The sequence below is a fragment of the Pelecanus crispus genome, chromosome 1 (assembly GCF_030463565.1).
Source record: "Pelecanus crispus isolate bPelCri1 chromosome 1, bPelCri1.pri, whole genome shotgun sequence".
Classification (NCBI taxonomy): Eukaryota; Metazoa; Chordata; class Aves; order Pelecaniformes; family Pelecanidae; genus Pelecanus; species Pelecanus crispus.
The window spans coordinates 36,183,829-36,255,917 of NC_134643.1; the positions used below are offsets into that span (position 1 = coordinate 36,183,829).

Sequence of the window (72,089 nt, forward strand, 5' to 3'; positions counted from 1 at the left end):
ATGACTGCTTCAGGTGCCTCTTAAAATATGAATGTAAATTTAAGATTTTGTTATAACTATGACTTTAGTCAGCACTTTTGATTCTGATTAAAAACAGTAAATCTGTCAGAAAAATCTATTTCTATACTTTCAGAATCATCATAAACCAGGAACATTTCATACTGCAATATTGTTTGCCAGTAATTCAGCTTTAAAATGGGAAGGAGAGTTGTTTTTAATGACATCCCAATAAAGAATTTATGTTAGTGTCCTGTTCTTAAGAATTCATTAATAGTAGCTTTTCATATTAAATCACCAACAGGTTTTATTTGAAATTAAATATTCCATTAAGGTTGTCCATCCTGTAATCCACTGAATTAAGGCAAATTGAAAAAAACCCAATGTGTCCACAGTAGCCATACTCAGTGAGGTCTTATATAATATTTTCAACAGAACTTGATGCCAACCACTTGTTTTAAACAGTTTCTCCTACAATGTTAGGAGGCATTAAACATGATAGTTACATCTCCTGCTGCCTTGTTTTGTATTCATAGTAATTGTTGTTGCTATGTATTTATTAATTCCTTTACCTACCAATTTTCCATGACTTTCTCTGGGGAGCTGTTTCAAAGCCAGAGGGGTAGGTGTGGAGCAATGTCTTCCAGACTCTTGACAAGGTGTTTGTAGCTCATAGCTTAAAGAAACAAACATTGTGAAATGGGCGGTGAAAATCTCTCCAGTAAAAAGGCAGCAAGCTTTTTAACATATCCTTATACATCTGATAAGGTGAGGATAACCGTCAGTCACCCTCATACATACCCAAAGCTTTTCCTAATAGCTATTCGCAGAAACAACATCCACAATTGTAAGATTTTTATGGGCAGGAGACTAACACGCAGAGGCTGAGAGCAGGAATTATCTCTGAATATACAGGGCTGGTAATAAACTCGTGAGGTTCAGGCATGGACTTTTCTGCCATCAGGTGTGGAAACAGACACCAGTGCTCTCCGCCTCCCAGATATTGCCTCTCTCAGGGAAAGTTTTGAGCATTACATTAAGAATTCAGGTTTTCTGTTGCCTATTTTCTCGTTTGGGTTCTATGAATCATAGAATCATAGAAAACAAATCAGGTTGCAAGGGAGCTCTGAAGCCAGTGTCAAAGCCACGCCAGCTTTTAAGCTAGGTCAGGTTGCTTAAGGCTGTGTCTGGTCAGCTTCTCAGTATTTCTTAGGATGGATTTTCCACAACATCTCTGGGCAGCTGGCTTTGGTGTTTAACCACCTTCATTGTGAACATGTTTCTCAATATATGCAGTTGAAATTTCTCATGTTACAACTTGTGTCCATTGCCTCTGACCCTATTAGGCAAGAGACCTTCTTTATGTAGCTATGAGAAGAGTATGGCTCTACCTTTTCTACAACTACCTTCTAGGCAGCTGAAGGTAGCAATTAGGTGCCTCTCCTACAGGCTGAACAAGCCCAGGTCCCTCAGCCTCTCCTCACAGGTCAAGTGCTTCAGCCCCAACCCACCTGGGGGCCTTCTATTGACCTTGCTCCAGTTTGTTGATGTTTCTTGTACTTTACAGCCCACAGATGAACCCACTAGGACAGATGCAACCCCATAACTGCTAAATAGAAGTGAAGAGTCATTCCCTCGACCTGCTGGCTGCATTCTTGCTAATACCTTATGAGGCTGGCCGCCTTCACCACAAGGGCACACTGCTGACTCAAGGTTCAACTTGTCCATCAGGACAATTCACAGGTCGTTTTCTGCAAAGTGCTTTCTAGCCAGCCAATGCAGAGTCTGTGCTGCTGCACAGGCTTAGTCCATTCCAGGGGCTTTACATTTGTCATTGCTGAACTTCATGAGGTTTCTGCCAGTCCATTCTTCCAGCTTGTTGAGGTCTCTTCAAATAGCAGCTTTGCCCTTCTGTGTGTCAACTGCTATCCCCATTTCGTGCCATTCACTATCTTGTTGATTGTGCATTCCACTGCATTGTCCAGGTGAAGACGCTGAATAGGATTGGCCCCAGCATCAGCCATTGAACAACACCAGCCATTACCAGCCACTTGGTAGACTTCAAGTGATTTATCACTACTTTTGAAGTGAAGGCCCATCCAGTTATTCACCCATCTTGTAGCCTCCCCATTCAGTCTACACCTCCTGAGTTTGGCTACAAGGAATTTTCATGCTTCCACATAAGGAAGCCCGGCTTCAAGAGGAAGAATAGAAATTTCTTCCTTCTTCCTTTAATTTCTCCTGTTTCCTGTCTTTACTGCAGATCTCTCACTGTGGGTGAGTGTTGTAGCCTCCCATGATTATATAAAAGGTGAATGGCAACATAGATTTTTGCTATAATTTTTGAATGAAAAAGACCATAATCCTATGCTATTGCTGTGAATTCAGGGAGGTCTAAGTATGCCTACTGTAGTAAAGACATCTGCTCACTGTGCTATATTTGAGCTGGCATTGAGGCTCTCCCACACATTGAACGTGGCTTTGATGCCGAGGCATTTTTTCTCTCTCTGATAGTTTATGTCTGTGCATGGATTCCTACTGTGCCTAAAAACACTCTGGGCAACACATACTCTTGTCCCCAACATATTGTCAGTTTTCCATCAACCCTCTTCCTTCTTTGTTATCAGAGAGAGATGTGGGAATCTACCCTGGGAATGTGGACTTTGTGCTACAACACACGTGACACTTCAGTGATTTCCCTAAGGAAATTACTTATGTTAACAGGGTCTCCAGCAGAGGACCACCACAACCTGGTAGTTTGGGATTTGACCATCCAGACTGGAGATCTGTCTGGAAGCTGCTGTATGCTCCTTTTCCCCTGAATCTGGGTTTTATTTCCACAGGAGGAAGAAGGAGCGAGATGGGAGGGAAAGAGAGTATGATACACACCCAAGCCAGAAAGCCAGCATGCACACCAAGATTTGACTGTTGCAGGTACAGATAATACTGGGTAAGGGGATGGTCTGCAGATAACATCATGTTTTGTTGTCCATCAGCAGCCTCAGCTTTAGCACAGGACTTTACACATGACATGTGGCCCACATGCTGGAGACTGCTGCTGTAGCAATCAATATAGTATTTATGCAGTTATGAACCAGTTATGAAACTTGTTCTCAGCAGGTGAAGAGAGATCGAGTTCTGTATCTTTGTATTCTACCATGTTCTTCCACATCTTTTCAAAATAGACAATGATCCATGCCCTGCAAGTGCTTGAGGTGACTGGCAGTCCCATCTTCTTGTAAATCTTAATTGTAATGCACAATTTCCCCAAGCAGACCATATTTTATGTGTTGTCTATTAGACGAGTATATATCACTCTGTGTCCTGTCTGTGCAGCAAGAGAAGAGAAACTTCTCAAACAATTATTAAAATGTGTAGAAAGAGGCACATCTTAAGCTCCACTTTCTTTAGGACAACACCACCTAACACTTCACTTGGGTGGTTGGGATTCCTGTCTCTGCCTGGGATTTACAATCAGTTTCATGCTAACGCTCAGTGCCTTTAAAACATATTTATAGGGGTTCTTTCTTGTTCTAAAAAGATGTCAGGGTAGGACATCTTCTGTCTGACATAGTAAATAAGCCAATAGTCAGGGCAAACATACCAGGGATGTTATAAAGCTGAATTCAGGTTTTCCATCTACCCAAGTTGACACTTTCTGCTGTACCCGACCAGACTGTACAGTAATCTTCAGGTGCCAGGAGGAGAAAGGTGGCTCCAACAGTATTGCCTATTGAAGGTGCTGCCCTTTGCATGCAAAAATGTGAATAAGATAAATTCCTTTTACTAAATGGTAAAGAGGAAATTTAGGACATCTCAATTCTTATTTTAATATCAATCAGGAATTTTATTGTAAAACATGACTGCTAATTAGGTCATGCAAAGCGGAATTTTAAGAGGGATTTAGGACCCATTGTCCCAGGATGTTCTAGGGCACTGGCTTGTACTCTAAGGATGGAGGAAGGAACTTGAACCAGGATTTCCCACTTCAATGCTTATCCACTACAATCTTAAGGAGTGCGTAGGGGCATCAAGTTTTCCCTTGAGGTATGGTTAAACTAAAGGGTCAGATCCTATTGGTAGGGGACATAAAGAAATATCCCAAACTGGTTTCAGTATCAGGTAAGTATTGTGCAACTCTATCCTGCCCAGGTTTTGGTGTTCTGCATGTACCCACCGTGAGGAACTTAAGATGACTGTGAAAATTCAGTAGCAGAAATTGATGTGCTAAAGAAATTTTACCTCAGAGGGGGGAAGAGAAGAGGATCTGACACAGTAATTTCAGTCCCAGATCCTCTTTGGGTTGTTAGACCTCCAAAAAACCTCTCTCCCCATCATTGTTTTATGTGGAGAGGCCAACATGACTGTATGAGAATACACATATATCACACCCTTCAAATCACCAGCATGCTGCTGCACTTACTGAATGTAGATTGCAACCATTTCAATAATTAAACCACAGAATTATTAAATGACTTAAGAGATTGCAGCAGGAATATTGGAATTTTAATGCCTTAGGATAAAAAGCCCTCTTAAATAAGAATGTAAAATAGCAATAGCTGTGTTCACAAGTGCAAGTTGTACAAATCAAGAAGGCTGAACGTAAAACAGTTTGAAAAGGAAAAAGCCAGACTTTGTTTTTATCCTAATTTACTTTCAAAGCCTAGGCTTTTGGGCACACTGCACTCTGTGCAGCCTGACTTACTTTTATTATTTTTGTTGCTGTTTTCATTATTTAATTTTTTCTGTGGGCATTTTTTTCCTTTTTTTTTTAAAAATAATATTTTTTGTGTGTATCTTGTTCTTAAAGATGATTTAGAAAAAAATTACAGGCTACAAATGTAATCATGAGGCTGGCAGTCAGGTTATTCTGACTAGATATTCCTCCCTGTGTGTTTCTTTTCTAAATCAGGTTTAATGCTGGCTTTTGCAGCACAGCCTACCAATCAAAGAGAAAGTCACAGTGTACTTTTTGGTATGACTACACACTCTTAACCTCATCTTTCTTTTTTTCTTTGTCATAAAGACCCCTTTGGTGGAAGCTATGCTATAAAGCTATTTATTGTTTTGCTTTTCTTCCATTTATGTTCACAGATAGAAGAGCATTACGAGGAAAATTCAGGGTTGCTCTAACCCTGTTTTTCTTCATGTTGTGAACAAGACTGTAGTGTAAAGTCAAAGAAGCACTGAAGAATCATGAAAGATTCATATTTGTCATGTTTTCACAAGGTGGATTTAACTGAGGAAAAGCGTTTTTGAAACCACAGAAGGGAAATATGTGTGTTGCATATGCTATTGGATACTCTCAGCTGGTGAGGGGAATGTGTGATATACAGCTCTATGCCTGAAAGCAGTGTTTTTCATTCATTCTTTGTGTTTAGCAAACTTGCCTTTTCACAGGAAGAATTGCTGTGATTTCAACAAGCGTGGGGGTACAAAAAATCAGACACTGGTCTGACTGCCAAAGAGGGGGTCCTGGTGCTCCTTTATACCCCACCAGCTCTCCCCTTCCCTCCTTGCTGCTGCACAGCACAGCTGCTGCTCTTCATACAGAAGAGTGAGCTCAGCCTGAGGTGCTGTTCCTGGGTTTCTTCCAGGTCTTTTTCCGTGGGAAAAGTGGAAGAAATGGAGAAATTTAAGACAGGCATTTTTCAGCCCCGTGCAGCTTCGTTCTTGTGGCTTTCACTCAACCTATGCCTGTTTTACGTAACATTCATTCTTGCTGCACGTCTCAGCCTCTGGGCTAAATGGAGTGCATAATAGTTCAAGCCAGTTGAAGATTGTTCCTTCATGCAGTAAAACTGCATTTGCTTCATTTGCCATGAATGATAAGCTGTTGCAGACAGAGTGAGAGTACACTTCACTCATACGAGAGAAGCAACAATATACTTCATTGGTATAAAAAAGTGAGTAAACAAAGTTCAATGGTAACTGCGACTGGTTTAACAAGATTCGATGGCAAGGTACACTTCATTATTTACTGCATAGAGGAAAGGGTCAGACAAAACTGTCAGGGAGACCCTCCCATTGAGTCATGAGGTTCAGAAAGGACCCCCTTGCTTTCTAAACGCCGTCTCAGAGAGGAGTCTAAGTGCAGCTGGATCCAATCCTAGTCCCAGACTTGGTCAATGGCTTTGTCTACAGAATTATATATGTACAATCAATCCTTTGTATCATTTAGCTAAGATTTAAAAGTTCAGCATGCTATTAGTCACTTACCAAGGATCTGTTCCAGCCAGGAGTCTCTCAACCTTGAGGAGTAACCTTGAGAGGCATCCCTGCTCAAGGGGAGATCCTGGCATGCAGCCCGCTGACATGCAGGAGAGCTCAAGGGGCTCTGGGCTGTCCAGTATTTATAGCATAAGATGATTGACTTATAGTCATATTTGCATACCAGCAAGACGTTTGGGTCACTGCTTCAGACAGCCCTTGGCTGCTGTGTTGCATCTGTCCCCAAAGTCCAGCACAAGCTGGATGCAGCCATCAGGACCCCACTGGTGGTTATTGCTTACATGCGGGCAGGGGGAGCACACCACCACAGAAGCAGGAACTTCTGCAAATCAAACATCCTTTCTTTTTTTCTCTGTTACACAATGATTCATAACACCAATTTCATTTGGTATTATATTAAAAGATTTTAATTTCTCCAAATGGAAGTCTATTTCTATTCTCTCTTCCCTGTTGTCTTTATGCTAACACTGTAAAGATAGTCAAACATGGGGCCTTTCATCAAAAATGCATAAAAAATAAGGAAACAGTGTGAATTACATGATTTCTTCCCAGTGCCATTTTTTGGCTATTATGTTGCAGAACGTAAAGGTTCTGAAGAGTTATTTTGGTTTTGACTCTGCCTGCAAAAGAAGAGATGGAAATACAGACCCATGTCATTTGCTGGTGGTGTGGAGTCAGTAAATCAATCCATTTCTCCCATTTTGCCTTTTCCCAGAAGGGAGTAATCCTTCCTCTCCATTTAAAGCCTCCTTCATCTGAAGGCACTCACATGCACCTCCAGTTACACTAACTCCACATATCCCTGTTGAGCTGGCTCTTCCCTGCAACACTTTCCTTTCACTCTGCCCTCAGATGTTTCTCTTTTTTCTTGAATGTCGGAGGACGATGTCACGAGTCAGAGTCGGCGCAGCTTCAGCAGGCTCCCGGGAAGCGCCTCTCCTCCTGGCACGCTCTCACCTGCGTAGCTCACAGCAAGGCACTCACCCCCTTGCTGCTGCCACGGCTGAGCACCGATGCTCTTGCTGCCTGCAGGCTTTCTTCTAATTGCACAGCATCGGCAGCTCTCCAAAAGGCTCTTAAATGGAGCCGCTCTCTCCCTGTCTGGCTGACACGAGATGTGCTGCGTTTGGCTCAGCTGGAAGTGGTTCTTTCCATGTCTTTTGAGGTATTTTCACAAAGCCCATGGCTTGTTCATTAGGAAAGTGTTACGGCTCGTAGGCACAGTTAATTAGCACTTATGAATAAAAGAAAAGTAGGAAGGAAAATTAGAGGCGTAAGAACAACAAAAATGAACTGGAAGAAAAACAATATAAGTCTATAAGAGCAAAGCACTCAAAAAAATTAATTAAAAAAATATTCCTCCTGTAGGTTTTACAGTGATTTTTCATTCCCACTCTGTCCAACATAAAGCAAATACTCTGTGCTGTGAAGTCCAGCTGAACCAGCACACACACAGGTATGTCGGTCATACAGCTGCCTCTCTGGTTCCAAACAGCCAGGAAACAGAGGAGTACTTCAATAGGGAGAATAGAGTAACTGTGTGTGTGGGTGTCATTGATGCTATCATGAAATTTTTAACAACCAGCTGAACAAGAGCCACTAGTCTCACTTTACATTCCTCCCTGTGGCTGCAACTCACTGTTAGATTTTTTTGCACAACTGTATCATGAAAAGCTTAAAAGCATGAACTGTGCTGCAGAAGTGACAGGTTGCCCTCTCAACAGCTAAATACAGGCACCAAAAATCTTCCTGAAAAAAAAGCAATAGTCTTTCAAAGAATCCACCGACTACAGGAAAAATACATTTCAAGCCTTGCTGCTAGAAGGTAAGAAATTGGGTGCAGCATGTAATTAAAGATTATACCATGGTATGAAAAATACACAAATGGGCTGAATAAAGGCTAAGAACCACTTTGGGCATAACTGCCATTTTGAGCTTTTTGAGTCCTTGACCTTGCAATTCTACTTGTACTCTGTTAAGAAAGAACATTGTTTCCATGATTGTATACAAGGACGATCCAGTAGGCTCAGGACAGCCAATGCATCCTATTTATCCATTAACCAATAGACACACTTTACATTTTCCTTGAGAATGAATCAGTAATCAGAAGAAATCTCTGCATCAGCTATTGTGGCATCTCAATGATTCCGGGATAAATCAGGGCAGAAACAGCATGGAGGTGTGGCAAACTTTGTTCTTCCTGTCGGAGCAGAAGGCTGTGGCCCTCTTCTAACTTTTTTTATTTCCTTTGGCTCTGAATAGTGCCAGCGAGTCATTTCAGGGAAGAAAAGCTGCCCGTGAGCCAAGGGCTGGCCACTACTGTCTCTTCTTATCTGTCTGTTTATGTTGGTGTTCACACCCTCCCTGTGCCTAACTGTCTTGTGCCACTCTTTAATAGCAACAGCGATGTCCCAAGACATGTTAGCCTGGAAGACCTATTTCCAGTTTGTGCTCCAAATGTCAGGGGCGATCATTTCACCCGATACTGGATTTTATGGCAATTCCGTGCAGTTCCAAAATTTCTTGTCAAAACACGCCTTGTTGGTAGGCTGTCAGGTAAGGAGAGGAATTGAGCTTCTCATTTTTAGCATTAGGTTGAAGAGGAAAAAGCAGCCATGATCCTGTATGACAAGTCAGATGATCCAGGACTGGGTGACAGGAAATAAACATCAGGCTGGGACTGAAATAATTGAAGAGCCAAAGGTTTTCTTTGCTAGCAGAAATAATTCAGTGAAGATAAAGGCCTTGTGCTCTCTTTCCCTGCCAGCATTTCTTTGCCCCCAAGCTGAGTCAGAACTCAAAGCTTGTCAAATAAATTAAACAAATCAAATATAGTTCACAGCTTTCCCTTCACAAAATTCACTTCATAAAGTCTGTGGATATTCTTGAATCATTATGCCAGCTCCATAATTAGGAAGGAAAAGGATAATTCATGCAAATTTCATCAAATATGATCTTCAATGAGTAGCACTCTTAGCTATAACATGAGCCCAAATGTTGCTCTGAGGTTTTTCCCTCCTAATTCTCCATTTTCATCTGGCTCCTACGAGAACCTCCTGCCCCACTGAGACGTTCAGTGCACCTCCCGCTGCCCCGACTCTCCCGCAGACCTACAGCTGCCTTCCCCATCAGGAGAAAACATTTTTACCTTCTCCTGCCAATGAAGAGAATCTTATCTTTACACTCAGGCAACATCCTTCCTAATTATGTCTGAAAGCCTCATGTGCTCCACCTCCTGTGTACAGCAGAGGCTCCAGCTCCACCACTGCATTGCAATTTCACACACTGATGATTTGTTTCTTAGGCAGCAGTGATGGGAGACGAGTGAGGGGTACAGGCACAATGACGTGACAGAAGCTTTGCATCAGCTTGACACCCCCTCCACCCCAGTCCTCACTTTGGGAGTTTTGATCATGTTTATCTTTCTGAGTGCCAGCAGCCTAGGCAAGGAGCTTAACCTGGAGAAAGACTTAAATTCAGGTTTGAACATAAACAAACACTTGAGGTCTGTAAAAGGAAACTAATTTTATATATATTTTTTTTTTTTAAACCAAGCCCAGTGTCAAATTTGACATGCTTAAGAAAGGTAAGTGTCTAGGGTGATGAGAACAAGAGACATCAGGAAGAGGGTGAAATGAAGCATCCCCCATCTAGTATGCAAGTGCACATGTGTGCACAGTCTGGGAAACAATCCGGAGGGATAAGCACTCCTGTGGGGTCACGGGGCAGTGGCATCGCCGCAGGACTGGAGAGCTGCTGTGACCACCTGCACTGGTGGGTACCACCTCTGGAGGTAAGACAGGCAGTGAATAAGAGGAGGGGAGATGCCCTCTCCATGAAGAAGCAGCTCCGAAGTGCAGAGCACTTCCATGGGATGGGTGATGGGCTGGGTGCAGGCTCGTGGGTCAGGATCAGGAGAGACTGGTGACAGTGGCATCACAGGGGGAGGGTGCCACCTCGCCTGACCAGGCTGAGGGCAAACACAGACTTCTTTAAATGGCTCAAGCCTCTGTATTCACGACTCTTGTTCTTTGGGGCACTTTAACCTCCTTTCATCCGCTGGAAGGGCAACACAGCAGGACACAAGTGTTGGAGACTTCTGGAGGTGTCAGGGAGAACTTCTTGATACAGGTACTGCGTGGGCCAAGCAGGACGATGCTCTCCAGCATCTGCTATTCACTGACAAGGAAGAGCTGGCTGGGGATGTGATAGTCAATGGCAGCCACGGCTGTAGCAACCATGCAATACTGGGGTCCAGGATCCTGTGGGGAAAGAGGAAGGAGTGCAGCACAGCACAGATCCTGGACTCCAGGTGAGCAGGCTGCTGCTTGTTCAGGGAATTGGTAGGTGGGATCCTGTGGGGCAGGTCTGAAAGATGCTCAGGAGAGCTGGCAAGCCTTTAAGGACAGCATCCTCCAACCACAGGTGGGGCCCACCTTGATACTCAGGAAGACAGGTGGGTGTATCAGGAAATGGCTTGGCCAAGCAGGAGACTCGTGGCAGAGCTCCAGTGCAGAAAGGCCAGCATACAGGAGGTGGAAGAAAGGACAGGCTAAAAAAGAAGAGAGCAATTATGGGGAAGAGAGTATTTATTTGAAGTATTAATTCTCTTTTCTCCAGGGAAGAGAGTATTTATAAGAATCTAGAGGGAAACACAGAGTCGTCACATACCTGTCTATATTCAGGTAGAATTATCTGAAAAATATTTCCTGAGGGAAATCAGTTTCTCTCTAAATGTCTCAAGTCATAGACGGCATATGAATCATAGAATCATAGAATCGTTTAGGTTGGAAAAGACCTTTAAGATCATCCAGCCCAACCATTAACCTACACTACCAAGTCTACTCTAAGCCAATCAAGGGTAGACTAGACTAAACCATGCCCCGAAATGCCACATCTAACCGTTTTTTGAACACAATATGGAAGCTCTTCTAATAATTTTTGGCCTGAGACACTGGGGTAACAAACCCAGAATGCTTTAATAATAATAATACCCCCCCCCCAACAACAAACTATCAACATTTGCAAATTAGCTCTTTGAGAAAGGTTTTATAGTTAGCAGGGTGACACAGCCAACTTCTGTTGAGAGACCCTCTGTGATGGTGTCTTTTCAATTTAAAACTCTTTCAAACTAATCAGAGCTGCTTTGCTCCTTCATGAACCTAACAGTTAAAGGAGCAAAAGCCTAAGCAGGAGGATAAAACAGCACAGCTATATCTTACCAATAAAGCTGAAAACAAAAAAAAATTCTGGATCTTGAACTTATAAGACAACAACTAATTTCTAGGAAGGAACTTGCCTGAGGCATCATCAGGCTATGGACAGAAGTGGGGCAATTCTCAACACAAGACAATTCATTATAATCATGGAAGATAAAGATGGAAGGGCTTGGTCTTGTCACCCAGTTCATCACCTGGCTTCCCATCTTTTCCCAAGCACTGAATAGTCCAAGTGTCCCTGCGGTCTGTAATGAAGCCAGACCTAGCACTGCTCCCATAGGCTGCATAATGCAGCTGGTTTTTGCCAAGATTCAGAGGCATGTGGGCATCTAATTGTCACTTGTGTCTTTGGCAACCTCCCAACAGATGTTCATCAGTTTGGAAATAGCCATCTTATTAAGTTTTGAAATTTGTCAGTGTGCAGTACTGTACCTGGGGAAATCCTGCACACAGGGAGGTCGAATACATTGAGGCACCTGAAAATGCTGCTTTGGTCTATTGTTCTGATTTAATGTCACCCATTCAAAATGTCCCTCTTGCTCTGACAAATGCATGGGCTATATTCAGCCAGGAACTGGCAATGACAGAGAGCACAGGCAGGCTGAAGGATGGCATGTATCAGCCTGGGGGGGGGGGGGCAAGGGAATGAAGGTTAGAACAAACCCTGTTTTATGGATTAGGCAACTGGGAATGATAAACAAACTTCCTTTATCAAGCTCTAAAGTTTGAGAGTCCTAAGATGAAGAGTCCTATATTGTTACCCCAGGTAGCTGAACAGGAACAAACAGTACCCCTAGTCAGCACCTGAACACAGCAGCTGATCCCTATAATGTTATTTTGCATTGGCATTACTGTAGTCGGAGAAAGAAGCCTTATGAAATGACTTGAGTCTGGAGCTCTGGTGGTGTGGTACAGTGGCTTCGTGTTTTTATCAACACAAACCAGGTAGGAATAGAGCGGAGACTCTCTGGGTGTTTTATATGCAGCACGTGGGTATCCTGATCAAGCCAAATTTCTTCTTTGCAGAGCTGTTCTGACGAAATCTGATAATGGGAACATTGACCACAGGAATCTGTCCTTAGTACAGCTGGCTTCACATAAACCCGCTATGTGACAGGCCAAAACATGAAAGGACAAAGACAAGGACAAAATGTAATTCTGAGAGAGGAAAGCTAGCTGAAGTTACTAAAAACAGACTTAGGGCTCAAAAAGGGGTAGCAGGGTTTGTTCTGTTCCTAGCTTCTCCAAATCTCAAGTTAAAAATATTCATTAATGTTTAGATTTTACTGACAGAAATGTTGAAAACACTGAATATTGAAATTGAGATTGAAATACTGAAAGTCTTAAAAAATACACTGATTTTGAGTCCTGTGAAATGGAAATTCATCTCTCCTATTCTTTACCCCCCAGTCACTGAGTTCCTGTGTTATGCTGTGAATGAGCTGGCACTCAAACTGGTAAAACACATCCTCTTCTGTATCCCAGATGATGTGATGTGTCCTGTCTCCATCAGGGCTGATGGCCCTGTCTCCACCACAGCCCAGAGAGATGCACCATCTCTCACCCCTCTCAGCTGGGCAGCCGAGTCCTTCCCACTCCCCTTCAGGGAAAATCATGGAGTCAGCTCAGACCACCCACAGAAAGGGGTTTTTTTACTGCAAAACGGGAAGTCCTTCCTCAGCCTCCCCAGGCATTCAGTCCCACATCTCTAACAGCGGGTAGACTGTGCTACACGTTGTCTATTTAGATTGCAAACCCCTGGAGGAAGGACTTTGTGCCCCCATAAGCCAGTGACCACAAGCCACTGGTATGAGTCCCTGTTCACCCATGGCTCCGTGAAAGCCAGGAAGATGACCAGAAAGCAGAACCCCAGGGACTGCCAGGGCTCTGTAGTTCAAACCATGCGACACAGTTACAGTTTGAACAAAGCAGGCAAACAATCAAGCTGCAAAGCATTTGTTTTCTCCAGATACCATCTTTGAAATTTAAGAGAGAAATGAAGTAGAAGCTGCTCCTCAAAAAGGCTCCAGCCATGTAAGACCCCACTTGCTGTGGTCTGTACCCATTTTAAGGCAGCATCAAGACACTCAAAGTATTTCAAGTGCAGCTGGGCGTGGGACACAGGACAAGGGCTCTCTCAAGGACAGATCAAGCCAAGGCTTGACAGTTTTAAACCAGTGCAAGGAGTAAATCTACTTCCCCCTCTTGCTTTAATTTTGAAGTCTAGGGATGATAAAAATTTAAACAAAGATGATGTTCTCCTTAAGCTCAATTAATGTTTGCAGATTTTTGGGTGAGAGATGCCAGCTTTCCCAATCAGACATGCTTGTCCACAGAAGAATGAAACATGAAGCAGAAGAAAACCTCAGAGATCTGGCAAATTCTTAGTTATTTATTTCATGTCCTCTCAAATGTTACAGATTGTACAGAAAATATTCCCTAAAATGCTTTTACCCATCTGTTGAAACACACACACACATCTTCACTTAAATACTGCATTTAATAAGATGTAACCCTGTAATAGCCTTGCTAATTTTCACAACCACCAGAATCCAATCACAAAATGCAAAGAAATCTTAACACCAAGGACAGAATTGGAGTCCTCAAGGCTCATGAGCTGCATGGTGTTACACACAGGCTTCGGCATACAGCAGTAGCTCATTACTTCTTATTTCAACAATCTGAACTTCAGGCTATTTTAGAAAAAGTTGGCAGCATTTCCAGTTCCCAACAAAGACTCTGGAGTACACTTCTCTGAAGTCAGCAAAGTGTTCCTGATTTTTCCAAAAGTGATAGCAATTCATTATAAACCAAGTTCAAGCACCACTTGTCAAACTGAGTACTCAGCCTGGTGTAGGCAGAAAGACACCAGATTTTGACTTAAGGGTCAGATACTATTCTCCCATCACAATCACAGCTGGGCAAATCAACCATTTAATCCTTCTCTGCTTTTTGGTGATATTCGTTCATGCTGCTGATTCTTTAGGGAGGAAGCTGTCTCTGCCTACATGTCCTTGCAACCTGAAGTACAAGCAGTCATTCCTGTAATACATATAAAAGCAAAAGATCTGGGGTTTTTGTTTATTTGGTGTTTTTTTCAGGTTTCCTCACTTAAATTGATCTGCTGCTCAGCTCATTGTGGCAGACCTGTCCAAGTATGTAGCCACAAAACAGGACTTTTAATTAATAGTTTATACAGAATATTAATCTGTCCTATCTCATCAGGCATCAGGACAAGGAAGACTTTTGTATACTCAATTGTTGGTTAATGTAATCAGTATATTTGCCTAAAGGTACATGTAGACTTATTTGGTATGAAGGAACAAAGAATCAAATTTATCTTTTACTCTGTCACCTTGAAGTTTACTAATGCAACAACTGTTGGAAGAGAGACTGGAAAGTCTGAAGTGTGAAGATGACATCTGGAAATTAAACACTACTTTCTGCTACTATTAAGAAAGCAAGAGATTCCAGTGTATCCAACCACAACTAAACACAGCAACTGTTTGAATAGGAAGCAAGGAGGAAAAAAAAAAGAGGGGCGCGGGAAGGAATTCCCTTGGCTTCTATGCTGTACTTGCCTCAGTTTATAAAGCCAGACATTACAGTGGAATATTCCTACAAAATGGAGCCTGAAGAAACAGAGCTGTTAGAAGGAGCTTTCAGAAACAAAGAGCCTTGAGTAGAAATTTTTAGAAAACTAAAAGGAGCCTTCAAATGACACTTTTAGAGGCTGAGTTGCTTGCAGCTAATGACATGAGAGGGAAGGCAGCGGAGAATACAGTGTTTTGAACCTGACAGAAAACAGAAAGGGCACAGTGAAAAGGAAGACTGATATTCACAGAGAGGTAATCAGCACATAGTGACAGATGTAATGAGAAAGTTCTGATACAAACGATTCATGTGAAATAGTACAAAGAAAAAGGAACAGACAGATGCATAAAACCCATACCACTTCACTGCTGGAATCAGGCTGAACTGCATACTTGAGAGATGCGACGATAGTGAAAAATACAATTTCACCTTTTATTCCAAAAGTTGTTATTTTCCCTAAGCCTAACCAGCAAAGCAGATAAGGTCAGATTAATCACTAATGCAATTCCAGGTCATTTGGCAGACTTGCACCTGCCAATGTTAAATGAAGACTAGATTCAAACTTAGGATGTGCTCCTGAGAGGTCAGGCTAGTTTCCTGCTCTCTCAAGGATAATCAATAACACAGGATTTTGCAGGATAATTTTGTCCTCCGAATAACACAACCCTTAGAAATACACCTTAAGAAAGTTACTAAAGCATCATGCAAAGGCAGCAAGTGATAAAACGCAGTTCAGAACACCACTGGCTCTGTAAGAATCAAGAAAGAAAAATATAGTCTGATTGACGGCTGCTATGAAAGAAAAGCTACAGGGTCAATCTTACCTGGGGAGAAGTGAGAGTCAACAAATGTGCAGCCCTATGCTTTTATTAAGGCCCTTCTTGCTATTACTAGAAAAGCACTAATTTATTGAAAGGAAAAATAAAAAAACCCATAGTGGCAGAAGATTAGCACAGCCTCCTCGGCTTACAGTTGCCATCAGACAGGACATAGGTAGAGGACAGAAAAGAGGATATGTATTTAATGCCCCAAATTCTTAAGTTTCTGCAAGTAGAGCAATCTCAGGCTGCCTAGACATCACAGCACCTAAACGCAACTTTGAAAGCTTCACGCACTTAGTCTTCTGTCTACTTCTTCCTCTGTTCTAACACTGCTTAGTAAGGTTTCACGCTATTTTCTTCCTTGATTTTTCCCTTAGATTTTCTAGGGCAGAAAAGGGTACAGGAGACCTAGCAGTTCCCAAATAAATGATATCAAGATAACGAGCTCAAATTATGCCAATGGAAAGAAAGTACAGCAAGTGTAAAAAGGGACCAACCTGACCAACAAATTGCTCTTCAACAATCTCAGAAGACAAAAGCATATAAGTAATGGAAACGAGGACAGATTAGTTAAGAATTATTAAGTAGGAGCAACAAGAGAACACAGGGACCATATCAGAACCAAAAGAGGAAAACAAAATAAACAACAGTTGACAAGAAGAGATTGCAGTGTAAGTACACCTGCATTAAAAGAAAAAAAACAAAAAAGCAAGGGAAGTGTTAGTTATGCAAGATGGAAGAAAAACAACTCACAGCTGATGACATTAGAAACGAACTGTTTAATGGCTGTTTTCACTTCAGTATTCCCTAGTGATGGCAACTACAAGCAACTGTATTCACACCATTCACAAAGAAAGATCTGTGCCTAGTAAAAGAAAAGAATGGGTTAGAATGTAAGTTTCCTGAAGTTAGATGTTCACAGGCTCTCTTGGCCCCAAAGACTTCTCTATAAGAAATGTTAAAAAATGATATATTAATCTTTATATTAATATGATACGTTAAAAAAGCAGTCTCAGAAACAGTAGTAGTAGTTATATTTGAGAACTGGCAAGCTGAAATGCCTGTTTTTAAACAGAGACAGGGAAGAAGAGAAGCAGCAAAAGGTTCTTGACCAGAATCAAGACCATTAATTTTTAATTCTAAAAAATATTTTGGAACAAGTACTCCAACTATACTCATTTATGCTTTCCACAGTACTGACACAAGTTGGCCAGAACAAGTTACATTAAAATCCTTTCTTCCATAGTAGTGTAATGAAAAAGCAGTAGATGAAGTATCTTTATCTTGACATCTGACTATCACAGGGCATTCTTATAAGCAAGACAAACACAGCTCAGATGCAACTATTACTGTACAAATGCAGAGCTAGAGCTTTCAGAACAGAAAAAAATAAAATCACAGCCTACTATCAAAACAGAAAGCTGTAAGGATTTTCTGCAGAAGTGTGTCCTAGGATCAGTTCCATCAATATTCTAATAACCTAGATGATCAAATCAATAGACAATATGGAGTTTGAGTGTCTTCCAGATCTACTGGAGGACAACATTAAACCTAAAAAATCATCGTAACAAACTAAAGAGTTGTCTAGAAAAATATAACATTTAGTACTCCTAAGTAAAGGAATCATTCAAAGCTCAAGTCTGAATCAGTCACTGCAGCAAACATGACCTCTGATCTTTGACACCTTGAACGCCATAACATAGCAAAGGGTATTCCACACCGTTTAATCGCCTCACACAACAGGGACAGAACCATTGAGAGGGTGTTGGATTTAAAAAAAAAAATGCACATCTCTCCCCAGAAAGAATTCTTGACTTATTTCAGATCTATGTATCTTCTCCATGTTTCATTTAACTCTTCAATTCAGAGATTTGGCAATTTTTAACAATTTAGAAGGGAAAAACACTGCCATCTCCTGGAGCAAATGAAGCTAGCAGTTCTCTGAATGCCTGCATTCTGCTCTCCATCTTGCATTGTTTTCTATGCACTGAAAAGTAACCTCAGGGACTTAGCAAGTCACCATCAGATGTTGCATTTAGAAATACAGGCAAAAAGTTACAGGGTGGCCTAAGTTCAGTAGCGACATGAATCAGGTCCACCCATCCACACCACCAAATTCTACATGTCTGAACAGCTTCCTTTCGACCAGCCTTCCTTACCACATACAAATCCTGAACAGAAATCTCCGTAAAAGCAGGAATGGGACCAGAAACCAAATGTAGCAGCTTATTCCCATTAAAAACATAGCAGACTGGATGAAGTGGAGTTGTAGATGTCTCCTGGCCTACAGTTTTCAAATCTTTCTGCTATCATCTTGCTTTTTCTGTCAAGGATCCATATTACAATCACCTGTTTTCATCCAATAGCCTTCAAGAAGAAGCTTCTGAGAATGTCCCAAATGCTCTATTACTATAACCTAGTCAGGCATACATGCTGAGCAACTCATAACAGTCCACAAGAAGGTACGCTGTATCTACAAAGGTGTATAAAATTACTTCGGTAACTCTCCGAAGATGACAACAAGTGTTTTTCCCTATACTTTTAGTTTAAGTCTACAATACTTGGCTTCCTTCTATTCTGCAATTAGTTGAGGTTCACAGGAATATCTCAGCTGTCAATACTAAAACTCAGCTTTTGGGTAAACTCAAGTAAAAGAATTCTGGAATTTTTTGGCCACCATACCTCAGGTTCACTTTGCACATTACATGTTCTGATGTGGTGTAACCTTAGAGAAGAATGATTTAGGCACCTTAATAAAAAAAAAAAAAAATCATTAAAAATTTAGTATCTTCAATTCAACATTTTATTTCCTAAAATAAAAAACATGCACAGTTTTAATATGCACCATTTATTTGATTCTTACTAAAGACACGTTTATAAATATTTTTTTTTCTTTTTAATAAAGATCTCTATCTACAGTCCAAATCCTGAATGGCAATCTGCCCAACTGTTTTTTAGGCAAACAGATTCCACTGAAGACAACGTAGATCTGCACTGTTTCAGGTGCTGGAAAGCAAATGTACCTGCAGAACTAGACAATTATCTCTTCAGGCACTTGCCATTTGGCTAAACAAGTTTAACAGTTTCATAACTGATACAAAAGCAACAAAATTCCAGTCTCTATAGGCTTCTTCAGCCGATTTCCACATGAAAGAAGTGCAGAAACAGAAATTTACACATCAGACATCTCACTAAGAGAAAATGCCGTATTTCTTCTCCAATTCTTCAATGGAAGTATCTTTCAATCCCATGTGGTTCACATGATTGAACAATACGTGTGTAACTGTAAAAGAAAATCCCGATGTAAACTGTTATTTTTGCGATTCACACTCTTAGGGTAAATTACTCAAACTCTCTCCTCAGTGAGAGTAAGGGTTGGATTATATAGCTGAAATATAAGTAAATTTTTAGAACTACTGAGAGGATGGAAAAAAGTAGCTAAGGGAAGCTCTCACTTTGTTTTGATGCCCACGAGCTGCCTAACAACATTTCCTTAAACAGGTATATAATCCTGACAACATAAACAGACAGCTTTTGTTTTGTTTACTATCTTGGCACTATGCCATTAAATGCAGAAGATAAAAGTTAATGCCAGATGGCAGATAAAGCTTACGTCAGGTTAAAGGTCTGAATGCAATGCATAAGTGGAATTTACTTGCACTTCAGTAAGTCAAACAAGCAATTTTATTTTAAGGAGGTTCACATATCACAATTTTGAAAGTATAACGTTTATTAATGAAACTCAGCTGTAGATAGTAAATTTGACATTATTTGGTCCAAGAGAAACGTTTTGCTTGTAAGTGTCTCACTATTACACAGTCTTTCTGGTGTGCTAAATAAAGAAAATGTCTGAGACAAAAGACACTTTTATAAACCATGAATTCAAGCCAATGTCAACCTGAATTGCAAACTAAACTAAGTGATGCCTCAAGAATAGGACAGAGACGAACAAGCTGAGTGGTTTAGAGATGTTTGCATTCTTTTTGCCAACAGCGAAGTCAGGATTGCCAAGAAACGGTCGTAAATTGCAGAAAATGTGTAATTTGGATACCTTGCATATCAGATATAAGATTTCATATAAATTCAGAAATTCGTAACATTACCAACTACAAACTGAAATGCTAGCAAAACTTATTTTATCAGACTAAAATGCAGTGGTATTACTGATAAAACCAAAAAGGATTTAGCTGTAGCTTTCAAGTCTTAACAAATAACAAGGAATCAAAAGACTAAGAAAAATTACATGACATAGTTATTAACTTCGAAAACAATCAGAAAGCTAGACAGCTAACCTTGGTTAACCGATTATTACACAGAATTAACAACAAGAATGGCACTAACTTTTACGTATTTCTTCCTAGATTCTACAGTATCATAAATGAAGTTTAAAAAGACGCTACTGAATTACTCACTTTTTTTCTCTGAGCCTGACATAAACATTACTGCCATATCAAATCTCTTTAATTCAGATAGCCTCTGGAGGATTTCAAGGATGAGCGATGGCTCCTCTTTCCTGAAGAAGATTATTAGAAATATAAAAATAACTACTGTCGATAAGAAAGATTCATTAGCTGCAAGCAATATTAAAAACTTTAGGAACAAGAAATTAAAGGACCAACGGAACTCCCTTCTCTGTTTCTCACATTCCCTGTCTTTCTGTTCTTTCCTGTTCATTCTTCCACCCATGAAGCAAAAGGTCAACATCCCGAAATCTTTATGCAAGTTATCTTTCTGATACAAAGCAAGAGGGAAGAAATGTAACAAGCTAGACTGATGCAAACCGACTGCTGTTCATGTACAGAATAGCTATTGTGTGATTTAATGCTTACACCTTGCCATAACTTCACCATTTTTATACATATCGGGGTGCGTGACAGGAAGTAGCACCTATAGTCATAGAAGCTCAGCAAAAAGCACCACATTACAGTTGCTATCATTTTTATCCACACAGGAAATTCCTAGATTGTGTTCATTTTACATTCTTCTAGTCAACAGTAAACAGGCACTGTCTTTCTTACAAATGCTAACAACAAATAGTATTTTTCTTACATAACTTTCCCTGTCTCCCGCCCAGAAGAAATGTCTTTTACCTTACTGCAAACAATTTCAACTTCCTAGCCTTTGTATGTCATATCACCACATGTAGGACCATACCTCTTAGGGTGTCATGTTTCACTCACATGATGGATATTTACTTTTAAGGAAACCAAGGGAAAGGCTAACATTAATTTACATTTGCTTTTCTCCATAAAACAACACCCTAAAAACATTCTGAGTACATGCTCTCCAAGGAAGCGTCACACTGTCTCTGGCAGGCAAAATGAACTTTAAGGCTCAAATGGTAGCATGGATAGAAATTTCAAAAGTAATTGTCAGGTCCTGTCTTATCAGAACTTCTAGCTCCAATACACATTTACTACAGGCTACTGTAAAATGCTAGCAGGTATTAAAAATAAGTCAGAATGCAAAAAAATTAAACCCTCTGTATTTCTCGGCTTTAGAAAGTTAATATAGAAAGCTAGTATCGTGCAATTGTATGTGATAACAGAATATACACAGTAATATGAACAAAAATTACTTCATACAGTCTAATATTCAGTTTCCGATGTTATTTAGCAGATCTGAATTCAACAGCATACAGTAAAGGCTATTTATTTGTCTACCTCTTTTCTATCTGATTTTTCAAGACATGTTCAATTTCTTAAGAAGGAACAATTGAATCATTCCAATTATTGCATCATGGTCATGTAATGCTGCTTGGTAGAAATAATTTTTGTGGGGCTAGGAGAAAAAAAACCAAAACCCAAACAAAAGCAGCAATAAGCAATGTAAAACAAAGGAGGAGTTAAACTTACTCAATGTAGAAATCATGTAGAATTTTCAGTATCTGGTTAAACAAGTCTGGATCTAAGGATTTCTGGAACAGTTTTGGATAAAGTGAAGGCTCTATTTGCTTTGGAAAAATTAAAAAAAAGTGTTATTTTTAGGCAAAAAAATACAGTTGAGTCATGAGAATTAACTTTTTAGGATGTCTTGGACAATGCTAAACTGCATAAAAGCAAAAAAAAAGACAAATCACTTGCACTATTTGAACATTAATTTTTTTTTTTGTTTTTTGTGATGATTGCTAACTTTTTTTAAGAGGATTCTGGGCATTTTTTTTGTGAAACACATAAAAGCAGAAGTACACATTAAGTGGACTGATGTGTTTCAAGCATTTCTTCAGTTTAAAGAGATAAGAATGCTGCTATGTCTAATTATCCTAGAAGCATTCATTTGAAAAATTAGAATTGAAACACGGTTGCTAACATATTTAAGCGTTTACAGAATCAGGGCCTATGTTTGAAAGAAGAGACAGATTATGCAGAGAGTGCACTCAAAGCAAGGTAAGTGAAAAGTCAGGCACAAGAGAAGAAATATTCAGACATGGATCAAACTACTTAGTATTATGTGAAGGCAATTAAAGAAAGGGACTACTGCACACGGTTAAGACACTCTAAACATAGCTACCCTTTCCACCTAAGTTTGTGCTGTTTCTTCAATGTCAGCTGAAGAAACTGTCCAAGCACTGTCAATCAGTACTACATTTCATACCTTCAGGTACAAGTACATATTTTCTGGGCAGTCTTTCAACTTCCTGAAGTCAGACTCAAGCTGGAAAGAATTTGCAGGAATGGCAGGGACTGGAGAAGCAGATCTAAATGACCTTTTGATTTCTTTTTCTCTCTCTTTGTTCACAGGGAAAGATGGATGCAACACTGATGAAGTTCCTTTCACACTAGCAGGAAGCCTGCAGAGAGATTTTGAAAATATAATCAAGAAAACATTTGCAGAAATCCCACACTGAGACCTAACTGTCAATCTTTTAATTCCTTCGAAATCTAAAGTACTATCAAAATTTTTAAAAATAATGTATTTTAGTTCAAGCAGGTATCTAAAAAACACCTTCAAATTATTGAAGCTTTATACTTGATTCACCTTTTCTAAAAAAAAAAAAAAAAAAAAAAAAAAACCACCAAAACAAAAAACCCCACATCTGCAAATACTTCGAAATGTACTCAGCCTTTCTCTACTTCGTTTCTGGAAATAACTGCATTTTATGGTATGGATTTCTACCATACACAGCTTCAAAAAAAAAAAAAAACCAAAAAACCCAATCCCGTACATTTTCTGCAATTTCATAATGCAAAACAAGAATGATGTCAAATGAACAAACTGTTTTCAACACTGACTGAAGTGCAGCTATCTTTTGTCCTATAATTTGTCAGTTAAGTCCATTTATTTTTCAGAAGTTATAAAATGGCTATGAAATATACTTTTTTCTTCAACACTTCACAGTAAATCCACCTGACTGAGTTGGAAAAGGTGGGTGCAGGATGGTGTTTCTCACAGAAATTCTTCAATCAGAATCCCACAAAAAGTATCTACTATTAACACGAGATGATGCTGATGCATACAGAGCTTTCCTAAGCAGACAACAACCAGAGTTCCAACAGTTAGCATGGATAGCAGCTTCTATAGTTCAGCATAGTTTCAGCCAGCCAGACTTGAGTTTGCCTAGCTAACACAGTGGAACTTGGGAACTTTGAGCAAGCCTGAAGTTATTGGCTGCCTGCTCACCAGAGGAAAGAGTGATGACACTCTCATCTGCTCCTTTTCCCTCACACAACTGGTGTGCAAAGAATGTTTGAACTCTGCTTAGAATCTACTCTAAAACATTACAAGTAAAAGTCACAGCTAGGGAAGATGAAGTGCACAAGGAAAAGAGTACGGCATAGAGGAAAATATTACGAATTTCTTTATATTTGCAATGTAAGAACAATGCTAGTTTTCCATCTAATGCTAAACAGATCATACTTGTCTCAACCACTACATAATCAAAGAAGCGGATGTGCAAGAACTGCAGTTTCTTTCAATATTTTCTTTTTAATTCAAATTCTCCAAAATATGTTTGATACCTCATCACACGTAGAAATCTGAAAATGAAGATTGCATTTCAACTCCATTAACCTATTAAAAAGAGGATTAGAATTTTTATACTTACTGTAAAGGTGATGTATCACTGATTTCTTCTATTTTCAAGTGCTTCGCTTTTGGAATGTCCGTTGCAGTCAACTGATCATCCTGATCTAGATTCTCTGTTGTTTCAACACTTGTTGAATTCCTCCAGTCATTGACTAAAGAAGTAGTGCTGGGCGAATCACTGTTTGGTGTGTCATCATCAATTTCTTCAATGGCTATTCTTCGCAAAGGCTTCTAAACAGAACACATACCTCCTGTCATGTGTGTAGCCTCAACATCAGTATATATACAGGCCCCAGATAAACAGCTGTGTTAAATTTTAAATAATCTCATGATAACCACTTTCATCTGTGGTTGTGCACATGGAAGATACTTTCAATAAAGATAAATGGCAAAAAAGGAAACTACAACATTCTGTGGGAAGCCTTATATGATCATTTTATTGCTCTACCCTCATAAACCAGTGTATCCTTACTCTAGAGGATCTCAGAATCTGCATTCTGTTTTCCCAGTAATAAAAAAAAAATTGTTTTTTTTTTCCCCCTACTAAGATTGAATGGGCAAGGACTACAATATATTTTGACCAATGATGTGGTCAAGCTTTGTAATTCAGCTAAACAAGTTAAGTATCCAGCAACATAGGCCTTGACCCTCAACTTAAAATTTTGAGCTGATAAATATTTGTAACTCAGCCTTGCTGGCTAACCAAGTTACATACATCATAAGGTAATTAATTCCACCTTACAATGAAGCAGCATTTAATGGGGGAAAAAGATAAAGAAAAAAATTCATCATCTTTTACTTTGGAATTTCATTTGCTGAACATAAGCATAGTGTATATCACTCTAGAAATACAGATGCAAATACACACTATTGAACATACTCAACAATATAAGACTTTTAGAAATGGGAGATTTCTCTGTCCAACTCTAACACAATCCCATCATAAGTCTTCACAGCAGTTTGCAAACTGCTTTAAATCATATCCCAAAAAGCCTGTCTTGTTGGTGTATTGACAGACAATGCACAGCTTGCTTTGACAATATACCACCTCATCATTGTGCTAAGACGGGGAGGCTGCCTGATGGATATGGAACAAAACTACAGTTCTCTCTGCAATCCTTGGGCAGTACTAAAAGCACAGATGCTGAATCTATACTTGTTTTACCTTAACAGAATAACAAGGAAAAAACAATCAACACAGCATCTCCACTTACTTTAGCAGCCAAACTGAAAACTGAATTGTCTATAGTATTTCAGCTACTTCACAACAAGTTCATTTAGGTTTCTAAAAATATTTTATCTGGTTATAGATAGCATATAATACTCCCCCCCGCCCCGCGCAAAGGATCAAAATAATCATACATTTTCTACTAGAACTATCCATCTGAATTATATATTCAATGGAGCTAAACAAACATTTTAAAATCATCAAGACCAGAACATGACAGTACTCCATACAAAGTGTGAGCATGCATTGTATTTACACAACTCAGTGCTCAATGTATAAAGATGAAATGTACTAAAAGGGGAAGCCTAATACATAAAGAAAGCTGGTATTACTCCCTGCATTATAGAATCATAGAATGCTTTAGGTTGGAAGGGACCTTTAGAGGTCATCTAGCCCAACCCCCTGCAGTGAGCAGGCACATCTTTAACCAGATCAGGTTGCTCAGAGCCCCATCCAACCTGACCTGGAATGTTGCTAGGGATGGGGCCTCCACTACCTCTCTGGGCAACCTGTTCCAGTGCTTCACCAATCATATTTTGTTATATGTAACTCATTGATCTGACTATAAACACTGATAATTCATAGTCTACTGCTTCTTGAAAACCAATACCCAGCTATTCTACAGTTTATGTGGATAAAAATGCAGGCTCAAGGCTCTTGCAGTAGCCCTAGATGACAACAGCATATGACATGGGTTGGCAACATGTCTTGTTACCACTACAGCTGCTATAGCAACTGTAAACAGCAGATGAAAAAGTAGGGAAGTTTACCCAGAGCTTTCTCAAGTCTGCAATCAAACGTGGAGCCTCAACTGCCTCCCCTTTACTCCCAACTGCAATTTTAGCTATGGACACAAGAGACGGTTGTGGGGTTGCCTCCCATTTAATATTACAGATATACGCATGCACCATGTTTCCTGTGTGTGGTACTGTAGACTGAATGCTTACACCATGGCTACTGTTACACACACATATGGAAATGCTGAAGTTAATGTTCCTGAAAAATATCAAGAGTAAATCTGTATATTTTTGGGCTTTCTACAGGCAAGATATATCTATCAGGAGTTAGTCTACATAAATAACCAAGAAGTGGATTTTAACTTTAAGCTCTACTTTTCCCATCATTATAGAAAGCAACTCACAAAAAACAACTTACTGTTGTTTTCAGGTGTAACGGATTATCAATCAGTTTCACTATATTTTTTATTTCCGTTTGTTTTATCAATACTGCAGGATATTCTTGATGGGTCCACTGTTCTTTCTCAGCTAATTCCTGAAAAAAAATGGTAAGTTGTCCAATAGATCAAAAGTTTGAGAAATAATTATAAGACATGTTAAAAATTACATAATAAAGAATGAAAACAGTCTATTACTATAGGCCTACAAAAAGAAAAATCACAAGTATACATACATTCCTTATTTTAGTGAGTTCATTTATTGCTTGTTTATTTCCAGGTTCCAACTTCAGAACAGCTTCAAAATCTGAATGAAAAACAACAGAGGAAAACTGTAGACATTTTAAGTTACAAAACACTCCTTGCAAATTTTTAAACCTTCTGTTTTCCTTTCACAGCTCTCAAATAATTAAAGGCAGGTAAGTCATCGTAATGCCTATATCATGACCTAGTTTTAAACACATTTTCCAAACTATTTCTTACTACTTATCATAACCAACAATAGTCATAATTTCACACAAAACTGTCTTCTGATCATGTGGATACCAACACAAAAGGTTTTATACATATTCAACGAAATACAACAAAACTCCACCATTCTTAACTTTTGCGCTGATAACCTCAATTAGTCAGCAATTGATGTAATTCCTATTAGAAGATTAAAAAAATCAGGATGTCCTTATAGTCATCTCTTACCTATCACACCCAGGCTAATTCAAAGTCGTACCTTGCATAGCTTCTTTTAGCTTTCCAAGAGCAACTCTGGCAGCTCCTCTTCTGGCAAAGGCTTTAGAATAGGAGGCATCCAATAGCAGAGCTTGTGTACAGTCATTTTCTGCCTCTTCATATCTCACCAAAAGATTAGTACAAAATTAATAATCAGTTTCAAAAGAGGCAGTTTCAACTGAAAAGACAGAGCTAGCCAAAGCAATTAAAATACAAAGACAGACCTTAATTACCTATATACATATAAATACACAACACTGAGCTAAAACGTAAAATAAAAGTAAACATTTAAAATATTTCTCAGCGCCTTGAACTTTCAGCCAAATCTTTGGTATCTCATGACACACTGCTAACTCTCTTTTTATCATCACAGAGAAATTCACTTCCTCTGTGAAAATAAATGCTTAAAGCCTGTCAGACCACAGTCCACTTTAAACATTAAATAGCTTGAAAATGAAAGTCAGCATCATAGCTTTGTACTTCTGAAAAACAGAAATACCATTATAAACAACAAAAAAAATACAAGAAGTGAGCATATACTACAACAAATTTCTCTACATATGAATTTCTGTGACTTGTCCTTAATTATTTCAGAATGAGAAGTCAGTATATCTGTGCACTAAAGCTATTTGTTTCATTGTAAGATCAAATTTTCTCATCCCAGTTATACTTAGTTATATTAGATCATGATTCCACCATGTGCATGTTAGAATCATAGAATTGTTTAGGTTGGAAAAGACTTTTAACATCATCATGTCCAACCGTTAACCTAGCACTGCCAAGTCCACCACTGAACCATGTCCCTAAGCACCACATCTACATGTCTTTTAAATACCTCCAGGGATGGGGATTCAACCACTTCCCTGGGCAGCCTGCTCCTGACAACCCTTTTGGTGAAGAAATTTTTCCTAATATCCAATCTAAACCTCCCCTGACACAACTTGAGACCATTTCCTCTTGTCCTATCGCTTGTTACTTGGGAGAAGAGACCTACACCCACATTGCTACAACCTCCTTTCAGGTAGCTGTAGAGAGTAATCAGGTCACCCCTCAGCCTCCTCTTCTCCAAGCTAATCAATCCCAGTTCCCTCAGCCACTCCTCATAGGACGTGTGCTCTAGATCCTTCACCAGCTTCGTTGACCTTCTTCAAACATGCTCCAGAACCTCAATGTCTTTCTTGTAGTGAGGGGCCCAAAACTGGACACGGTATTCCAGGTGCGGCCTCACCAGTGCCAAGTACAGAGGGACAATCACTTCCCTGCTCCTGCTGGTCACACTATTCCTGATACAAGCCAGGATACTGTTGGCCTTCTTGGCCACATGGGCACACTGCTGGCTCATATTCAGCCGGCTATCATCCAACACTCTCAGGTCCTTTTCTGCCGGGCAGCTTTCCAGCCACTCTTCCCCAAGCCTGTAGCTTTGCACGGGGTTGTTGTGAGCCAAGTGCAGGCCTGACACTTGGCCTTGTTGAACCTCATACAGTTGGCCTTGGCCCATTGATCCAGCCTGTCCAGATACCTCTGTGGAGCCTTCCTACCCTCAAGCAGATCAACACTTCCGCCCAACTTGGTGTCATCTGCAAACTTACTGAGGGGGCACTCAATCCCCTCATCCAGATCGTTGATAAAGATATTAAACAGAATGGGCACCAATACTGAGCCCTGGGGAACACCACTTGTGACCGGATGCCAACTGGATTTAACTCCATTCATGACAACTCTTTGGGCCCAGCCATCCAGCCAGTTTTTTTACCCAGGGAAGAGTACGCCCACCCAAGCCATGAGCAACCAATTTCTCCAGGAGAATGCTGTGGGAAACGGTGTCAAAGGTTTTACTAAAGTCTAGGTAGAAAACACCCACAGCCTTTCCCTCATCCACTAAGCGGGTCACCTTATCATAAAAGGAGATCAGGTTAGTCAAGCAGGACCTGCCTTTCATAAACCCATTGCTGACTGGGTCTGATCACCTGGTTGTCCTATACATGCCACTTGATGGCACTCAAGATGATCTGCTCCATAACCTTCCCTGGCACTGAAGTCAGACTGACAGACCTGTAGTTCCCCAGATTACTAAAGTATTTTCATTCACTCCTCTTCTCCTCCTTCAATCTATCGTTAATTTTATGGATATAGGGTTTGTTTTGGGGTTTGGATTTTTTTTTTTTTTTTCAGTTCTTATCAGTTCTACAGGTTTATAAGAATACCAATGAGCTTCTGTTGCATTTCATGTTGTGGTCCTCTTTGAAATGTAAAGACCCACGATGCACTAATTTATCATACAGAATTGATTTTCTTGCTTAGTCATTCAATTAAAGTATCACTTCCTCTGATTCTCTGAGAACATTATTTGCATTATGATGTCCTCTATGGCTTCAGTACTAAATTACAAATGTTGTGTCAGAAATACTACCTGTGCAATTTATTTTACAATCTCATAATCTGAGATTAACGTGTTGTCTCTACAGATACCCAGCCACATCGTGTTAGAACAGATGACTCTCTGCTTCTCATGCTACCAGTTTAAAAGGTTTAAACTACCATACCATCAGGGAGTGGGAAAAAAAAAATTCAGACTTCAAAAATAGTGATATAGAATTTCTCTCATTTGCTAGAAAGCATGCATATCCTACTGTTACTGGATTATTTTAATAAAGCTTAATTAAAAATAAACTAACTACACATACACATCTCCATTAGTGGAGAATGTTTTAAAAGATGACAAAAGAAAAATATTTTAAAAGACGACAACTTCCAGAACAAGCTCCTATCCATTCCCTTTGAAGTCAGAAGTTATAATCCACTTCTTTTTACAGTGCAACATTTAGTAGCTGACTGGGTTTTATAGTCAAAGACGACACAAACCTTTGGGCAGGTCCTTTGAGAAAGGTGAATATCTAGAATTTTACACACATGAATGAAAATCAAACTTCAGAAACTGTAATTTCATACTGATGCTATTTCATTTTCTCAGAACTTCTTTCCTATGAAATGCACTGTAAGATCACACATATTGCATTGTTTTCTCTCCCTTAGTTTTCAATGACTTACTCTACACTGAATTCTAGAAAGAATTAGAAGGAGTGACAGTAACTGAGCCCAAGTGAAAATTTACTGGATCATTCTTCCATCTAGTTCACAACAAAGAAAGAAACAGTATAGCACATGCAATCCTACTTACTTTTCAATCTTTAGATAGGCCATGGCTCTGTTAGCTGGCAGAAGCGCATTGGTGCCATCTGCTGCTATACCACGGGTATAACATTCTATTGCAGCTTCATACTTCCCTTCTTTGAAATAACCATTACCCTGTAATATTTAGGTTAGAAAAAAATAGCATTGAGAAAGATCTAGTGCAATGAGTTTCTCTTATACTTTTTAGAAGAGATGGTCACAATATCAAAAAGATGGATCACAAAGAACACCCACATCAGAGCAGACATTTATGGCATGTTTCTTCATATCTAAGCTTGGAGGCAGACCACAAAAAATGTCTTAGTTTTTTTCTAGTACTTCAAGTACAAAAAAAAAAAAATTGCTACACGCATAGTTTAAGTGCAGACTTATAAGTCTATAACTTCTGATTTTTCTTTACTCTTGATGTGCAGGATAAGCCACCCTGTACCTCCTGAATTTAAACACAAGCCAAACCTTTACAATTCCCCTTTCAAGGTGACTTTCTGCACTGCACGAATTCTTCTTTATCCTGCTACATCCATGAAACTGTTACCCTCAAATATTACTTGGGCCAAAATATTGCTGTTATTTTCCAAGTAATGCTCCATAAAACAAGATCACATTACTTTGTTTGTTTGTTTCCAAGACAGTAAAATTATCTTTTGCTTCTCCGTACTAATATAAAGCCATGTGTTATCTTCTCTGCTACTACTCTACTCACTGGCAAAAAAGCGAACGACAGTTCAGACCTGACAGGTCTGTGTTGCCAGGAACAGGCCCACAGTAAGTCAACTCTGCTGCCAATAAAGTATTGCACTAGACTGAAATTTCTTTTCTGTGGCCTCTTCAGACTTTTGTTCCTATTACGTACTTGATGCATGCTTTCATTCTTTTCCTGCTAATTACCTCCTACAACCAGTATAGGAAACCTGAATATTGATAAAAAGTCAGAAGTTAAATAGCTAGGTAAGAGAACAGAAAGAAAATTACATTTCAGTTCATAATGTTATTTCTTAATTGCAACAGTGGGGAGAAGGAGAAATCAATAAGCCAACTCTAAGTCGAGACCACATATCCAGAAATACATTTTTATTGTCATTGTTGCCTGCACTCCCTGAAGTCCTTTTTATAACTACTTTCCACCATGTAATCAGAGGTTTGGAAACACAAGAAATAGTCCACAACTCTACTTGGACAAGCAGATGTCAAGATGCATATAATACTGGAGAAATGGGATCTTTGTAAACTACAGTTAGAGTTTTACTTACGTTACTACATATTTGAAATTTATCACGTATGATTTGGGCTGTAAAACCTACTTTGGAGTCCGAACAGAACTCACTGTCCCCCTCTCTAGAGTGCCCAAAATGGGAAACAATTAAGGTTATATCAAGGACATTGTATTTATGAATTCAAGACAGCACCAAGTTTAATTTACATATTTGCATACCTAATAACACAACACAACACTTTTCTTTGGTAGTTCTCTCCTGTTCCACCGGAACCTGTGACTTACCAGATCTTTTTCTGTAATAGCCTTCTGCTTGAGCTGCTGGTCTTCAATGCACTTCTTTTCTTCTTCTGTTAATTCTGGTCTGACTGCATCTTCAAACCCTTTCTGTTCTGAACTTTCTTTTGATGACAAAGCCTGCAAAGATGTAATTTTTTTTTCCTCAATAAGTATTTCCCCTACATTTTCACAACATAAATTACAATAAATTCTAAACTTTTAAGATGCAAAAATCTGCCAAGCATTTTAACAGAAGTGCCTGTGTTGTAAGTTGAATGCAAACTGAAGAGATCATTCTAAACTGTTCTCGAAAATGTATTTCTATGAGGCACTGTGAGTCAGAATATTACTTGGTAAATAAAAGGTAAGTAATTTGTGAAGCACAATGTAAAATGACCCATGGAACCTGTCTATATATATTCCGATTCACAAATCATTTATTTCTTCAATTACTAGAGACTTTGGGTCTTCATTCTGACAATAAATTTTTCAAGCACTTTCAAAACTACAGTTGAAGAGGTATAAGCATATTCACACAGTAGTGACAGGTGAGCTTATATTTACTAAAGTCATTAGAATCAACATTCTCTCCATGTCATGAAAGGGATCAGACTTGCAGTACACTATTATGTTCTGCTAGGCTTAAACCTACTTTCTGGTTTGGCAGACTACAGCCATCAGTGGGACTACAAGCAGGCTAGCAGTTCAGCTTTACAGCCAAGAAAACACACAGGTTCTCCCATACATAGTGCTACCTTGTACCAAAATACTAAGCAAGACCAAAACAAATATTAACACAGGAGGTAGCAAAAACATCTGAGGGAAGATTTAAAAAAAAAAAGACAAAAAACCACCACACAGATGTGCGTGCACACATCCAGTCTTAAGTCTGCCAATCCACTATTGTACTGATTGAATACATGCTAGTTAATCCAGAAGAAACTCCATTACAGATTTTGACCAGTGAACTTCAAATGCCAGAAAAATGCACATGAGATTTTGTTGAATTCAGTTCTTGTTATAAGTTGATACAGATATAAACTGAACAGGGTGTATTAATTTATGTTAGGGTCTATTAATCTTATTACCTGATCAATTTTCTTCAGTTCATTTTTTGCTTCAAAGTTGTTAGCATCCAGCTCTAAAACTTTTTCATAATCTATCAGAAGATCAGAAAACAATGTTTCAGGTAGGAACTACAGGCTAATAATCAGAGTATAAAATAAGAGCACTCTTTTGAGATAACCCTTTTTTGTAGTTACCCAAGAAGCCTGAGATATTGCAAGGAACACATTATTCCAAGACATTTAAAGTTGAATTATTCTAGAACTACTAGAATAGCAATCATTCGGACTTGCTGCTTGAATTTTGCCTTGCCAGAAGAATATGCAATATGGTATTCAATTTCTTTGTTTACAGGAAATGAAAATCAAATTCCTACACCAAATAAGCAAATCACACAGGCTTTAATCAGAGAGACAGTTTGTATGTATTTTAAGGAAAGGATTTTAAAAAGACCCACCTTCTTTAGCACCCTGAAGATTTTTCAAAGCAAAGCGAGCAGCCCCTCTTCTCGCATAAGCCTTTGTGTAATTTTTATCTAAGGCAAGTGCTAAATTGCAGTCAGATTCTGCAACAGAAAACCTATCAAAAATGTGAATGAGTTAGTTTGGACGCATCTAGGTAACAAAATCCGAAACTTCAGTGACTTAGCTTACTCTGAAACTTTACAGGTTCTCTCTAAAATGGAAATCTCACGTGCTTCAGAAGGGGCACACAAGTAGTATTTAAGCATCTCTCGATTCAGAATACATCAAAACAGAAAAGGAAAACAGAGGTCAACAATCTCTACTGCAACAGAAAGAATATCCAACTCCCCTGGATCCTTTCTTCACCCAAAACAAATTAAAGCCTTAGAAATAGAGCTCACTGAATCTAAAAGGCAAATTAAATAGTGAACTTTCTCTTTTTTCTTTTTTTGAAGTCTTACACTGTAACACATAAGATAGTGAACTTCTAGCATGAAAGCAGAGGGAAAAAAGATCAGAGAGACTACCACATTCCTTATCCTGGTGATTCCTATTTTACTTTGAAACTGCAAAGCAAGTTGTAACAGCAGTCTTGCATAGACTGTATCACAGCATGATAAATAAAATAAACAAGACTTAAAACCAGACAAAAGATCTGAAGGTAGCATTTCAAAGAAAAAAATATTACTGATTTAACAATAAAAGTCTTACTTTTTCATTCTATAAAAAGCTGATGCTCTGTTTGTGGGCAAGACTGGATTGTATGGATCAGAATGCATCCCTCTAGTGTAGCATTTTATAGCTTCATCGAAGTTCCCTTGTTTAAAGTAGTTATTACCCTGTGGATATAAAAAAAGTCTTTTTAGCAAATTACTGTACATTGACAGACACATTACTAACCTCTGGTGAAAAACCTCAATGTTTGTATTTTAGAATACTCAGACATTTTCGTTTGTTTCTCACAAAGTACTGCTTTACTGTGAAACACTTCTTTTAACTAAAATATTCTGAGTATCCCATATTAAATACTTATCATGATTTATGCAATAACATGGTTTTATTATATACTGATTTTCAGTATCTGTAGGTCATTTCCAGAAACCAACGAGCACATACATAGCTGCTTAAATTGCCACAGAGAATTACTGAAGTTTTTTTGAGTTTTAGTGACTAGATTTGGCATCTTTGTTTTCCAAGGTAAATATTCTCATTTCTGCCTCCTTTGGGACACAACTTATCTCACATGCCCTCAACTGCTTCACTGCAGCCAAGATGGTAATGGTCAAAACCATCTCAATTTCTCAGTGTAGACTGCAGATTATACATCAAGGAATTTCCACAGCTGCAGGGAAAGAACACAGATGGCACCCATGCAGACAATTAAAAAAAAAAAAAAAAACCACTAAGAAACTGTACTGAAGAAAAGTATGGACTGACAGATGGTGTTAGGCAATTGTTTGTAAACAAAGAAGTTTCTCAGAACCACAGAAGTTGCTGTACAACTTAGCCTATCTATCTCACATGGCAATGAAGTGTGAGATAGGTCTTGCTGTATTCTACTTACAAAATAAGGTAAAACTGAACTGAACTCTACCAACTTGCCACCAAGCCAAGAAAGACATACAAGTTCACCCATCATTCCCAGATGTACAATGGATATGTAAAGGGACTAATCTTAAATTCTTAGGGATTTAGTTTGGGGCATTCAGACCTGTTCAGGTAAACACCAGTGTGATCCATGTGGCAATTCTATGCAGCAATCCCACTTCTCAAAGCAAAAAACCACCAATACATTAATCCTCGTAAGTGTACATTAAGCAGAGTCTGACAGGCTTTGCTGCAATCAGTGATAAGAAGAAACAGAAATGCAGTGAGAATTTTCTATTTTGGAATTACGGGCAGGAAAACAGACCTAAAAAATTCCAAACGGGCAATTTTTCCACCACATCTGCAGTCTCAGCGGACAACCTTTTAAAAGAAACTACAAATGCTCCTATGTCTAAATTGCTACTTTGCAAATAACAAACATTTATAGTGCTATAACCTTTTCCTTCTCTGCAAGAGCCTTTTCTGCATCAATACGAATTCCATCTTCTTCAGAGTCCGATTCTGGAGACACAGAATCATGAGGACTATCTTCTTTATCAAGTTCTTCAAGTATTTTATCCTGAAATTAGATAAAATAAACTATTACCTTCACCATAATTTAACAATGCAAAATAAAACAAGTAAGACTTTAGGAGAATTAGTAGTGTGTTTTTAAAAATCTCTACCGCTTAAGTCCTCTTTACTAAGGAGTATTCCATACTTCAAAAGTGAGAGATCTATCCTCTAATACTGCCAGCTGTGTTTAGTCTTATATTCTACTGGAATTATGACCTTATAATAGGCCTGTCGTCAAACCATTTCTTTTTCCTTAAAGTCAAATTCAATCTGCTGGATGAGAGCACAGTCAATAGAAAACTTATTTCTCAATATTTCAAATTTTAAACACAATCTTTTTGGGAGAAAGCTACTTTCTATGTTCACACAGTACCCAGCACAGTAAGATACTGACTGTGGACTGAACTCTCAGCACTGTAACAAAATCTTACTTAAAAGAGAATCAGCTGGGGACAAGACTCAGTTGACAAGCAAATACTCTGAACTCACCACATCAAGCTTTCCCCATGCTTCATAATCATAAGACTTGATCTTGTTTTTCTTGTTTTCTTCAGTGGTTATCTTTGATGGGACTTTACTTTTGCTTTTCTTCTTTTTCTTAAAAGCCTTGTTTCGAATTGGTGGCAAATTCTAAATTGAAGTAAATAATTTATTATAAAACAGACGTATGAAAATCACTTGTATTGAAGAATCTATAGTACCTGTATCTAGATATAGTACCTATCTACTGCCTAGTTTTATTTTAGAAATCCATCCAGCAAGCTGTTCTCAGGAACTCTACAAAACCACTAAGGACAGCAAGTATAAATCCTTCAAAACATAGTAATAGCAAATATTACACGTATGATACAAAGTCAAGTTTTAGAAGACACCTCTCTGCAACATACTGCTGAAGAATAACTTCAATACGTTAGAAGTAAGCAATAAATAAGTAATACTGATACTGCAGACAGAAATATTCTCCTAGATCTACCTGAAACTAATTAAAAATTTACGGGCCCCACCACCTCTAGATGCTACTGTCCCACAGGACTGTTGGTGGAACAGTTTACAGAGTAATCTTTGGTCTGCTTCAGACGAGGAACAAGTCAGCAGGGTTAGGCCATACCTTCTGTTCAGATCTTTTAAGTCAACACGTAATTTTGCTGAAGCAAAAAGCAATTGTTATAAACACTATCACATCATGAATAGCTGAGTTAATATTGACACTGGACTTGTGATTTTTACCTCTTCTGGTACACCACTCTGTTTCCTTAGTTCAGAATCCACTTCCTTAATATCTTTTTCCCAGCTCTCTAATTCTCTCATAAAATCCTGCAGCTCTTCAGCATTTTGCTTCATTTGCAGCTGTAGTTCTAGTGCTTTATTTGGTGCACTCATTGTAATCTGCCAAGAAAATTTTCAAGGAAAAAAATTTCTAAAGAGAACTTGAAAGTATGTACTAAAGGAAGTTAGCTACTTCAAATCCCAATAGCATAGTAGAAACATTAAATACTAACAGACTAAGAAGAAACACAATTTAAATGTCTCTGAAAAAATGAAGGGAAGCCATGTCATTCAGATAAAACAAAGTATATCAGAACAAACAACAAGTCATGCTTTCCTAACTAAGTGTAAGGTAAAGGGCCAAACAAGTCAATGAAAATCCTGAAAGTGATAACAAGGTGATCTTAGTTTAAAGCAATTTCTGCAGTGTTTCCCAGATGACAGAATGTAGAAAACTTTAACACATTAACATTTAACTAAAAAAACCAATTAAGATACACATGCTGCCTTGTGTCTGAACAGAAACAAGACATCTGACAAACCAACCCCCAAAAGCACTTTCGGCCCCTACGAGTAAGTATGCTTAAATATGCACACATTTTTAGCACAGGAACAAGTAAACACATGAGGTGTTTTATTATGAAGTCTAGTGAATTACAAGTCCAGAATATCCTTTGAATGTGCTCTTTGTACACATCTGTAGCCCTCCAAGTCCCTAAAAGACTGTTTAATAATCATTAATACTTAATAGTCTTCATAAATGTTCTTGTCTTAATTTTAGTGTCTTAAGTGAAAGACAATTATTATTATCAAAGAAATACCAAGTCACAAGTATAAAGTAACCTTAAAAAAAAACTTGGTTACAATTCAGAAAAAACCTCCACATTTGTACAGTTCATAGCACAAAAAGTTGAAAGGATGAAGTAAACATATTTTGCAAACAATCATGACTAAGTAACTCATGATGAACTAAATACATACTTAGACAAAGAAAGCTATGAATGGTTGATAACTATAACCTCTTGACTGAAAGCTTCAGCATCAGTTACAATTCTCATATAAGGATAAATAAGCTATTTATAGAAACAGTACACATAAAGTTTTTAAGACAGAAAAAGGACTAGATTTTTTTATTTATTTTAAACATCCACTAAGACCTAATATCTAACCAACCTAACATCCACTAACCTAATATCATAGAAATACAACAATTTATGGGCCAAACGAAGATAATGGCTTCTGCAGTACAGTGTGCCCTCCATAATTATGGACCAGAGTCCCATAAAAGATGGAAAAAACACACTGCATGATTACTAGTGAACTAATGCTACCAAAGCAGAGGTGTCTTTTCATTCTCAGGAGTAAGCAGCTGTGCAGACACCCTGATGCACCAGTTGTGTTCCTCCCTGGTTACTTCCTATACACAGAGAGTAATATGCTTACACTTAGCAATATATTTTTTCCTCAAATCTTCTAAGTATTTGGTCTATTTGAAACTAATTGGAAAAAAAACTTTAGGTGAAGCCAAGAAATGGGTATTTTTCATCACATTTCCTATTCAGGTGTTTTTTATATTTTTTTTCCCACCTACCACTGTTGCCCCATACTGAACTGTCTCTGCAATATTCAGCCAGTTAATTGCATGAAACCTGGGCATGGCCACCCCAAATATTCCATACAGCCTAGTACACCCTGTCCAACGGTAGCTAGAACAAAGATGCAAGAAACTACACTGTGATCCACTGAACTTTTCTTTTTGTTACCACTGACTAAAATAATATTCTTACATATTTGAAAATCTAGTATTAAATCTAGCTCTTTGCTTTCTGGCATTCTAAAGTGTCTTGCACAAGCCTGCTGCTGTTCCCCACTAGCCTAACGCTGCTTGCTGCACACAGCTTAGCAACGAGTTTAACCCACGTGTTGACAGCGGACTCCTTTGCAGTGCAGCTCTTACACCCTTTAAGGCAGTGTTAGCGATAGGACGAGAGGAAATGGGCTCAAGCTGCACCAGGGGAGGTTTAGGTTGGATATTAGGAAAAATTTCTTTACGGAAAGGGTATTCAAGCATTGGAACAGGCTGCCCAGAGAGGGGGTGGCGTCACCATCCCTGGAAGTGTTCAAAAAACGGGCAGATGTGGCACCTGGGGACATGGTTTGGTCTAGTCTACCCTTGATTGGTTTAGTGTGGACTTGGTAGTGTAGGTTAATGGTTGGACTGGATGATCTTAAAGGTCTTTTCCAACCTAAACCATTCTATGATTCTATTTGGGTCCCAAGGCCAGGGCCTTCCCTGGTTTTACCCGACACCCTAGCGCTGCCTTGCCCCAGGGACTCCACGGGGGAGCAGCCCCGCTCCCCCCGAGGCCTGGCCGGCAGCCAGCGGAGCAGGCCAGCACCCCGCGGCACCGCAGGCCCGCCCCGGGAGCGAGCCCCACGCCGGCCCCGAGGCCAAGCCGCAGGTCAGCCGGGCTCCCGCCGAAGAGGCCCCCGAGGCAAAGCCAGCCCGGTTAAATTTCCACACCCGCCTCCCCACTGCCTACGGAGCTACAAACGAGGCCCTTCGGGGCAGGCTCCCTCCCGCCTCCCCACCCCGCACGGCCAGGCCGCCTGTGGGCCACGGGGAGGCGGCACGGGGGAGGCGGCACCACAGGCCGGGCCGGACGCTGGACACCCCGCCGGCCCCGTCCCGTCCCGCCGCACCGCGATCTCACCTGAGCCGGGTCCCGCCTCTTTCTGCCGCCGCCGCCGCCGGACGGCCTCCCCGCGCGGCCGAGCCTCCTCCCAGAATGCAGTGCGGCCCCGCGGCCCCGCAGCGGGACGGGCCCCGCGCCCCGGCGGCCCCGCGGCGGCAGGGGCAGAGGGAGCGGCAGGGGCAGGCAGCGCATGCGCCCGCGCTCCGCCGCGCTTCGCCTCCGCGCCCGCGCTCCGCGGCCCTCCGCGCCGCCTGGCCACGCCCCCTCCGCCTGACGTGGCGGGGAGCTGCCGCGCTGATTGGCGCTGCCGCGCCGCTTGCCCTTCGCCCCGCCGCCGGGGACGGTGGCCGGCAGGCGCGGGGCGGCGCAGGGGTCGGCCATGGAGCGCGGGGACGCTGCCTCCTCGCTGGCAGCCGAGGAGAAGGAGGAGGAGGATGACTTAGGCTACCGGCTCTTCCCGGACCGGAACAAGAAGCCGCAGAGCTTCTTGGTCCGTAGCCTCTTCACCTTCCACAACAGGTGCCAGCTGATGCTGAGGATGACCCTGGACACGAGTAAGCGCTTCCCCGTCCCCCGGCGGGCCCGGGCCCGGCCCTGGCGCAGCGGAGGGTGCCCCGGCTGGAACCGGCGCCGTCCGTGTCCCCGCTGGTGCGGGCTGCCGCGGCTGGCGCTGGCGACCTCGGGCCGCAGGGGCTCGGGGCGGGGGCTGCGCTCCTTCCGCTGCCGCTGCCCCCCGCCCCCGCCCCGGGCCGGCCGACGGGACCCCGGCAGGCGGCGGGATGGGGCTGCTGCTTGATGAACGCGCTGATTTTGGCTGAGACAGAGAAAATACAGTTTCAAAAGTGGCTGGCTGCTTGTTTTCCTCTCGGAAGGTCTTTCCGTCTTTCTCTTGAAAATTTGGGAGGATTCGTCGTTTTCCGGTTCATTCGTGCCCTTTTCACTATGCAATGTTGACTGTGACTTACTGAAAACAGTGGTCGCTACAGGCCGCTTTATTTGTGTCTGCTAATAAATAATGTTAGAAGTGACTTGGCTCCTGAATACCTTTGTATATATCATGATCATATATCACTTTCCATAGCCTGAGCTAGTTGTATTGCATTAAGGTTAAATACTGCAAAGTATGAATTTGCATGGTTTTCCTTTTCCTTGTTTTTTTTTCTTGACTGTGTTTATATTTTGATTATAGATGACTTTCAAAACTTTTGTCTAGAGAAATTTATTGCACCAATGTTTTTCTAGATCCGTATGCTCAACTTCTTCTTGAGGCTATGAAGCAGTCTGGTTGGTATGTAAACTAATTCATCTTGTTCTGTGCAGTAACATCACTAATATGGAGTTAATGGTCTTTTTCAAATTCTTCCCTATAACTTTGTTTACTTGGGCCTTTCAGCACTGTCTTCAATGACCGGCACTTTTCTTGCGAAAACTGTGATGGCTGTGTCAGTGGAGGTTTTGATTCTGCCACATCTCAGGTAGGCACTGGACATTGTCATCTTTCAAGGTAGGCACTGGACATTGTCATCTTTTAAAGGACTACTTTTTTTTTTTTTTTTTAAGTGTTTTTTACTAGGATTAAATCTACTAATGCTGATATCTGAGTTAAAGTCATGAAACCAAGATAAATGAAAGTTGTTCCATGATATTGGAACTGCTACACTGCAGAATGATAAGGCTGTTAATGTTGAAAAACACTGATCTAAAGAGCCTAAATGCTGTGGGTGGTGTGTGCTGGTTCTCTGAGAAGGGAGATGTTGAAACCTGGTGAAAAGACTACCTATATTTTTTTTTTCTACAGATTGTTCTGTGTCAGAACAACATTCGCCACCAATCCCATATGAACCGGGTGGTCACACATGAATTGATTCATGCTTTTGATCACTGCCGTGCACATGTTGACTGGTTTAAAAATGTGAAACACTTAGCATGTTCAGAGGTAAGTTAAAATGCTTCTAACATTGTCATTACATGAATTACTGCTGGTTGTTAGGGATGTTTCATGTTTAAATAGGCATGCTGTTACACAGACTTCATTTGGTTTAATCCTGTTAATACATTTTGTACTTTCTGTCAAGTCAACCAAAACAATTTCATTCAGAAAACAAATATTTAGCTTTCACAAATATTGATAAGTCAGTGTCATACTAAGTAGAATGTGATCACTGTGAGTGTAACCGTAACAAGAAGTGGTTATTAACAAATGAGAGTAGTTAGAGATGAAAACACATTCACACATTAATCAAATGCTTATAAGGTTCTTTTTCTCCCCTACAAATCTTGGTATGTTGGGTAGTTATCACAATAGTATGGTAACCTTATTTTTGTTTAGATTTTTTTGGCTAACAACAAACTTGTCTTTTTCCTACAACATACATTTTTTGATTAATTGTGGTGTTGCTAATAGTATGCTTCAGTTATGACTCCATGTCCATTTCAGAGGACATAGGAATTTGCTGCTTGAAAGGCCCTAAAAATTGATGCATTAGGAGGTGAAATTAAACTGAGCACAGGCTAGTAAAGATTCCTGTTGTGTACCTGACTTGTGTGTATTCACATGCTTTTAGTTGATTTCTGATGTAATCCATAACATTTGACCACAGAAAAACTTACCCTTATGATTAATATTATGAAAGTACATTTTTGTGACTGTGTGAATTAGGTGGCTTTTTAACTGTTTTTTTTTTTTTAATATATAAAATGATATGTTATAGTGGCTTTGTGGGTTTGTTTTTTTTTTTTTGCTGTGTGTGTTTGTTTTTAATGAGAACATATTTGATTCCAGACTTAAGATGTGCACAGGTTTCACCTATAAACAGTATGTGAGAGAACCAAAATGATGAGTTTGGTACAGAACAAATCAGATTTCATAAAAATGAATTTAAATTCATTAATTGAATTCATATTTACTGTGGAAGAGACTCACAGTCACATCTTATCTTTTTATAGGTAAAACTTAATGAAGTAACCTTATGTGGTATCAGTAAAGCCATTCTGTATAACTGGGGGGGGGGGCGGTTTGACCTTGGCTGGCTGCCAGGCACCCACCAAGCCATTCTCTGACTCCCCCTTCTCAATAGGACAGAGGCCAAAAATAAGATTAAAAAGCTTGTGGATCAAGATAAGGACATGGAGGTCACTCACTAGTTACTGTCATGGGCAAAATACACTTGACTTGGGGAAGATTAATTTAATTTATTTTTTATGAATGACAGAGTAGGATAGTGAGAAATAAAACTAAAAATACTTTCCCGCCCCACCTCCACTTCTTCCCAGGCTCAACTTCGCTCTTTCATTGCTGACTCTTCTACCTCCTTCCCTGGAAAGCAGCACAGGGGGATGGGGAATGGAGGCTGCAGTCAGTTCATAACACTTTCTCTGCTGCTCCTTCCTCCGCGCGCTGTTCCCCTGCTCCAGTGTGAGGTCCCTCCTGCAGGATACAGTCCTTCATGAACTGCTCCAACGTGGGACTTTCCTATGGGCTGCTGTTCTTCAAGACCTGCTCCTTCTTGGGTCCTTTCCACAGCGTACAGTCTTTCAGGAATGGACTGCTCCAGCATCAGTCCCCCATGGGCCACAGTTCCTGCCAGGCAACCTGTTCCTGCATGGGCTTTCCATGGGCTGCAGTTTCTTTCAGGGCATGTCCGTCTGCTCTGGCAAGGGGTGTTCCTTGGACCGCAGTGTGGCTATCTGCTCCACGGTGTTCCTTCACAGGCTGCAGGGCCTGTGTCACCATGGTCTTCTCCGCAGGGGCAAGGGAATCACTACTCTGGTGCCTGGGACACCTCTTCCCCTCCCTCTTCACTGATCTTGGTGTCTGTGGGGCTGTTTCTCTCATGGTTTTTCTCACTCCTCTCTCTCACAGCTGCCTTGTAGTGCTTTTTATCCTTCCTTAAATATGTAATGACAGAGGTACCATTGGCACCACTGATGGGCTCAGCTTTGACCAGTGGCGGGTCGGTTTTAGAGCCAGCTTAAACTGGCTCTGTCCGACATGGGGACAGCCCCTTGTCTTGTCTCGCAGGGCCCCCGCTGCCAACATCTTGCCACGTAAAACCAATACAATAATTCAGAATTATTAACTATCATCTACTATTTTTTTTTAATCTAAGCATTTACACAGTGCAGAATAAAGCATGTAAGCCTTAAACATAAAATCAGAGAACATAAAACAAGATTGTGCTTGTTCTTGCTCTTGTTGAGATTATTTGTTTGCTTCAGGTCTTTCGATACTTATTATATGGTGTTTACAATTTTTTTTGCCAGCTTTTTAATTCTTACACTTCATATTTTTCTATGCATTTATTCTCACTCTGGTACCTAAAATCATAGAATGGTTTGGGTTGGAAGGGACCTTCAGAGGTCATCTAGCCCAACCCCCCTGCAGTGAGCAGGGACAGCTTTAACCAGATCAGGTTGCTCAGAGCCCCATCCAACCTGACCTGGAATGTTGCTAGGGATGGGGCCTCCACCACCTCTCTGGGCAACCTGGTCCAGTGCTTCACCACCCTCATTGTAAAAAAATTTCTTCCTTATATCCAGTTTAAACCTATCCTCCTTTGGTTTAAAACCATTATTCCTTGTCCTGTCACAACAGGCCTTGCTAAAAAGATTGTCCCAATCTTTCCTGTAGGCCCCCTTTAAGTACTGAAAGGCCACAGTAAGGTCTCCTCGCAGCCTTCTCTTCTCCAGGCTGCACAACCCCAACTCTCTCAGCCCGTCCTCATAGGAGAGGTGCTCCAGCCCTTGGATCGTTTTTGTGGCCCTCTTCTGGACCCGCTCCAACAGCTCCATGTCCTTTTTGTGCTGAGGGCTCCAGAGCTGGACGCAGTGCTCCAGGTGAGGTCTCACCAGAGCAGAGCAGAGGGGCAGAATCACCTCCCTCGACCTGCTGGCCACGCTGTTTTTGATGCAGCCCAGGATACGGTTGGCTTTCTGGGCTGCAAGCGCACATTGTTGGCTCATGTCCAGCTTTTCATCTACCAGTATCCCCAAGTCCTTCTCTGCAGGGCTGCTCTCAATCCCTTCATCCCCCAGCCTGTACTGATATTGGGGGTTGCCCCGTCCCAGGTGCAGGACCTTGCACTTGGCCTTGTTGAACCTCATGAGGTTCACACAGGCCCACCTCTCCAGCTTGTCCAGGTCCCTTTGGATGACATCTCGTCCTTCTGGTGTGTCAGCTGCACCACTCGGCTTGGTGTCATCTGCAAACTTGCTGAGGGTGCACTTGATCCCACTGTCTGTGTCATTGATGAAGATATTAAACACCACCGGTCCCAGTACGGACCCCTGAGGGACCCCACTTGTCACCGGTCTCCATGTGGACATCGAGCCGTTGAACGCTACCCTCTGTATGTGGCCATCCAACCAATTCTTTGTTCACTGAAACAGTCCACCCATCAAATCCATATCTCTCCAATTTAGAGAGAAGGATGTTGTGGGGGACTGTGTCAAAGGCTTTACAGAAGTCCAAATAGATGACATCCATTGCTTTTCCCTTGTCCACTGATGCAGTCACTCCTTCATAGAAAGCCACTAGGCTGGTCAGGCAGGACTTGCCCTTGGTGAATCCATGCTGGCTGTCTCGAATCACCTCCCTGTCTTCCATGTGCTTGAGCATATCTTCTAGGAGGACATTTAAATGTGCTTTTCCCAAAGCAGGAGGGTTACTGCTCTTTTGGGTATTGCAGCTGTAGTCTTTGAAAGGTATCTGCCTTTCTTCCTGATTCATGCATCAGATTCTGATACAGATTGGGGAGAATATTACTTTCCATGTTTTTTTAGCAGTTCATATATATATGTATGTATATATGTGTGTGTGTGTGTGTACGTACATACACACACAGACACAACCACACACCCACACCACCCACCCCCCCCCAACCCCCGGGAATATTCTCTACCAGCAGTCACCAGAAAGATATTGAAGAAAAAAAACTTTTTTATAGCTTTTGTGCCTTTATTTCCATGTGTTTCTCTGATCATGTGACTTTTTTTTTTCTCAACAGATTCGAGCTGCTAATCTCAGTGGAGACTGTACACTGATGAATGAAATAGCCAGGTTTAAATTTGGATTGAAAGGACACCATCAGGTAAAGACTGTAGATGTTGAAGTCTACTGATTTATTATGAGTTATCTTTACCTACTTGATCTTGGCCTTCATAGCTGAAAATATCAGAGAAAGAAGTAGATGCCATGGACTTGCTGCTTTCTCTTAATTAACCTTTAATGATTCATGATAATTTTTTTTTCCACCTTCTTATTTTTGTTGGATTGAAATTCCTGAATACTTAGTCATATCGTAAAGCATTACCACTGACAATGGATGGTTAATAAGAACCAAACAAAAAATAGGATTTGCAGGAAATGTAGCAGGAATACCTTACCCACTAAAAAGTCTTTGAAAACTGGAGGAAGGAGAATGACAAGGGTTCTAAATAACCACGTGTGTTAAGCCTTATAGGAATTAATTTTTTTTAGTAGTAATGAAGACTATGGGTTGAGTCCCAAGTAGTTGCTCGTGTCAGAGTGGTAGCTAGCTTGTAGCTGGGGATATTTACATTTTTCTTTTATCTTTTAGTAGACAAACTGTGTAAGCAAAAGTTGCCATAAAGAGAGGTATTAAAATGAAGGCCAGTAGACGAGTCATTCCTTCATGTTCTAAGGAATGTCTTACTTCTCTGACGGTTTATTTGCACGTGAAAGACTAGAACAGTTAGCACAGGATGGAACAAAAACGTAGTTTAGTGCTTATTACAGGCATTGTTTGACTCTTCTGTGATACAAAATTACTGTGTATGTAGTATGAGTGTATGAGTGTAGTATGAGTATGACTTGACAAAGTCTGGAAAAATTTATTTATACTAATAATGACACATTTTTCTTTATCTGATTCCCACTTTAGACTTGCGTACGAGACAGAGCAATTCGTTCCATTCTGGCTGTTAGAAAAGTTAGCAAAGAAACGGCAGAAAAAGCTGTGGATGAAGTTTTTGATGCCTGCTTCAACGATCTGGAACCTTTTGGAAGAATCCCGCACAGTAAAACAGATGCAAAACGTGCTTATAGAGACTTTCAGAACAGAGATCGCTATAATGCTAATTTGTAAAGGAAAAAAACATGAAAATTATGTTAATATCTGATTGTTCTGTAACATCTGGAGTTACAGTCTATGCACACAGTGCTGGTGGAGAGGGCAATTCTATCAAATGTATCAATTAGTTTTGTAAACTTTTTCCAGGAGCCAACTTCCATGGAAGTAAAGTAAATGAACAAAACTAAAAAGCGTGTTTCCTCACCTGTTATTCCAGGAAGATAATTTAGTACACCAAATGACTTGTCAAATAATGATCTGCATATTTCAATGCACATTTAATTCTGCTCAGTCTGAGTAGGACTTTGTTTCTAAAATTTTGTTGTTACTGAATAAATCTTTTCATAAAATCTTTACATTTCCACCATCTTTGACACACAGTCATAAACTTGATGATCTTCATCACTCCATTTTAGAACCTGGGCACCTGAACTACAGCTCTTGGGTCTAGATTTAATAACTATGGCTAAACCCAAAATTTAAGAAACTGCCACATTTGTCTCTCAGCACCTCCTGAAATTCTTGGAATTCCAGCTCATCTAATGTTAACTTTACAGGTACATTAAACCCTTTGGCTTTTTAGGAATTTGACTGACAATTCTGCTTACCAGATCAAACCTACAAGCTGGATAAGCATTGGTGAGAGTCTGTCCACCAGGTTGAGCTTTGCTCAAAATGGTGTAGCTTATGTTCTTCTTCCTATACTTGTTAGGTGGGTTAAGTCCATCTGAGAAAAGCAAGAAGCTGCTAGCTTCATCCTAAGTCTGAGAGAAGCTATCTCATTCCTCCATTATTTCGAAATATAAGGTATTATAATCAGTCATGGATGCAAGAGAACCATGTTTTCTTCTCTTTCTTGAAATTAAAGGTGTGATTCAGCCACAGGTATGCTTCACTGACGTAATGGAGATGTGGGTCCCCAGTCAAAGGTTTGTAGGCATAGCTGCTGTAACAGTTACTGGATCCAGACTCAAGTGGGAAATTTAGTTCCACAAAAGATGAAATGCTGCCCTGATTGTTACTGTTTCATACAAAGTGTAAAACCTTTTAGACAGGCTTTGAACTTCATAGGATGTCAAGGGCTGTGTAGTGGTGGTGGTGTCAATTTTCCTGTGTAAAGTTGTTCACAGCTGCAGAAGCATCTAATTGCTGAGGTTGGAAGGGATCTCTGGAGACACTACTGTTTCAACCACGCTGCACAGAGCAGGGTCAACTGAAGCATGTTACTGTGGAGTGTGTCTAGTTGGGTTTTGAATATCTCCAAGGACAGAGACTCTATAGCCTCTCAGGATAACCTGTTCCAGCATTTTATCACCCTTGTGGGTTGGTTTGGGTTTTTTTCCTCCTTGTGTATAAATGGAGTTTCCTGTGTTTCACTTTGTGCCAACTTCCTTTTGTCCTTTCCTTGGGCACCACTGAGAAGACTGGCTCAGATTTCTCTACTTCCACCCTTGCCCCATCAGGTATTCATGCACATTAATAAGATCTCCCTGAACTTTCTCTTCTCCAGGCTGAAGAATCCCCGCTCTTGGTCTCTCTTTGTAGGTCAGATGTTCTGATGCGTTTATCATCTTCATGGCAGTTTGATGGCACTCTACTATGTCCGTGTCTCTCTCGTACTGGGAAGTCCAGAACTGGACCCAGCACTCCAGATGTCTCACCAGTGCTGAGCAGAGTGGAAAATCACCTCCATCAACCTGCTGGCAACACTCTTCCTAATGCAGCTCCAGAGGCTGTTGGCCTTGTTTGCCGCAAGGCTGTGTTGCTTGCATGCAAATTGGTGTCCACCAGCACTGCCAAGGCCTTTTCTGCAAAGCTTCTTTCCAGCTAGCTGATCGGTCCGTGTTATGTGCTGGTGCCTGTGGTTATTCCTCCCCAAGTGCAGGAGTTGGCATGTCCCTTTGAACTTGATGGGGCTCCTCTCTGCCATGTCAAGGTCTCTCTGAATGGCAGCACAAACCTCTGGTGTATCAACCACTCCCCCCAGTGTTGTATTGTCTGTAAACTTGCAGAAGCTGCACTACTGCTATCTTCCAGGTTGTTAATGAAGAGGTTAAACAGCATTGGCCCTGATACTGGTACCTGGGGCACATCATTAATAACTGGCCTTATTTTGTGTAAGCCCCAGACATGGTTAAAAAATCAGTGTGAACTTGGGAACATCTCAGCTAGATAGTTTGCATACGTGCACTCTGGAGATTTAAAAAGTTTGAAAACATCAATGTGAATTGTTCTGTTCACTTATTAAGTGTCAGAAAACCATTCCAGGCATGTTTAATTTATTGCTGTAAGGTGTAATGATAGGTCAAGTACCTGGAACTTGGGTCCTAAGCACAAGAATCTGCCAATCGTGTTTTGTTCACATTGAATTCAGTCAGGCAAAAAACCGCTCTGCTCTGCTACTTCTTGAACTAAATCTGTCTGGAAATAGCAGTAGCATGCCACCTGCTACCTGGACAGGCTTAGACAGTGTGTAAGGTCACCATGCAAACTTGTAGTTTGAACCCAGAGGTCGGGCTTAATCACTTGGAAGAGTAGCTGCATATGTACAGGCATTTTATTTATTCTCTGTTTATTGTAAAATGCAAAAGCAGTCTTGGGAGACCTGGCCATCCAGGTCCTGTAGTCCAGGGTCTCACTCACCCACTTCCAAGAGAATGTTCCTGTCACAGGCCACAATTTTGTGGTTCTGCTCTTGTTTTCCTTGGTGCTGTGCATTTTGCTTTCTTCAGTTCTCTTTCTCAACAAGGTTTGGAAAGAAAGCAAGAAAAACTGGATGAGAGTGGAAGTGATGACTCCATAAATATATTGGGAGAGGGAATTTAAGTCATGGTGCAAGGTTGAACAGTTATAAAATGGTCATGGTTAATTTAAAGAGGAAACCAGAAGATGGTATATAAGCATCTGAAGAGTACAGATATTCTAAATAAGATAGAGAACAAGGAATATGCATTGTTTATACTGAGGATGAAAAGGTTGATCCCGGAATGAGAAATGTTAAATCCTTTAGTATTCCAAAAAGGATGAACTGAAACTAGATTGTTGTGTGTTCACATTTATTTGCATTTTATTTCTGTTGTAGTAATCCTGTATTTCAGAATTTCTCCTGGTCATTGGCAAAGTTTGTAAAGGAAAGGGCTATTCTGCCTCTTTCATCGTCTCCACCCCCAAGGATGTGTAAATTTGGTTTCCAGTTCTTCACTGCCCTCCCCTGCAGCACTGGGGTGGCCGCAGTGATAGGCTGAGTAAGGTTAAGTCAGGACAAGCTGATGGATTTGAGATCCTAAACCCTTTTAGTGACACCTTGGTGTATTTTACTCACATGCTCAAGGTTAAAGGAATCACCAAGTTTGAGATCAGAAAGGAAATTTTCCTTGATTAATTTGATAGGGATGACTGGTACTTCTGTTGAGTAGCTGGACGCTGCATGGTGCTGTTCAGCCACTAGTGCACAGCTTTACGTTTGCAGCCTCTATGACTGCTCTGAACGAAAAGTCCTGCGGACAAGTCCCGTGCTGAGCTGAGCTGTGACACTGGCAAGGCTGGGTGAGTCTGGTCCTTGGAAATGAGATCTGAAGCAGGCAATTATGCCTGTGTAGTATGAGCTTCCCTGCACACTGGGATGTTAGCAGGGAGTTAGGCTTCCTGAGGCCGTAGTGACCACCTGGACAGAGGGGCCAGTGAGAAAGGCAGACCTGGAAGGAGCAGCCATCTGAATTGCCTGAGAATTTAATGTTAAGTGATGGTCCTTCTTGTTACAGGGATGAAGCTAATTGGCGTGACCTCAAATACTTTCTCTTGCCCACCTGTGGCACATTTGTCAGCAATGGGAAAGCTTTTATGACATGAGTCCTTTATGCCCTGAATGCTGCTCATGTTCTGGTTGTCCCTCGTGGAGGACTGGGCATGATGATCAGTGTTGCCTTCTTCTGTTCCGTGTCCCTATATATTTTGTGACGACGAGACTGTCAGCATATGAAGCTTTTTCAGGCAATACATAACTGTGAGATTTGGCTGCTGTGGGGCAGCAGAATCCCTGGTGAGACTTGAGCAGGAGTGAGGCACTGAATTGCTCAGGTGAGGGAAGGTCAGGAGGACATGCACAGATTTCAAGTGCGTGCCAGAATCTAAGGCTGGAAGGGGAAGGTCCTCCAAAGTACCTCCAAATTAGCCTCTGAGGGACTCTTGTTTGACTGCAGCTTTGGGCTTCTGCAATCCACCTATTTATTTCACATGCCTACATCCTTTGGATCTGAGCATCATTCTGTAACGTCCTCCTGAGAATATTCAGTCATGTAATTAGTTGCCAGTCCAATGGACCTGCTCCTAAGGTGTCACTCAAGAACAAGCTGCATGAAGAAGGTGATAGCAAAGACAGCCGTTTCCCCTATCCCCTGAGCAGTGTGTCACCATTTCCTGAACAGCAGCAAGCACTTTGAAAAGATTCAAGTGTAAGCACCGGACAAAGCAACACATCTAAACACTGCCTGAGAGATGTGATCAAGCCTGAGTTGTCTGAGTTGTTCTGTTCATGTTGGACTACAGGTGGATTTCATTTATTCCCAGGTGTAGCATAGTACATACCCACAGGTACCATTGCTTCTGGGGCTCAGCATTAATGCAGATCCCTTGGAATGTCATCCTAGTTGTCTTGGAGGAAGTAATGTCTTGGCCAAGATTCCCCAAACCTGTGCTTCCAATAGTTATGCAGAATTTCAAATGGAGTTTTCATAATCTTATTTTCTTGGGGTAATTCCATCAGTGACTGACAGAATCGCATGGCTGAATATCCAAACAGGAAAAAAAAACCATATAATACCCTACGTAGCTATGGAGAAAATTACACATTGAATTCTAAGCTTCTCATCTTTGATGTAATCTAGATAGATCTTCTGGGTTTTCTAAAATCCCCTGAGGATCAGAGATGCCTTGGAACAGCATAATCTTGTGTGTTAATATTCCCTTAACCTTTACTGCTTCTCAAATCCCCATTTTAGTCAGTATGATGTATGATGCTGAGTTTTTTATAATACTTCTCTCACATATTCTGGCAGATAATTCCTTGCCTTCATTATACCTTATTAACCAGAGTTCTTCTTTAATGAGTGTGTGTACGTGTTTGTGTGGTTTGCATTTACATTGCATTTTGACCAACACATTGTTTGAATATATACAGTTATCTGCTATCTGGGATAAGCTATTTAGAAATGGAAAATATGGCAATAAAGACTAGAATATACAAGCATAAAAGCTGCTGCTTCTTTTCTTTAGCACTGTTGATACATGAACACCATCAAAATCTGGGGAAAAAAGTATTACAGAGACACCTGAAAGAGATATTCGTAATGAAGAGTACACTGAGCTATATAAAGACCTAATTATTTAAAAAAATTATCAGTATGAAATAAAATTGCATAACCAGGAAATATCATCTTAAGCAACAGATACATTCCAGTTACACCAAGTCAAATTGTAATGGCAGAATATATGCACTACGAGTCACCAGAAAGCAATCAGAAGGGTCCCATGGGCTTTTTGTCATTCCCTGAGAAATGGAGGGACAATAATTACATGAAACTTTGAACACATTGTTTATCAGTTCAAGCAATCATTTCATTACTTTAGGTGCAATTTTAATCTGCATCATTTTTTCTCATCAAAACAGAGGTTAAATAAAAATGAGTAAAAGCTCATTGCAAATATGAAAAATATGGGAATCAATTAAGCAGCAGAGGGAGCTGAAGGACTGTGGAAGAGTGTGCTGCTGTGGAAAGCCACCTGCAGACCATACACAGCTGCTGCTCACTGTGCAGTTCAGTTTTGGTTTAAATCTCTGTTTTAATCAAGTTTGCATAACTACTGTTAAAATAGGTTAAAAATTAAACATATTTCAATCACATTTTTCTGCTTCTACAGAATATTTTCTTCCTTTAGAAAACCACCTCAAAACATTTATGGAGATACTTTTGCCATCTGTGCTGGTTTTGGAGTGTGACAGTGTTTGCAGGGGCAGTTAGTTAAATGCTGGGGTGCGTGTGGCAGACAAAAACATCAAGCTGTAAAAACCCATCACAGTAATCAGAATCATGCAAATTACATTAGCTGAATTCCTTATTCTTTATGCCTGAATTTTCTCTTATATCTGAAAGATTTTGTAGTTTTGACAAAAGCAGAAGGAAGGAAAAAAAAGAGCATCATTGTCCAAATAGTAGAGAGATCTAGTTTTACAAAGGAGAGCAATTTAATAAAGAGTTTTTAGATGTTTTCTTTTTCCTAGGGAAGAAGAGCTAGCCATGACATACCTCACTGAATAGTTCCTTGGCAGAAGTATTTTTAAAATTTGTAGTACCTAGCTCTCAGTTGCATGGATGTGTGCCAGTTACCACAGGAGCCTTCATGTGTTGTTGATTGTAGTTTTTCAAAAGTGTTTTACAGAACAGTAGCAATTATAAATGAAAACAACAAAAATCGTCAGTAAGCAGAAAAATCTAACTCTGATATAATGAAAAGGTCAGAAGTTTTCAGGGCATGTGCAGGGAGTCTTATCTCTTGCTAGAACTGAAGAGTTCAGCACCAAGAGGTTATTATGCACCAGAACTCCACCCGGATTCACTAACAAGCATTCCTCCTCTGGCTTGTCTGTAAGCCTGATCAAAAAGAAAACTAGAAAAAAAAGTTTCACATCATCTTTTTATTCAATAGGGTTTTTTTGTTGTAGCTTTTAATGGGATATGAGAAATTCATTCAGACCTTGGGAGAGAGTGAAACTATTACTCCCACTTTCCTTGAAAAGAAGATGGAAAGAAGAAAAAGGAGAAGGGCATGCACAAAGGACTCTGTACTGGTGGGTAAGGAACCAATATATGAAGAAAGATCTTGGTTTCAGCTCCTGCTTTACTGAGTGCTAAGCAAAAAAGTATTGAAGTGCTTGCTGGATTTACACCCATGCTTCCCACTCACAGGCATCAGCTGGGGAAAAGGCTGTAAACAAAGCAAGGCTGTGGTGACAAGCTGGGCAGAGTGATGGCTGCAGAAGGAGCAGGAAGCTTTTGGTACCCAGTAACTTTGGTTAGTTCCCTTCCTTCCTTCCCAGTGCAAAGTGGAACAGCCTTAGGGACACCTTTCCCTCTCCCCAAAATGCTTCACAGTTGAATGGTTTTCCTTCATATCCATTTTCATTCTGCTCTTCTTGTTTGAGGGAGTTTCTTTTCAATGAACACATTGCACTTGTCCCTCTTTCCTCCTCAGCTTCCTCCCATGGATGTGTGTGTGCAAGTAAAGGATGCCCTTTCTTCTTTTTCCTTTTATTACTAGTTACCTACTTCTCCTCCCACTGTGCATCTCCAATGCACACAAGGGAGAAGGGAAATGAAATTATATCTGGGGAATCAATCTGTTATGTTACATGTGGGAGAATAAAGGGTATTTCATCCTGGTACCCTCTTTCAATTTCTACTTCCTAGTCCTACAGTGGTGGATTTTACTCTGATTGCTTCAATCTGATCTGGTGGGAGCAAGCTGGGAGTTCCCAGGAGCAGACTGTGAATGAGGAGGTGAATCCCCTTTCCCCCCGGTGCTATTTTTACAGAGATTCCTTCTCATGTCTGGTCATATGCCCATGAATAAACATAGGCTTGTGTATGCACCTTGACTGTGTCTCCCCCACTCCTTCCACGCCCCAGCTCCTGCAACTGTCCTCCTCCATTCCTCAGCTGCGCTCATGCTCTCTGCATCCATGCTAAACTGTGATTTGTGCCACCATGAAGTAAGGCATCTACTGCATATGCAGTGCTACAGTCTTAAAGAGTGTATCGTAACCTGGAAAAAAAAGTACATGTCAACACTTCCTTTAGCATTTCTTTTAGATTTGACTTTAGGAAGTATTACGAGTTTAGGTTGCTTTTGTCTTGCTAGGCTGGCCTTTACAGATGCTTTTTGAGACACATAACTGTCACCTTTCATAACATATTTAACATAAGCAACCTAACTCCAGTCTAAATGCTGACATGAGAGGCAGCAGATGTGGTCCCAGAGGTTGGGTGTCTGAGGACAGATGGTCCGATGTTGTCCAAGGATGACTGAGGCACCTGTGGGTGAACTTTAGGAAAACACTAGGATAGTAGACTTTCCTATTCAAATCACCCTTTCCTGTGATGACCCTCCCTCTTGCTTCTTCAAGACTCTTGGACATGCTACTTATCTCCTGAGAGTCTCATCAGATTGCTGCCTGCTCTGTACATCCCCACGCACCTTCAGCAGCTGTGGACACAGCATCTATCAGGCCTCAGGCACATTTGCCTGCATCTGAGAGACTCTTAAACTAGTGCTTATGGTAGACCTCCCTCTTATGCAATCTTTGCTGCAGCACTGGAGATGTCTATAGAAACAGGTATTTCTACAGTTAGGCTAACAAGTGTGTAGAAGTTTTTTAGAGACCTAGGTTTTGTCTAAATTCCTTCTGATATGTTTTAGTCATAGAATCATAGAATCATAGAATTGTTTAGGTTGGAAAAGACCTTTAAGATCATCCAGTCCAACCATTAGATCATCCAGTCCAACCAGTCCTTTCTCTTTTTTTTTTTAAACAGAACACTTGTCCTCTTCAACTGTAGCCTCATAAAGCAAATTCTCAAGGAAGGAGTGAGAGAAAGGATTTTGAGAGGAATTACCTATTTCTGTCCTTGTAAACTGTGCCAGTGAAAAATACCAACCCCTCTCACTGCTTCTGTTTCTCTCCTTCAGGCATCCTGCTTTCAAGATGTGAATGTCGGGCTCTCAGGGACACAGACTCTTTTATATAGCTCTGGAAGTTCTGATCAGTAAAGCACTTAAGCACGCACTTACATTTAATCATGTCATTTTTACAGACTTACCATTTGTTGTCTTGTGAACCACAGTACTCAGCACCTTGAAGAACTGTGCTCTGAGTGCATCAAGTGCACTTGGACTTGCTCAATGACTTACTGGATGTATGGTCCTCTCAAAATACAAAAGGGAGGTCGTTAAATCGATGTGTTACACTTCCTAAGTAGTATGTTAACTTCAGTGGTCTCTTTGCATCTCCATTTGAAGTGTTATTGTCTGCCTGCTGAGACTCTTTCTGCTTTATAGTAGTCATATCTTGTCCTAAAGTGAACTAGGCTTTACTGTGCATTGTTAAAAACCTTTCACAACAGAGGCCACTGAAATTCAGTGGTGAATGGTAAGATTCATGTATGTAATTTGTCAAGTTTTTAAAGCATTTGGAAGTCCTTTGGCATGAAAACCACTCTACAAATGTAAGATCATTATGATTACGAGTTGTCTCCTTGAAGAGAGAGAAACATGACTGCTCTAACAAATCTTAGCAACATCCTCATCCCATTAATCCTTAGGTTTTGTTCATTCAAGTCACAACTTTCTGAGCAGAAGTGGAAATAATAGGATACTGATAGCAAATTGTTTTTTTCCACATCATGACTATAAATAAGTTATCTAAACCAACTTTTCTAATCCAATTTCAGTATAAAAGTTTACATCTAAGTTCAATGGAAGGAATGATGCAGACATCATGCAGAGTAAGAGTGGCTATTGTTCCCTAATGCTGTTTTTTGATTAATACTTAGATCCCATATCTTAAAATAACGAACATTTCACACAGATTCATAAGGCGGATACATAAACTTTAGATTGTAAAACCTACATCAAGGGGGGAAAAATCACTAGTAGGACAAGTGTCATGCTAATAGTAAGGCAATGCATTTGCAGAAATTCTTTTGTCTTCTAAACAAGTTTTTGCTTCTGATGTACTCACACCCCTTCTTATATTCTCCTTTTTTTTTTTTTCTCCATAAAATTAATATTTACAACACTATGTTTGTGAAGATAACTTTATGAAGCAAAAGAGATTTTAGGTGAGGCGGTTGTGGAAGATTAGGTCAGCTGGTGAAAGAACTGAAGTAACAAAAGGTGCTTTAGGTGACCAGTCATATAAGTTCAGGCACTGAAACCTGCACATGAAACGCATGGAGAAAACGATGAGCATTCCAGAAGCCAAAGTTTGTTTGCACAAAGCGTTTCTGGAAGAATTTAAAACAGAAATAATTTTTCTTAAAAACTGCTCTCTGTTTGTCAAAGTACATCTTCTATCACTTGTGAATGTAGAACACTTTTTACTTACATGCAAGTACTGATGGGGTACTGTAGTCTCTGGTCTTGTAATGAAATGCTCACAGTAAGACCTTGCTTACTGCCATGTACCAAGGATGTGGTGGAGCTTCAGGAGCTATTTACCACATTGTCAGTCTTGTCCTCTCCCTGTTATTTCACTTTCCTTCCATAAAGGGAAGAATGGGTGACAAAGATTTGATTTTTCACCTGAATATTTTGCTATTTGTAGCTGTTTTGTGAAGTTGAGGTAAATAGATTCGCTGGGGATTTGGCCTAGAATATGATGTAACGTGTGTAACTACTCTCAGAATTCCCTTTTGAAAAACTGTTCTGGTTTCAGCTGGGATAGAGTTAATTTTCTTCCTAGTAGCTGGCAGAGTGCTGTGTTTTGGATGTAGCATGAGAATAAAGTTGATAACACACTTATGGTTTAGTTGTTGCTAAGTACTGCTTATGTTAGTAAAGAACTTTTTCAGCTTCCCATGCTCTGCCAGGTGCACAAGAAACTGGGAGGGGGCACAGCCAGAATAGTTGATCCAAACTGACCAAAGGGCTATTCCATACCATATGATGTCATGCTCAGTATGGGGGGGTTGGCTGAGGGGCAGTGATTGCTGCTTGGGGACTGGCTGGGTGTCGGTCAGCGGGTGGTGAGCAATTGCGTGGTGCATCACTTGTTTTGTATATTCTTTTATTGTTATTATTATCATTATTACTACTTTCTCCTCCTCTGCTGTCCTATTAAACTGCCTTTATCTCAATCCATGGGTTTTACTTTTTTTCTGATTCTCTGCCCCGTCCCACCAGGGGGAGGGAGAGCAAGCGGCTGTGTGGTGCTTAGTTGCCGACTGGGGTTAAACCACAACAAAAGCATATTACATATTTGTTGTTATGTAGTAGAGTTTATAACAGAGATGAACTTTGCCTGGAAATCTCTTTTCCTTCTCTTTAAGACAATTACATATTCAAAATGCATAATTTTTCCTTTTTCTTTATTGATCCTGCAGTTGAATGGTTAAAAAATCACAGCCGTTCTATTTCTCCTGACTCCTACATATTAGTAATATCAAAGAATTTCGCATGATGAAACCCAAATGGAGAACCAAAAAAACTTCCTGTACTAATGAAAAATAAAACTTATGTTTGTATGTTTTCTAAAATCAAAATTATACAGCAGTGATGTATCTAATTGAACATCACAATATCAGTAATTGTGCTGTCTACGAAAGAAATTTGTTCCAAAGTCAAAGTGTCACCTTGCTGTCAAATAATCCCATAGATTACCATAAACAGAGCTACCGAAATTGTACTGTGACTGAAAAGATGTGATGTGAATCGTAGTCATTACCAAAGACATGACTTCCATTATAATTATCTGCCTATCACTATAGCTTCCTTCTGCCAGCTCTTGCTTACCTGCTGCCACACAAACTCATTAACATTTTTGTCGATGCAGTACCATTTGTACAGTTAACCTTTGTGCAAAGTGGGGTCATTTCTTCATTATGATGGATTCTGTAATACCACAACAACTTGCATTGAGGATTAATATTTCTCTTTTCTTCATTTATGGTTAAATTAGAAATTAGTCTAGCACCTGGGTTCCATTATACAGAGTTGCCTTGTCATCTGTGGAAAATGCAATTTGGTTTACAGGTAGCTTCAGTGTTTTCCATCTAAGAAGGGATTACTGCTGTTGCTCAAAGCTACTTTTAAAGGAAGATAAATCCTTGCACATTTCAGCTGTTTCTTGATGGAAAATAAAAATATTTTTCAAAGTAAATTAAAGCATTATGGCTTTCACTTTTAGATATCAGACTTCAGAAACTGCAAAACTCTTGCTATATCTAGACTTTATAACAAAAATGTTACAATCACTTTGCTAGATGACGCTAGGCTAAGGATTGATTTTATATCAGTATTTCAAATTCATAGTAGCAATCTTAAGTTTTTACTTCATTTTTATGGTCTGCAAGCATAGCCTCTTGTTGCATTTGTCAGACCATTACAAACTATGAATGCTTTCTGCAATACCTATAGTACACTTTCCATAAGTAGTTACTTGATCCTTGTAAATTTAGATTAGAATTATTACTGCTTGACAGTTTTAAGATTGAAAGTAAATACATTTTTGAAATTCACCAGTGATGAGAAATATAAAGAGAGGGTTAGTGTTAGCCAGAGGAAATCTATTATGTTTGAGGTCTTGGGTGGATCGGTAGAGCTTGTTGCAGTTAGTTTAGATGATAAATCTGACATTTCATCTAGCCTTTTCATGAAGATTATTAGGCATCTGGCATTTGAATTAACCCTATACTTCTCACAGTCATGTGGTTTGTGAAGATGAAGGTGAACATGCTGCTAATTCTACATTTATGACTTCTCTCCCTCGCGTGTAACAGACACTGAGCTGCTTTCTTGCTGATCATTCTCTCTTCCTCTCCTGAAAGCTCAAACTCTTTGCCACCTCCTGTTCTTCCAACTATCCCATTCCTAAAACCTGCTTAATTCTTTTCTCTGTTTTATTTCTGTCCCACATCAGTTCCTTTTTAATTCTTTCGTAAGGTTGCCTGGAGTATCTATCTTCATTTTACTGTGCAAATTTCTAGTCCCAGTTGATGCAGCAGCAGGGTGGCAGGTCTCTTACAGACTGCATATTGGAGACAGAAGAGGACTCTAGGCAGCAACAAGGTGTGTTAGCTCAGGATGTGTTTAGCTCACTGACCGGAAGAGCTGTGTGAAAATCCAGAGCGTGAAAGTTTGCTAGACGATAATTCAGCAGGGGAATTTGATACAATACAGTGTGATCTGAGGCAACCGCCATGACACAAAATGAAAATAAGCTCTAGTGGGTTTTCATGAGATATGATTATAGTTAAAAAACATGCACTTTGTGACCTTGTACACCTGCAATACAGTATTGACTTTGCAAGTATCTGGCCACAGGATTTGAACTGAGTTTGCAAGGCCCCGGACCAAGGTGTGTCAGGCTTGCTCTGTCTGAACTGTTTTTGTTTTACTCGGCTTAGCTTTAACAGCAATTTTCCTAATGACTAAGTGGTTGTCACTAATTTGTTCTACTTTCCTTTATTTTTGTAGAATATGATTATAGTTTTATTGAGATAATAATAAGCAGTTGTTCTATGTAGAATGAGGTATTTATGACTACCATAAAGACATAGTATACAGAAGTATAACAGGCTGGAGAGGTGGGCCTGTGGGAACCTCATGAGGTTCAACAAGGCCAAGTGCAAGGTCCTGCACCTGGGACGGGGCAACCCCCAATATCAATACAGGCTGGGGGATGAAGGGATTGAGAGCTGCCCTGTGGAGAAGGACTTGAGGGTACTGGTAGATGAAAAGCTGGACATGAGCCAGCAATGTGCGCTTGCAGCCCAGAAAGCCAACCGTATCCTGGGCTGCATCAAAAGCAGCGTGGCCAGCAGGTCGAGGGAGGTGATTCTGCTGCTCTACTCTGCTCTGGTGAGACCTCACCTGGAGCACTGCGTCCAGCTCTGGGGCCCTCAGCACAAGAAGGACATGGACCTGTTGGAGCGGGTCCAGAAGAGGGCCACCAAAATGATCTGAGGGCTGGAACACCTCTGCTATGAGGCCAGGCTGAGAGAGTTGGGGTTGTTCAGCCTGGAGAAGAGAAGGCTGCGAGGAGACCTTATTGCGGCCTCTCAGTACTTAAAGGGGGCCTACAGGAAGGATGGGGAGAATCTTTTTAGCAAGGGCTGTTGTGACAGGACAAGGAGTAATGGATTTAATCTATAGGAAGATAGATTTAGAGTGGATATAAGGAAGAAGTTTTTTACAATGAGGGTTGTGAAGCACTGGACCAGGTTGCCCAGAGAGGTGGTGGAGGCCCCATCCCTAGAACTCTTCCAGGTCAGGTTGGATGGGGCTCTGAGCAACCTGATCTGGTTAAAGCTGTCCCTGCTCACTGCAGGGGGGTTGGTCTAGATGACCTTTAAAGGTCCCTTCCAACCCAAAGCATTCTATGATTCTATGATTCTATGAAGTACTGGCCTGGTAAGATAGCAGCGGCATCGAGAAGTGGAGACAGGATGCGGCACAGAGGAGGGCAGACATGGAATAATAAGAGATGGATACAGGCTGGCACTGGAGACCCGAGTGTAAACAACTCACCAGTGGTAAACTAAAGAAAGGAAGTCCTGGAGCCGGACAAAACTGCTTTTAGGGATAACAAAGAGAACAAATAAATAGTATCTAACATAGGTAAAATGCACCATATGTAGTAAATTTGGGTGTAACGTGGAGCTTCAGATCAGCGGAGAAAGAACAAAGTGTAAAAGTGTGTTAGCAAACATATAAAAATGTCCCCAGGCATATCATAGAGCAAGGAAGGAGACACCACCACCATGAACATCAATTTCCTCCCAGTGAAGGACTCCACATACTCACACTCATCACAACACCCACTACTGCCATCAGGCTCAAACCACTGACCTCAGGACCTGCAGGAGTAGGGGGAGGGTGTGTATAACACTAGGAAAAGGGGTAGCAACTAAGTATATAAAAATGTTAACATTATTATTATTATTATTATTGTAATAAGAGAGACTTTTCCCAATAGAAAAGTTGTCTATGTTTCTGCAATAATTAGATCTAAACCCAACGTTTCTTGGATTACACTGTTATCGTTTTGACAAATTCTTGGCTTTACATATAAGATGTGTTTTCCTTTTGCTTGCAGACAAAATTTTTAGCATAGCAACACTAATTACTGAAAATGGAAAAAGATCATAGGCAGAATTCAAGGAACTAAAGAGGATTTGTCCCCTTATTCCTGTAGCTTGCTATACTTTCAGAAGCCCTTCCACAGACCAGCTTCAAGTGGAGGGACAGAGCCTTTGTCCATGGGCTGGTCCATTTGCTGGGGCACACTACATTTTCATTAACCTGTACTGTGTTGATCAACCATAACCTCGCTGGAGCCATACATCCTCATTCAAAACCATACTCATGTGAACACCTGAAACCCAAGGAAATCACCTGGATTTAGGTATATGTTTTCTTAAAATCGGGCCTATTGTCTTACGCAGGTTATTCATATTCCTAGGAAAGGAGAATTTTGTCTTTTGTTTAATAGCGTGAAAGGCTCGAGTGTGTGGTTGCTCTCAACCAGAAAATGACTATAGACCAACACAACTACTGGTCATTTTTCAATACTGGCCTTAGTATATCTTTGAAATGCTATATAATGGATGCATTCACTTTGGTATTTTGAAATAAATGAGACAGAAACAGAATAAGGAATATTTTATGTGCTATGTTTATATGAAAACAAGAAATGTATCCTATTTCTTGTATAATAAGGCTCCTAATATGGAAGGCTTTCAAGATCTTCCTGAACATTTGCACCTAGGGTGGGAAGTAGACATTCAGTGCCTGGAAAATTCAGCCGTAGGAATACAGTAGTAACTTTTCACAGTGAAATAAAACAAAACTACTCATAATTATGGGTGAAAAGAAATCTTAATTGCTTCTGATTAAGGGAAAAAAAGTAAAGTAGATTAATCAAGAGAAAGTCATAAAAACATTTTATTGCATAGACAGTTTGAAACACTTTATAATTATAAGTGCAAGGGTTAAACCAGATAGCATACATTTTAAATGGGTGCTACAGCAACATGTCAAATATGTCCATATTTGCATATACTTTGTTTTAAAAACATGCCAGCACTGCCTCATATATTCAGAGCCTGGCAAGTGGAAGTCAAAGAGGTCACATGTACAGCTGGTGCAGGTAATGGAATTCCCATCAGGCAGATTTAGAAAGTCTGAAGAAATGTGCTGAACACAACACTCTGTCTGTTTGTAACCTATTGAGACAAACATGCAATTTGCATGCTTTAAAAACCAGATACTATGTCTTTTAGTATGTTTCCATATTTTGTGTGTGCTCTAATACATTTCAATATGTGTCGTTTATTTGGAGAACATATTAATATGTACATAAATACCTAAGTCGTGTATACTAGTGTGTTATGGGGTTTGCCATCCCAGTTGTGCTTCTGATAAAGCAAATAGGAAGCATCGTGATGACTTTAATGGTTAACCTAACAAAACAAATGCTGAGAAATATTTTATGGCCATACTGTGCCAGGTGGTTGTTACTAAGACCTAAGAGCGAACACTAAATAAAATTATAAAATCAATCCGAAAAGGTGAAACAATAAGCATGGAGAGTGTAAGTCAAATACTTGTGAGAATCATAATGGGCCAAATTCTTCTCTTAGACAGCCATTAAAAGCTTTAGCTAGATGCTATGCAGTAATTTTGCCACAGAACAGAATTGATGGCAATGTTTCTAGTACCTACTTTAACTTTTAACTACTTTTTTACTCCATGGTGGGAACCATAGTAGCTTGAGACAATGACTGAATGCAAGATTTTGTATTGTACAATAATTACTGTGCTGCTGCTTCCTAGTGTGTCCTGCCTGTAACTTTACAATGATCCTATCCAGGTTGTCTCAGGAGCAGGTGAGGGAATACCCACCTGCTAATGTTACTGCTTTTGGCAGTAGCTGATTGCTTTTATGTCTCACCTCCTGCTCTCCTACCAGATTTAGCCATTTTCTCTGGGATTTCTGGGTGCCCAGCAGTCCACTCAAAACAGTAGGAGGACAAATGTCAGCTGTCTATGTTCAGGTCATCTATATTTTGCATGCTTGGTTAGTCCAATCGACTGCCCTTGGATACACACTTGCATTGTGAACGCGTTGACCACTGTGTAGGTGTTGCAGGACCTGTCTGCTCACGCATTGTGGATCTGCTAGAACTCTCCTTAACTAGACTTGTTAGATGTGTGCTGACTAGCTGCTCAGAGCACCCACAAAGCACTCAGGATGTCCCAGCATATCTATACGTTAACTTGTGTAACAAATCAGAGAGGAAGTGGACAAATTCATGCCATAACAATATGGTGCAACTTAGTCCCCTTTTCTACTTCAGTCGTTTCCCTGGCTGATGTGTTGAATAACGGGATATTGCAAGTAACATCAGGTTTTATTGCGATGCACTTATTTGAAAGATACTTACAGGTCTATATGGACAAGAGGAGGGCTGTCTCATCGGATCTGCAAGATTTACACACTGAAATTTGAACCCAGAATTTTCAGGAGGTGCATTGTCTGGTGTGGCTGAATTGAGAGCCTGGGCATGTTAAGGAGGCTGCTGGAGGAACGGGATCTGTGACTGGACTCTGAGGTACAGCTGACAACCTTTGTTCTATGGTAGTGGATGTCTCTAAAATATTGAGTGGGCAGTCCCATCCAGCGTGATTAGCTAAGGAAATATAGCTTATGGGCCCATGCTGCTAATGTGACTGTTCATTCATCCTATCCATTTCCCATGTTCCCCAAAAGTACAGGAGAGGGCGAGAACTGAGAACACCAGAAGTGGTTGGGGATAAATTTGAATGGATGACAGAAGAGTGGAAGTAGTGGAAGAGTGGAAGAGTGAAGGCCTGAGGGTGCTGTAGTGGTCCTGATGGTAGAAGATGAAGAAGCTGAGAGTATTGAGAAGAGAGTAAAATGTTCATGGAAAATGTGGGGAGATATAGATCTGTTGTTGTTGTGTATTGTAAAGGACATGAAAAATTCTTTGAAAACAGGCTTCAGCCACTCTGTGTTTTGCATTAGTTATTTTCTTGCTTTACAGACCTTTCAGCTTCACTGTTTATGCATATGATGTCTTAAATGAAAGCTTAGTCTCATGTGGATATACAAAGTGGCTAGGACTTCAGTCCTTCTCAGTAGTATCTTCTGATCATGCTTTGTTCATTTAATACATGGATGAATAAATTTCTTGTCACCAATGCGTTAAATACTCCCACCAATTTGTCTTTCATCATGGCATCAAGAAAGTTATGGATAAAAGAAATACTCTCAAGGCCAAACACTTGCAATTTGTATTTGTTCATACATATTAAATCTCTTCTTTTAAGAGTATCTTTTTAAGACTATCTGAAAGATTTGTCAGTAATTTACTATTGAGATAAAAGGCATAAATGAAGAAGATATTGTTAATAATACAGTATTACCTGCCATGTACAGTGGTTTAAGACACATTAAGGTGGAGTATGAATAATTTAGATATGAACCATGTTACTTGATCCCAAAATTCTTAGCTTAATGCACATAACAGCACAGCTTGTGTTGTATTTAGCCTGTACTTAGCCCATTTCTGACACAAAATTTACATCTGTTTTTGTACCCTTAATAAAAGTGGATGATAAGTGTTATTTCATTGAATTTATTAGGTAAATTAGGAAGTGTTTCTGAGATCTTCCTTATCTTAGAGTGCCTCTTGAAGATGATCCACCAGGCACTCACTGACTGTAATTGTTTCCTCTTTTTTTTTTCTTAAAGCAAAATTACATCACAAGAAAGATCAATAAAAACAAGCTGCTTATATGCTGATAGGCACAGTATATATTTCACCCTCCAAAAATTGATTCTTGGGAGGCAGAATGCTTTGGTAACCAAGGGGTGAGGATGTGGGCTCCAGCTGTGCTGCTACCATGGCCCAGCTCTGCAGGTGGGGGGAAGGTGATGGCATTCCCTCTGTGCTTCGATTTCCCCAGCAAAGGGAGAGCATAATGATGCTTAACTACCTTTCAAACTGTAGATGAAACGTGCTGTGAAAGCATTCATTATTAGTAAAAAGAAAGTCATATCTTTAAAAGTGTGTCTTCTTTCCTAAACCTAAAGTTTAATTAGTCAAAGAAAGAAACATGATTTTTACCTTTGTCTCTGATTTCTTGGAGAGTTGCTACGGGCATATTACTTTATTTGGAATTTTTTTTTAAGAAATAAGACAGATTTTGTATAATTGATGTAACATGGCAAAACATTCCTAATATTAAGTTAAAGAATCTGTAAATCCCAGTTTATAAAAACTTGTTATGAGGAAAATACATCCCAAGATATTTTAAAACCCACTCTTGGCATGAAAAATTCATTTAACAGCACTACTCAGTTATTGTGTCATAATTAGGTAAGTGGACTTGGAGAGAGGAAATGTTTTTATTTATGTTACAAGTGGAATTTGTTTATAGACAAATGAATATACCTGTATACATGTGTATATAAATATACTTATGTATGTATGTGGCAATTTGCAACATAATCGAAGAGCAAGCTGATCCTTTTCTGCTACCGGGCAAGCATTTTGGGGCTCTTGGGCTCAGTCATTCATATGAGGTGTGGAACCTTTGTAAAGACAGCTTCACTGAGTGTGAGATTTCAACAACAGCATGGTTACAAAATGCTTCAAGCTGAGGTGTCTTTAGGGATAAAAGCAAAATGATAAACACATGCTCATGATTTTCAAAAGCTTTTGCTATTACTATTAGGAATATGCTAATATTCCTACTTCATGCAAACATCGGGTAACTAGTGAATCTCAACTCTACATTCATTGTTGTGATGGCATGTCAAGAGTTTATTGTCATCTTATCCTTGTTTAGTCCAAGAAATATTATACAAAACTCAGGGATGCAGTAGAGCATGGTAAGACAGAAGAAAGTTACTCACATTGTTCATTAAGTGTAGAATGTTGAAGTAAAATTTCTGGAATGTCATAGAGGAGATTAGGGAAAGAGAACAATACTACTCTCATATTCAATTAATTACTGACCTATTAACATATATGCTAATAGAAAAGGGTACTACTTGTAATAACTGTAGATCAGATGTATCTTAGTTGGAAAAGTCAAAGGTGAAGAGATGACCTTATTCAAGTTAGAAATAAAAACTCTCAAGGACTTTAGTGAGGCCAAGTAATTCACTTTAAATAGAAATAACAGTATAACAATTTTGTATTAGAAAATAATCACAGTTCTCATATGTTAGGGTAATACATAAGATAGCAAAAGAAGTAATTTAAGATACATATCCAACAGTCATACTTCACATTTTCTCACCAAATTGATTTTTATATCCTCTATAAATCCATATCTTAATCTGAGGATAATTAATGTCTTTAATACCTTTCACTCTCCTGTGAAAAACTCTTCTAAAATATCATTTGCAAACTGTGTCCCTGCTACTACCTTTAAATATTTTACTTAGTAAAAAAAATATTAAAAAATTAGATAATTCTCTTGGGGGAGAGAGGAAATATAATTCACATTTAAATGAAACATCTTGTTACTGGCATTGCCTTGTGTGTGGTTTTGGTCCAAAATAAAATACTGGCATTCCTCTGATATCAAAAAGATATTTATATGCAAGACTTTATTTCAGAGTTTCGAATCAACAGCACAATGTCACCATTTTCTAAACTGTCCTTTACTATATTATATGTACCTTTTATTTTACATGCAGGCATGCGCATGCATGCGCACACACTCTCTCCCCCTCCCACACACAGATACATAAATATACATAGCCACATAAGGTCTTTATAATATCTAATTGGGAGTTGGACTGAAGCTTTAACATGTAATACTAATGCTGCAAGATTTTGAGCAAGTGCTTTTGAATTTTGTAATTTTGATATGAAACAGAATGTTTTGTTGATAGTTTTAATAGGAAAAAAAAGGATACTATTTCTGTGTCTGCTACATAGCACTCTGGTCTGAGTAAATTGTTAACATATTATAACCATCTGCCTAAATGCTCAGTGAGGTTGACACCACCTCCTTGAAATCTGAATATAACCAGGCAATATGGCTAGAACATGTGCCTTGGCTCCATCCCAGTTGTTGTCATAAACTATATCTAACTTCTTGATGTTAATTTTTACTTTGGAGGGGAGTAATATCGGGAAATCAGCCAAATGCTCCTCAAGACTCTGCTACTCTTCTTGGATTTGACTTCCTACTGCATGGAGAGAAAAAAAGAAATTATCAGCCACCAACATCCATCATCACTAATAAAATGAATTACTAGTTGCAAAATATTTCCATAATTTTATTCCATTCATCCCTTTATGATCAGAACACTGAAATACTTAACATTGTTGACCTAATTCTTAGTCACCTAACTTATTCACACTGGAATAAATAGCTAGATTAGAAATACTAAGGTGGATAATTCTGTATTGATTAGAAATTGCATGGGATGGAGCTCAACCATCAGTTATAGTAAAGGCATTAAGAAAAAAAAAACCTAAACCCAACTGTTAGTGGTTTATTTTGGGTTGGGTTTTTTTGTTTGTTTGGTTGGTTTTTTTGTTTTGTTTTGTTTTTTTTTCTGGGGAACAAACAGACTTTGTGATACATACTAGCCTGATCTGCCACTGATACAAGAAAGCAAAGGCAAGGTCTACATTCCAGGTAGTGATGACTTTTGCTTTTGGATCTTAAAACCTCTGTTACATGCAGAGGTGACACATAACTTGCACAATTATTTATAATCCTTTAATCCTCAGATATTTTTCTCATCCTAAGAAATTGAATGTTAAATCAATCTCTAGTCTATACTTGCTCAAATATTGTTTTGTTGACCTTTCTTTCACACATTATTTATCTGAAGATTATGCTGAATGTATGTTCTTGACAAGGAGTTGCAACAGATACACTTATAATGGCCAGATATCCCAGACAGTTTTTCATTTTCCGCATAAAATGCAAAAATCAACAAGCATTGAGGCAGAACTAATCTTTTGTCTTCAGTGTGATATTTCAAGGTCAGAGAAAGTCATGTTAATGGAGCAATTTAGCACAAAATAAATAGTGCATTGCCATTGCATGTGTTATAATTCTTCTACTATCTGGATTTCAGTTTGCTGTATTTTCAATCCCACCTTTCCATGAATAGTAATGTTCAGGTTTTTAAAATGAAGTAAGATCACTGTATAGCTATGTTTTCACTTCAATACCACCAATCATGTGAAGTATAATGTTATACTTCTCATACTGTTTTTTCATTTTTTGTTATAACATCTGAAAACAGAATATATCAATGCAGCTTTTCAAACATTGAAAAAAATATTATGTGTTGACAGTATTTGCAGATGTACAAATTTTGTGAGACAGTTACCCAGTATTTGAAGGCAAAAATGTTGCTGACTGAAACACAGAGGACTAAACTTTGCAACACTTACATAAGACTTTTATTTAGACTCATAGGCTTTCTCTTGAGAAAATTGAATGATATTTGGCCATAGAACTGAGCTGAAGGATAGCACCCTTTGCCAGTTCATTACCTGCCAAGTTAGCTAGTTGCAGATGTGGTCTAAGTCCTATGTACGAATACTTACTGGTAAGAACTGCTTATTCTTTAGGACATAAGTCCTAACATGATAACCCTGTTTGCAATTAGTTAACCTGTGAATGGCAAGCAGGACCTGTTCTGCAAAGGTGGGTGCCTTCTCCCTGCTTCAAGAACTGCTGTTACTCTCTCAGTGGACACTGCACCAGTTGCCAGAGAAGCCTCAAAAGTTCAGCATTGACAGTAACAGTGTCATTACGTCACTTTTTGCACAGTAGCTCATAGGTTAGATTATTCACCCAAGACTAACAGCCTACCTCCAAAGCTCACAAAATCACAGAATCGCAGAGTGGTTGAGGTTGGAAGGGACCTCTGGAGGTATCTGGTCCAAACCCATGCTCAAGCAAGGCTACCTACTGCCAGTTGCCCAGGACCATGTTGAGACAGCTTTTGAATATCTCCAAGGATGGAGAGTCTACAACCTCTCTGGGCAACCTGTGGCAGTGCTCAGTCACCCTCTGTGGAGTGATTGCTGGAGGCGACTTAGACACCAGACGTAGATTTACGATTACAAGAAAGGTACAGCATTGAAGAAGCTTTCTGGATGGAATGCAGCTGGATGCAAGGGATCTATCCCACAGGAAGTTCCTAAGCCTGTAATCTTAGATGTCGCAACCCAGGGGAGCCTGGTGTGCTGATTCTGAGAGGAGCTGCCCAGGGGGTGGAGTGGTGTGGAGACATCACGGCCAAGCCCTGTGATAAGGGAACTCGGAGGGACATCATGGTCCTGATAAGCTGCAAAAGTGATACCCTGAGTCAGCAAACTATCATGATGTTGACAAAAATGCTGTCCTTTAGTAACTTTTACTCATTATAATATCATTATAATACTAGAACACACTCCCATCTCAAAACCCACCCGCCTCCAAGGTAAGACCCCCCCTCACTGAGCCTGCGCTCTGAATTTTTCTGGGCCTGTACCTTTAAAACGAAGCGAGAAAGTTTTACACCAATCATAACAAAAGTATGTATGACTAGAGTCCCTCAAGCTCCACCTAATGTGTAAAATACTATAAAATTGGCCTAAGGGAGAGGGGATGTTAGGGAAGACATTATCGTGTACTACTCTGACCTCTGGGATCAGTCGACGGGCTGAGCCTCTCTTCCCCCCCATCGGGTCGCCTTTGGGTAAGAATCTAACACTTGGTTATACCAAGTGCCTCCGCGGGAAACTTAGAAACCTCTATAGAGTCGCTTTTATGTCTTTCGATGCATCTGTGTTATTCTAAACTTTGGTACTCGTAGGTGCCTTGCAGTCAGTGAATTTATCACCGGTAATCCAAAGAACCTGTGTGTCTGTTGCTTTAATAAATTGCTTTGATTTGTTGCTCTAGCGTGATAGTGGTCATTGAACGCGACCAGACACTTTAAGTGTGGCCGTGATAGTTCATGCAGCACGACTAGACGAAAGGTGCCTACGTTATTTGTGAATCCGTAATCGTGATAGTTCAGTGTACTGAACGCGACCGGACTTATAACGATAAATTGGGTACCTTCCAAAGGCTCTCTTCACGCAACACCCTCACAGCAAAAAAGTTTTCCCTGATGTTCAGATGGAACTTCCTGTGTTTCAGGTTGTGCCCATTGCCTCTGGTATTGTCACTAGGCACCACTGAAAATAGCCTGGCTCTGTCCGCTTTGCACCCTCCACTCAGGTATTTATATACATTAATAAGATCCCCCTGAGCCTTCTCTTCTCCAGGCTGGTCAGTCCCAGCTCTCTCAGCCTTTTCTCAAATGTGAGGTGCTCCATCACTTATCTTTGTGGACCTTTGTTGAACTCTCTCCAGGATGTCCCTGTCTCTCTTGTACTGAGGAGCCCAGAACTGGACCCCGCACTCCAGGTGTGGCCTCACCAGCACTGAATAAAGGTGAAAGATCACTTACCTTGACCTGCTGGCAATACTTTGTCTAATGCAGCCGAGGATACCATTTAGCCTCATTTGCTGCAAGGGCACATTGCTGACTCATGATCAACTTGGTGTCCACAAGGGACCCCCCAGTGCCTTTTCTGCCAAGCTGCTTTCCAGCTGGGTGGCCCCCAGCAATACTGGTGCAGGTGTTGTTCTTCCCCAGGCACAGGACTTTGTGCTTCTCCCTGTTGAACTTCATGAGGTTCCTGTCACCCCATTTCTCTAGCCTGCTGAGGTCCCTCTGGATGGCAAGATGACCCTCTGGCATATCAATCACTCTTCCCAGTTTGGTGTTGTCTGCAAATTTGCTGAGGGTACAGTCTGCCTCATCATGTTAAACAGGAGTGGACCCAGTATTGATCCCTGGGGTACACTGCTAGTGACTGGCCTCCAACTAGACTTTGCACCACTGATGACCACCTTCTGGGCCCAGCCATTCAGCCAGTTTACAATCCACCTCACTGTCTGCTCATGCAGCATGCACATCAATAGCTTCTCTATGAGGATCTTCTGGGAGACAGTGTCAAAGGCCTTACTGAAGTCTAGGTTGGCAATAACCACTGCTCTCCCTTCATTTACCAGGACAGTCATTTAATCTTAGAAGTTTATCAAGTTGGTCAAGTATGATTTCTCCCTGGTGAAGCCATGCTGACTATTCCTGATGATTTTCTTGTCCTTAATGTGCCTGAAAATGTTTTCCAGGATCAGCTGTTTCAAGTCCTCGAATTATGTCCTAATAATGAAACCCACTGTATCCAATGCAAAAAAAGACTTCATTCTGCCTCTTGAAACTAAACTTCTGAGTAGTCACAAGTGAAAAAAGATCACAGTCCTAGAAATAGGTGAAAGAGGGCATATTTCTCAAATTCACTAGAGTTGGAGCAGAACGGGGGTTCTGTTCCCTCTGTCTGGAACGGGGTTTAATTTTTTTCTATGGTCTATTGTAAAAATCGCTTCTTTTCCAGGAGGCCTGGCAATGGCAGATCAAGATTTTAGGTGTGCTGAATTGCTCCATGGAGGTGATTAGCTCTAGATATTGATCATAAGGGAGCATTTGGGATGCTCATTTCCTGAGATGGTTCCATTGAGTTATATGCCTGAGTTAAGTGGGATGACTCTGGGTTCAGGAATTTTGTTTGCAGTTTTGAAACCTTAGCCCTTAATCTGCTTCTGATGTGACGACTTTCCCTGTTTTGAGCAGATAATTACTAACAGCATCTTTAAGGTGCTTTTGGTGGGTCCCATCAATTATTTGCAAAGTTATATTTGTTGTTCTTTGTCCAGTTTTAGGAACCAGGCTTGTTCCCACTGACTCCAGAAAGCGTGGGGC

At 40.2% G+C, this 72,089-nt stretch overlaps 2 protein-coding genes across 2 annotated transcripts; one reads left to right on the forward strand and one right to left on the reverse strand.

Moving 5' to 3' along the window:
* Positions 1 to 18,695: 18,695 nt before the first annotated feature.
* RPAP3 (RNA polymerase II associated protein 3) lies at positions 18,696 to 39,421 on the reverse strand. Its single transcript, XM_075713313.1, has 17 exons — positions 39,375 to 39,421; positions 36,622 to 36,780; positions 35,884 to 36,024; positions 35,276 to 35,398; positions 33,943 to 34,070; positions 33,225 to 33,346; positions 32,791 to 32,861; positions 31,709 to 31,840; positions 30,197 to 30,324; positions 27,017 to 27,138; positions 26,526 to 26,596; positions 26,271 to 26,387; positions 23,907 to 24,118; positions 22,457 to 22,652; positions 21,718 to 21,815; positions 20,275 to 20,375; positions 18,696 to 19,145 (listed from the first exon to the last, which is right to left on the reverse strand). Exons 2-17 carry the CDS (start codon positions 36,772 to 36,774, stop codon positions 19,054 to 19,056), a joined length of 2,007 nt encoding a protein of 668 aa, XP_075569428.1. The 5' UTR covers positions 36,775 to 36,780; positions 39,375 to 39,421; the 3' UTR covers positions 18,696 to 19,053.
* Positions 39,422 to 39,735: 314 nt separating this feature from the next.
* On the forward strand, positions 39,736 to 46,467 carry ATP23 (ATP23 metallopeptidase and ATP synthase assembly factor homolog). The gene is made up of 6 exons (XM_075726094.1): positions 39,736 to 39,910; positions 40,599 to 40,644; positions 40,750 to 40,831; positions 41,155 to 41,292; positions 45,362 to 45,445; positions 46,259 to 46,467. Exons 1-6 carry the CDS (start codon positions 39,736 to 39,738, stop codon positions 46,460 to 46,462), a joined length of 729 nt encoding a protein of 242 aa, XP_075582209.1. The 3' UTR covers positions 46,463 to 46,467.
* The last annotated feature ends 25,622 nt before the right edge of the window (positions 46,468 to 72,089 follow it).

Bases quoted from the DNA above. Each gene is read 5' to 3' on its own strand.
- RPAP3 (XM_075713313.1), bottom strand. From the start codon at position 36,774: ATGAGTGCACCAAATAAAGCACTAGAACTACAGCTGCAAATGAAGCAA. The intron at 36,025-36,621 runs GTAAAAATCACA...ACTTCAATTTAG, and splicing joins AGAGTGGTGTACCAGAAGAG to AATTTGCCACCAATTCGAAA. The intron at 21,816-22,456 runs GTATGAAATGTA...ATTTTTCCAAAG, and splicing joins ATATGTACTTGTACCTGAAG to CAAATAGAGCCTTCACTTTA.
- ATP23 (XM_075726094.1), top strand. From the start codon at position 39,736: ATGGAGCGCGGGGACGCTGCCTCCTCGCTGGCAGCCGAGGAGAAGGAG. The intron at 39,911-40,598 runs GTAAGCGCTTCC...ATGTTTTTCTAG, and splicing joins GAGGATGACCCTGGACACGA to ATCCGTATGCTCAACTTCTT. The intron at 41,293-45,361 runs GTAAGTTAAAAT...TTTTCTCAACAG, and splicing joins AACACTTAGCATGTTCAGAG to ATTCGAGCTGCTAATCTCAG.